The sequence below is a fragment of the Vanessa atalanta genome, chromosome 11 (assembly GCF_905147765.1).
Source record: "Vanessa atalanta chromosome 11, ilVanAtal1.2, whole genome shotgun sequence".
NCBI lineage: Eukaryota > Metazoa > Arthropoda > Insecta > Lepidoptera > Nymphalidae > Vanessa > Vanessa atalanta.
Genome location: NC_061881.1, coordinates 1854309 through 1926397, shown reverse-complemented (window position 1 = coordinate 1926397; position 72089 = coordinate 1854309). Strand labels below are relative to the sequence as shown.

Genomic DNA, 72089 nt, shown 5'->3' with positions numbered 1-72089 from the left:
TTTTTCGATCATCAAATATAAAATTTAGACAAAAATACCGAATATAATATCGCATAATAAAATGTTGGCATAACAACTCTCTCCTTCGATCGATTGAAAATGATTCCTTCTGTTGCAATATCATGTAATTTAAAAAAAAAGATATTGAGCCAAGGTATTAAATGTACTGACCGCTAAGATGTTTACATGTTAAAATATTGTTTTGACAGGTTATTTGTCCAGTATGTTTCGTATGGAGACAATTTTGTTTATCAATAAATTATGGATATTTTTTTTTTAAATCTAGTATGAAGTTCAATTACATAAAGTCGTAACGCTTATGTTGTGTACATATATTCTGATTAGTTGCGATCTGGCTTAGCAAATATTACCAGTATTATATCCTAATTTATTTGCAAATCAAACAGTAACAGTAATCAATGTTGTATAAGCCTAAATGATTAAACTAACTTGTGTAACAGAATATATTTATTTGTTTAATAAACAAACACTCTCACATTTCGAAATTCTAAAGATGGTTACATTTAATTCTAATTATTTAAGACTCATAAATGTACTGATTTTAAAATAAAAGTTCGTCGTAAAAATATTATCAGTCTTATAATGAACCAGCGACACGTCGAGCTTAGCACGAGTGCAGTTTACTAATAAATAAAATTATTTGACATGTTATACATATTTATATCCTATGGCACATAGAAATAAAATAGCTTTCTCACCAGTGTGTTTTTTTTAGAATTGAATTATTAATTAATTAATTATTCGGATATTACATTTTTAAACAAACAAACAAAATTACCTCTTTATACACAAAATGTTTTATCTCTTTCTATTAAAAGAGACAATACATTACATTTTAAGTTGTATAAATATACACGCAGCCACAAATTGTCTTGTGACAATGTACCCAAAACGCTGCCGCTCAGTTTTTGAGGTTGGTTTTCCTAAAGCTCGGATAATTCCGTCGAAAAAAACAAATATTTTCTGTTATGATTACTTTGTAGACAATATGTACGATTCATTTTCTATGTATGTATGCGTGGATGGTTAAATCTGAACAAACAAGGACTGTTATTATCCTCACACGAGTATTAAAAAATCACTTGACATGTTATTTTTTTTAGCATTAACAGCCTGTAAATTTCCCACTGCTGGGCTAAGGCCTCCTCTCCTGTTGAGGAGAAGGTTTGGAGCATATTCCACCACGCTGCTCCAATGCGGGTTGGTGGAATACACATGTGGCAGAATTTCGTTGAAATTAGACACATGCAGGTTTCCTCACGATGTTTTCCTTCACCGCCGAGCACGAGATGAATTATAAACACAAATTAAGCACATGAAGATTCAGTTGTGCCTGCCTGGTTAAGATGCACGTGTTCTAACCACTGGGCCATCATGTTATTTTATTAATTCCAAATAATAATTTATGCAAAAAGTACGTTTTAAGAAAGTTTATTAAACATGTCATTATATAAGCGATAAATAGGATATTTCTTCGTAATGAACACACGATCATTTATAGACTTAACTACTGTAATAAAATAATGCATTTAGTTGAGACAAATGCATAGCAAAATTAAATAATAAAAAAAATAAAAAAAAATAAGAAACATTTTTACCATTTATTTCTCTGTTAGACAAAACGTGGCATAAATTTATGATTCGCAAGTGTCTTTTGAAATAACAACTCAGTACATTATATATATCAATACAATAATATCTTACTTCTATTTGAGTTGATTTAAAGTAAATGTAAGGAGACTCGACAAGTTGGAGTTAATTAAAAAGTTGTACGGAACCACGCGAACTACAAAAGTGACGTAAATTGTTAAAGTTTAATTAATTATTTTCTTAAGTATTCACAATTGAAACTAAAAACTACATACAACAATCTTTGTAATCTATTTAATTTATAAAATACATTTTAGTGTAAAAATCAATCGAATATATGTGCAGTACAGTATGAATGTACATAATATTATACAGATAACTATGTACTTGTTCTATTAAAGTAGGAGAAATTAATTTAAGCTAAGAGAAATACCACTCAGTGCTTAATCATGATATCTCAGAAACTTCAACGCCTACAAACTTGAAACTTGACAGGTAGGTTCTTTATATGGTGTTGACACCCGCTATGAATTTTACAAATCCCGGATTTTACGAAATTCTATCGCTAAGAGAAGTCAAACGGAGGTTGGTAGTTTGTGTATAAATAACGCGCGTGTTCCGCGGTTCAGCTAGTCTTATTATAATGCTAAAGTTTTTGTATTTAGATATTGGTTACTGAATTTGAATGGGTTTTGACAGAAATTTCGTGTGGAAGTCAGTTATATAAATTAGGACAAGGGATACTTTTTGTTCGTCTATCTGTTAGTCTATCATCTTCAGTTGTCTGTCTACCTGGAAATGTTTGACTGCACGTCACATAAAAACTACAAAGAACATGTTAAAGCATTGGCACTCATGTTTCTTGGATATTCTAGCAACATCGCCTTTTTATTTCTTTGATATTGTCTTCATAATATTTTGAATATTTCAATAGAATTATAAATATTTTTTTTTTGTATTTATTATGACACGAAATAGATGATTCAGTAATGTTTTTATTCAGAACTATGTTTGTTCAGGAATGTGTAATTTAATTATATTTTGTTTTGTAGAAATTTTCAAATACAGAAGACGGAATTTTAGGTCTTAGTAAAACGTCCAGTTGTCACTCGTTGGCCAAATGAAAGTCCTACAAATTTCGTTAAGGAACGTTTAAAATACATTATTTTTGTAGCCAGCGTAGACTTTACATAAACATAAATGATAATAGGTGACCGTGATTGCCCAAAGTTCTTCCGGCGTCCTGGGAATACAATTTCAAGGTCAAATTCGTTTCTGTATTCAAATAAACATACATTTTTTATGATTTATAAACATAAATCATAAAAAATGTATGTTTATTTTCATTCATTCTATCATTCAAATAATCAAACGTAATTTTTTGAATTTGTATATTGATCGATAAAATACAATTTTGATAACATATTCAGAAATACAGCTCAATAGTGTAATATTATCAATATTATTACGCGACTGATATTATATTTTGTCGCAGTAATTGTCGCTTGTCTGCGCCAACCTTCAAACACTCCGGCACGTACAAGTACTGGCGAATCGCCAGATGCGCTGTTATTCGCCTACCCCCTTCTACTTCCGTCATCGCTTAATTATAATATAACTTGAAATATTTTGACAAAGTAGGTAGTTCAAATTATATTAACTTATTATAATATATATGAACAACGGTGCTTTAAATATTACAAGTAAAGCCTTCATATTTCACTGATGAAACGATGAAAGCTGACTTACGGTGAGACGCTATTTTAATGCCTATTGCGTATATTATTTAAGGGTTTTTCTTATATATATATGTAATATATTAGTTACGTGGCATTAAGATTTGAAGGATGAGTGAACCAGTATAACACATGTTACATAACACCATAGTTCGCGTTGATCGTGTAAGGAATATCATCTGTTGGTACATTTATCTATCTATTATATTTAAAAATAAATTAATTAAATGAAAATGAGCTGAATTTGAAACAATCACTTCATCGCACAGAGTTAAAATTTTACATGTTGTTTAAAATTATAAATATAAAAGCATTTCTTAGTAACGATTTTTATTTTCAGATACTCAATGTTGCATGTTAGAAATAGACAAGGAATCATCTTCAAAGAGAACTGTCAATAGGCGTGAGATCGATGCTGGAAAGAAGAATTTAGAGGCACATACTTATGAACACGCATAGACCAATATAAAACGTCTCTACTGATGAGGTAACGATGCATTAGCATTAGCAGCCTGTAAATTTTCCCACTGCAGGGCTAAAGGCCTCCTCTCCCTTTGAGAAGAAGGTTTGGAGCATATTCCACCACGCTGCTCCAATGCGGGTTGGCGGAATACACATGTGGCAGAATTTCGTTGAAATTTGCAGGTTTCCTCACGATGTTTTCCTTCACCGCCGAGCACGAGATGAATTATAAAGACAAATTAAGCACATGAAAATTCAGTGGTGCCTGCCTGGGTTTGAACCCGAAATCATCGGTCAAGATGCACGCGTTCTAACTACTGGGCCATCTCGGCAGGTAACGATGAAAAAAGAAAAACACAAAGATGAGATGGCGTCAGTAAGTTGGAAAAATGAAAATCTGCTAAACTATTTATTAAAACAGATACAAATTACCACAAATGACTATAATGAAAAACGTATTGTCATTTAGAAGAATCGTAGATACAGCGTCAGTACTGTTAATTTTCTGTAAATGTCTAACTGTCCGTCTGATTAAAACCCTCATCTCCTTTCGAGACAGTTTGGAGCTTTCGAGTACTTTAGCGAGCCTCAATAAAAATCGATGGCTAAAATTATGGCAGAATTACATCCAGCAGAAAATCAAACATTTTCTCAAATATTTCTCTTAACAGCAGAGCACAACATTATATCTCTGTTGTGCTCTCTTGAGTGAATAAGTTTGACTAATCCTTATAATAAAAAATATTAACATATAAGGCCATAACTATAAACAAATAAAACTTAAAAATTGTTACCGTACAAATTACAACCGCATGAAATGATGGCAACAATGCTAGCAGCTTTTCTCTATGGATGTAAAATTAACCCAGACGGGAGGGTTCCTGTCACCAGTGCAGTCAATAGAGCGAAGTCTCATACTTTTAATAAAGATTTTTGCTCTATAACTTCAAGGTTCAAGTGTTTCAATTGCAAATGGGACCAAGATTTATTTTGAATAAGAGACGAATGTTTTAATCGCTTCTTCGCTGATTTGAGACGAGGCTAGCGTATCGATGTTGGATGGACGTTGGAAACCAACGTCCATCCAACAGGTCTCTTGCCGTCATCACGAAATAATAATAATCACCTAATAATATATTATTAATTCAGATCGATATATACATAATATAAACATATTGATTTACATTTTCCTTTACCTAGGGTACCAATGCCGTTAAACATTGGTTCCCTAGGGAGAAAAAAACGAGACTGACCAAATTAGAGCAAATGGTCATATTTTAAAAGACTACTTCTTATTTTGTAATTTATTAAAATAATGTCAATTTGATTTGTTTTCCTAAGAAGGGTTGTGTATAAATACATACTTCTTTGGAGACATGTAAACTTAATTGTACAAGTATGTCTTTACTTCTCGTACTTCTACAAGATTCTCCTCAATAAAATAAAGCGTGAAACTGTAACCATTTCAACTTTGTTACCAACATCCTAGAAAATATTTCTAAGGGAATTTCTGACATTGCACATACCAGAGCTCGAAATCGGAATAGCTCCGTTTTTACAACTCCATCTTTTACTTTTACATTTGTATATATATATATATTAATTTTCTGTTAAGCTCTGTAAACTCATATTTATTTATGTATGTATAATTTTCAGCCTTGCGGTATTTCAAGAGATGTCACTCTACGAGCTACGTAGCAGTTCGCTACGTTGCTACGCGCATAGTAAATATAAAGTATTCAGTTAAACGTCTAATGTGTAGATGGCGCTTTTCCCAACAACGGCTTACAATGCTATTGTTAAAAACGTTCATGTAATAACAATATTTACTTGTGCCAATAGATGGCGTTGGGAGTCATTTTAGTATCGTCATATAGTATAAATTAATAAGTATCTAAGATAACTTACAATAATCTCTAACCAAACAAAAATGTTAATATCCTTTTAGAAGTCTTACTGAATTGACATTGGCGCTGTAAGAGATAGTAACCATTTCTTACGTCGCCAATCCATCACCAAAACCTTGGAAGCTAAGATGTTATGTCCATTGTGAATGTAGTTACATAGTCTCACTCACCAGGAACACAATAATACTAAGTAATGCTTATGGGGTAGAATATCTAACGATGAAATCTACCCAGACGGGTTTGTACAAAGTAAAAGAACTTTACTAATTCTACACATTGATACGCATTTTACTATTTGAATACTATGAAAGCGCTAATTATTAAAATTTATTGTAATTGCTAAGCAATTTATAGGAGAAGCCACTGCTTCTTATGCTAATTTTTCTCGGTAGAATTAACATAAATAACCGGTTGTAGTTTTACATAATACTACATACATTATTCACAAATTATTCTCAATTTCAAAAAGTAGTATGTAGATTATTTTTCATAGAATTTATTTTAAATTGTAACCAGAGTGCCTTTTTTTAATCTTGATTAATAAAATATTAAATTGAAAAATGATTTAACATAACAATTGCTACATTATCGATATTAAAATGTATCCAAATGTAATTAATCAATAAAACAATCTACCTATCTATTTACATATTTTTAAACTGTCTCTCTTTTAGAAATAAAAACAATACTTCCTGTACGCATGGAGAATCATGTAATTAACACCCAGGCATAAACCCTGCCTGGATTAAGCCTGATTGTTTTATATAACAGTAGTTTATTTTCTATGTCAATTGTTAAATCAAAAAGAAACACTCATTAGATATTCTACTGCTAAATAGCAGCACTCAGTACTGCAGTATGGCGATGCTAGGAATGGTTAATACTTCTTACAGACCTAATGTCGGCGGTGACTATCAGGTGGCCCATTTGCCCGTTTCTCTATAATAAAAAAATAGTTCAAAGCATATATACATATAAGTAGGAGGATACGAATGTTGTTATAGTACTTTTTTTCGTTCCATTAAAAAAAAAAAGCAAAATGCACTAACAGCCCGTAAATGTCCCACGACTGAACTAGGGAATCCTCTTTTTTTTAATAATCTTTTGGAATTTATACTTAATGCTTTTGGAATATATACTACCCTTTTATGCGGGTTAGCAATTGCGATTTGGATATGTATGTGGCAGATTTTCATGTAACACATTTGGGGCACTCGTGGTGTCTTCCATCACCGCGGAATCCGAATAATAAAACACGACTACGACTTCGAACCCGTTAAAATTCACTTATTCTAATTACTGGGCCATCTATGTTCATGTAGTAATAAATAGTCTCAACTTGATATAAGTTAAACATTAATACTTCAACGATGTGTAAAATACCGTTTCACGACCTTCACACGTAGAGAGCTCGCGTCGTAAAATCGCCAATGTATGCCCAATAAATTGGTTTTCATTAAACCATTGTGAGTGTTTAATCTGACATTTTATAGCGTTGGGTTCGAGAGTGGGTTGTGAAGACGTTTAGGGATCAGCGAAATGTATTTTTTAGTATGGAAACACTTAAATATTTTACGAGTCTGTCAACGTTATATTCAATTGAATAGATGATAGTTAGAAATTTTAAAGTAATAAAATAATTTATTTTCTCGCAGTTTTGTATTCTATATAATTTTAAATTAGGAATACAAATCATTATAATGTTGTTCCAATGTATTTGTTCTATTTGCAGTTGGACCTTGGAATAATAATGCAAAACCTTTAGTTAAAACTACAACACCTCGCCTTATTACCTCGACTGGGTTGATTAATTTTTCGTCCAGAGGATCGGAATTGCGATTCAATGAAGAAACAGCAATAGCATTCTTGCCCCCATATAATGAAGATATTAATATGAATATTACTATTTATTGTAATAAATTTTAAGTAAGCGTGCGGTTGAGCTGTGACAGGGTATGTAATTCTCAAAATTGCGACGCCACAACAATTAATTATTGAATTGCTTCGCTCGCTTTAAAACGCAAACTCAAACAATTCCTACGTCAAAACCCGTTTTAGTTCAATCGCTGATTATTATTGTTATTAATTGATATTGTTGACTTAAGATATTTGTCCAGTACTGATATTTTATTATCGCCTAGACGATACTCGCATTGGTAAATTGCATTTGTCTGAATGCCTGTATTCAAAAATATGAGGGTCATTTTCCTCTTAACGTTAGAATAATATGAATTATTACAGCAGAAATCAATAAGATTAATTTTATATAATAGTAACTTAGTATATAAGTTTTTTTATAGAATATTATATTATTAGAAGTAGATTAACAGCGCAGCTTCATTCGTTTAAATCCGTTTCAAGCATATTCACGCTTTGTTTCATATATACACTCTTGTTTATCTATAACAATAAATAATAAAAAATCGCTTTCAGCCACTATCTCCGCTTATTTCTTCCAAACCACTTCTTATGCGATTTTCACGAATTTAAGAGCGATAAATGAGGCAGATTTTTAAAAGAATAATAGCAATCACATTATAAGGATTTACTAATTAAGCTTAACGCTCGTAGGAACGACAATAGCTTAAAGGGTCAGAATCGATCCTGTGACTTTTTACATCGCTTGTCGATACCGCTATAAACGCTTTTTTTGTGAATGGTATCTGTAAGTATTTTACACAAAATGGCTGAACTATGATGACTCCTTATTCATAAAACTGTTTTTTGTTTTTGTGCGCTTACATTGCTAACCTTAGGTGATACATCAAATCAATGTAGCATAAAATTGTGGGTCCTAAAAGCCTACAGAAAAGAACAGCGTCTGTCTATTTTCTAAGGTCAAGCATAACAACTTTTTTCATCGAATCGTAATCTGTAGAATTCAGTATTAAACTTGCATTTAAATTAATAATTTATTTATTTTGACTATTTAATATAAATTATCGGACTGTTAGAGCCGAGATGGCCCATTGGTTAGAACGCGTGCATCTTAACCGATGATTTCGGGTTCAAACCCAGGCAAGCACCACTGAATTTTTCAAGTGCTTAAATTGTGTGTATAATTCATCTCGTGCTCGGCGGTGAAGGAAACCTGCATGTGTCTAATTTCAACGAAATTCTATCACATGTGTATTCCACCAACCCGCATTGGAGTAGCGTGGTGGAATATGCTCCAAACCTTCTCCTCAAAAGGAGAGAAGACCAGCAGAGGGAAATTTACAGGCTCATTCGAAGGAATGCTTTAGAAGATTTCACCAATTCTAAATTAGTGGCAACCAATGTATAGACCAACATAGTTGGATATTACAGTCGTCCTACTAAGCTATTCTCTAACAAGTAGCTTTAAACTCTCCGCAAAAATTGATGATATAATGTCAAAAACTGATATACGATATTGCTACTAATAATTATAAAACAAAAGCCTATTACAATATAACATCTCAGCGACTGTTCCAACTTTATGAAAAGCTAATGAGCGCTAATTTAAGTTTAATTTTAAAATCATTTAATTTTTTATAATTTATTTCGAATCAAATTAAATGAAACTCAGTAGTGTTTTCCCGAATGAAATATATTCAACTATGTTTATATGTATATTGTATGTATGTATTAAGGAGAACCATGTATTGTTTTGGGAAAGAAAATAACTTTTTACTATTTTAAGGTTGGCATAGTCTAAAACAAAGCGAGATACATTGTCTTTTAGGTACAAAAGGCTGAAAATATTTTGCATTTATAAAGCATATATACACGATTATAATTAAAGAACTACTAATTATTATAACGTATAAACTAGCTTTATTTTTCATGCATTTATAATTTTTAATAATACTATTGTAAGGGCAGAAGTGAAATATTAAATAAAACCAATACATAATCAAAAAATTACATTATATCAACCCACGAAAGCGACATTTCGGGTTACCTAATTAGGTGGTTCAAATACGTTACAGATCACTCCGGTATATCAACTGATAGATATTGGTTACTATAGCAACGGAAAGAGACGGAAAAACAAAAGAAGTCCGTTGTTGTTAGCTATCCTTCTCTGACATCTTTCTATGCTATTTGCAAGTACAACAATGACAGGACCAGTCATAGAAACGCTTATAAACTTAGAACTTCCATGGATGTTTCAGTGGAACCTTGTCTTAGAATCACTTATTTAGGACTTGGAACTTAATTTTCTTTGCTGAATTTTCCGGGTAATAATTTAATACTGTATTATTAATTTAATTAATCCGTTATCGATGTTTCTTTGCATTGACGATTTTCGAGACAAATGTATAAAATAATTTAATGATTCTGTCAAAATCGCTTCTCAAAGTTTGCCATTTGCTTAAAGCGTGATGACATGGTTTCATTATAGTTTACTAACATGAATATTATTCCTAGTTTAAACGCTTTAGTGTTTTGAATATCAAATATTTCTCTACTATAACTGTTAAAGTATTATATTATTTACTCAATAGCGCGGAAACAATTGTATAAATGCTAATAATACTTAGCAATACAATTAAAATGTATACAACCTATAGACCGTCTTAGTGAGATCCAGCATTCAATCGTTTCAATATAAATTTCTAAGGATATTTAGTGGATGAATAATCATTTAAACCTCGGGTCACTTAATGCCTTTTCTATTTTACGTATCGTAAATTCCTGCTGATTGAAGTTCAGCACAAAATATTTATAAATAATAAATAAATATTGGACAACATCACATACATTACTCTGATCCCGATGTAAGTAGCTAAAGCAAATGTGTTATGGCAAATCATCCATAGGAAACTAATGAACTTTTCGGAATCGAACCCGGGACCTCGGAGTGGCGTACCCATGAAAACCGGTGTAATTACTCGACCACGGAGGTCGTCGTAATTAAAATTGTACGTTTATCTTCAATGGAATACATCTGCTTTAAAGCCTCATTGCTGTCTCAAACCATTAAAAAGTTACATCAAGGACTAGTAAAAAACAGCAACTCTACCTAATATTGTTATGATCTAAAACTAAGGAACTAAACCATCAAAATGGATATATTTGGCCAATGCCAGAACGTGCTGTAAGCTGGGAAACGCCACATGTAACGGTGTTGCGTCCACACTGGAAATCTTCAAACAAATACTATATCTATAGTTACAGTAACATAGTTGATGCTTGTACGTGTTATAGTCTACATATCACATATTAAGGCATTCAGTTACATAAGCACATATAATGACTTTAAAACGTAGCAGAATTTACGTCAGAAACCTATTAAAATGGTAAACTATTTCGATCAATTTCGATCTTAACTTTAGATTTAAAGTTTTCAATTCAAAATGTTTAACTTCAAAGAATAAAACTGAATACCGAATGTTAAAAATATTCAGAAGTATATATTATTAATAATTTTATACTACAACTGGCTTATACATGCAGCTTCGTCTGCGTGTGTTAAATCATAGTTTATGCTGTCTCTATTCCAAAATTCGTCGAAATCCTTCCGTTTTTGTCTGCATAGTTAGTAGTAACTAAGTCTGCATCAGATACCAATCAAATAAATAATTTAAGCATTCAAAAACTACAGCAAATATACTTCATTCTACAAGGTTAAATATCATGTAAAGCTTCCACCGTTCCGGAATGTATATTATACCGAGACTGGTAATACTGTGTATCTTTTTCTTTAATAAAAAAATATAGTATTTTATAAAACTTTAACATTAAAGAAAATCTCAAAAGTCTACTGAATCCATGTTAATACTTTAATTAATCTGTTTTTATGTATAATGTTTAATATTAATGAATACTTGGGATGGAATCAAAAATATATGTTTATATTTTTAATATAAAATTTATTCCGGTATAATTTATTTAGCTAGGTGAAGAATTTTTTAAGGATCTGAAAGGCAAATCTACTCTATGTAACGTACCTATGTATTTATTTTATATTATGTGTGTTTTATATTTTGGATGATGAGTGAGCCACAAAATCAAAGGTCTATTTCGTCATAGTTCACACTTCATGAGTGAACTTCTGGAACTGAGGTTCCAGAATGTCAATTGCCGGAGCTTCTGATTCAGATGGATCTTTTTTAAGACTCAAATATCAATATAACTAAAAAAAATGTATGCTAACATTATTGAACATAAGACAAAACACCGCGGAATTTATTTCGCCGGTTATTCTCTGGTCTGTAGAGGTATTATGAGAAACTCAAATCTCACCTCGTGCGACAGAATGCTATACGCGAAATTGACATTAATAATTAAATAAATGTATAGGATACAGGTATTAAAACGGCGTATCAGCATAAGCCGGAAGAACAACTAATAAGAAATTGTACTTCTATTGAAATAAAACTAGTTTTTTTTAACGGATTTAATCGCGTATATTAATTATTTTATTTTAACATCCCGACGTTTCGAGCACTTTGCAGTGTTCGTGGTCACGGGCAGACTAAGGTGACATTTGTCTGTTCGAATTAAAAAGAAATATTATTTACAACTACCGCCAACGATTTCTTAATTGGTATCTTGAGTAGCGTTCCGGTTGCACGCAGAAGGCACTAACTGTATCTTTAGGTCTTGCAGTCTGTTGGATTTGGGATTTTAAATTTTTAATAAGTGGATCCCAAGTGTTAGAAAGTCTCCAACCATCTTCTCTATTGAAGTTCGGATGTTTTTGAATTTCAATAGCCTCGCGTATCATTCTAGGAATGAATCTGTGTTCTCTAGCGAGGATCTGTGGTTTATCAAATCGAATAAAATGGTTGGGTTTATCCAGAGCATGTTCACAGACTGCAGACTTTGAAGAACGCCTATTTTTGACATCTCCTATATGTTCCTTGACCCTAGTACCGATGCTTCTCTTTGTTTGACCTATGTAAGATAAACCACACTCACATTCGAGTTTATATACTCCCGCAGTTTGTAAAGGGATATTACTCTTGATAGGTCTCAAGAACTGGCTCACTTTCTTATGAGGCTTGTAAATGGTTTTAATCGAAGCTCGCTTCAAGATATTGCCAATCCTGTCTGTAACTCCCTTCACATATGGTAGAAATGCAGGTTGTCGCTCAACTGTGGGTGGCTTGATACGGCTTCTGCGATGCTGGCGAGGCACGGGCAGCTTGTTCTGGTGGAGTGCAAGCTTGACCTGAAGTAGCTCGTCCTCTAGGTGTTCAGCATCGCAGAGATGGTGGGCTCTCTGAAGCAAAGATTTGCCAACGGTAGCTAACTGACTAGGGTGGTGGTGCGAGTCACCATTGAGGTATTTATTGGTGTGTGTGGGTTTCCTATAAACTGTGTGACTTAATGTATTGTCAGGATTCCTGATGATAAGGATGTCAAGAAAAACTAAAGAATTATTTGCCTCTAATTCCATAGTAAATTGAACGTTTTTATTTATAGAATTGAGATGTACTAAAAATGCAGATGTCAGATCACTAGGTAGTATTGTGAAAGTGTCATCTACGTACCGTTTATAAAACCTAGGTGTTATTGGTCCGGAGTGAAGAGCCCTCTCCTCTAGGTCTTCCATGAATAAATCAGCGACCACGGGGGATACTGGGGAACCCATGGCTACTCCGTCAACTTGTACATAGAATTCATCATTCCACAATAAATAACCAGATGTGAGGCAGTGATGTAACAGCTCTGCATATTCAATAGGCATGTTGTGTGTCTGTAGCTTCCTCTTGACAATTTCGATGCAGTCTTGTATGGGTAAGGAGGTATACAATGACTGGACATCAAAACTAACCATTGTCTCGTTGTTGGTTAATTTAAGGTCTTTGATTTCACCAACAAACTGGTAAGAATCCTTGACATACGCCGCAGTGTGTCCTCGGAGGGGTGATAATATCCTTGCTATGTGTTGAGCCAATCTATATGTTGGTGTATCGATTTGGCTTACAATAGGACGCAGCGGAGCACCAGTTTTATGGATCTTAGGTAACCCATACAGTTTTGGTGGCTTTGCACATGTAGGCACGAGTGATTTTTTGTCCAGATTTAATTTTTCTTGATGTTTAGATATTAACGCGGATGTCTTTTTAAGAATATTATTAGTAGGGTCTTTAGTTACTTTTTTATAAGTTTTTACATCCGATAAAATCGCGGAAATTTTCTGGTTATAATCACACGTATCCATCACAACGGTCGCGTTTCCCTTATCTGCTCGGAGGACTGTAATGTCTTTATTATTGCGTAAGTTCTTCAGTGCTATAGATTCATCACGAGTAAGGTTTCTTTTCGGAGGCCGGCTTCGACGTAAAACACTCGAAATGTCCTGTCGAATAGCTTCCGAGTCTTCCTTTGTGATGTTATTTTTGAAAAGACACTCCTCCACATTGCAAATAATGTCTTCAAACGGTATTGTGGATGGAGCCGGTGCAAAGTTTAATCCTTTATTTAATACCGCAATAGTCGATTCATCTAAACTTTGTTTTGACAGATTGACAAGTGAAGCACGCGCAGGTTTTTGAATTTCCCCGGTGTTGCCATTGTTGAAATTCTTATAATTTGATTTTACTCCGCTGAGTTTTTCGAATTTTTTTATTTGTTTTAATTTTAAGTTATTATATTTTATAGCGGCTCGTTTATTAGTAAAATCATAGCATTTTTGCCAATCTGTTTTAGATAATCGTGACTCGAGTTCTTTACTTAGGCTGTCAATTTGATCCGTTAACCGTCGCGCGTCAAATCGATGTTCTCGGATGAGTTGTAACAATAATTTCTTACTTGCCTGATTGAGTATTTTATCACCATGCTTTATGTCCTTCTTAGGTGCGATCCTTACACAAACCGGAATAAGATTATTGTCACGGCATCTTTTCAGGAAGTTCATGGACGTTACGAATCGGGCATGTTTGACTTTTAGGTACTCCAACCGGCGAATTTTATTTGATGTTTCCAGTCCGTACTGGTTCACATAATGTTGTCTTAGATTTTCGCGATTATTACACATTGAAATAAAACTAGTTTTTTTAACGGATTTAATCGCGTATATTAATTATTTTATTTGTACTTCTATTTTTATTTGTTTTATTTTTTGTTCTTTCTTACTTGCTATAAGTCTTATTATGTCACTATTTACTTGCTTTAACCGCCTGATCTCTTTTAACAAACAACTTGAATCAATTAAAGTTGAAATATGATAAAGCTTCATCGAATCAATTTATGAGGCTTGAATTTAATTCGCGTAGCAGTAAATCGTCTAAAGTTACGCAATACAAAGAATATGCATATTCAACGTGAATATTATTAAATAAAATATAGTAAAAAGCCGGCTTTTTTTATACGACTCCATTAATTAATTTTTTTTTTTATTTATTAATATTATCCTTATATTTATACCCTACCTAAAATGTTATATTCCGCACGAAGACAAACCTCTATATTGTATGAAGATCAATTATTTGACAGGCGTCCTTAATATAGTCGACATTTAAATTTTACCACCGTATCTTTATTGGTCCTTAGTTGTAATAAAAGGTTTTTGTGAGCTGCGGAGGCGCCTCGCGCTCATTATAATGTCCATCACTTATAATTTGAACGTTTATAATTCATATATGATAGCACATAGAATAACGCGAACGACGAAATGAGTTTCAATAATAACATAGACTGAATCGAAACAAATGTATGTTCTATAACAACAGAACATTACTCACGACTACACTTTGATGATTTTATGTAAATATAAAATTTAAGATTATTTTTTTAATATTAAATTCAGTTAATAAAGGTTTTTTGATATCTAAAATATGAAAAATCTAAATGAAATGAAGTTGATCACGTTCGGTCATCTGATAGTGATGGATGATAAACTTTATCCATTGATAAAGTCAAGCAGTGTATACCACATCTTAAGTCTTCAAACCACGGCCCTAAGCTGTTCTTATACCTGTAACATTGGCTCACTTATGATTAAAAATTAGGCCTTTATTTGTGCTTTTAATACGCTAAAATTAACCAAACATCACAGTTTCAAGCCCAAGCAAGTATCGCTTAATTTTCTCGCTTCGTTTTTTTTTTCATCTGCTTAACCTATCTTAGTAATTTTTCATCCCGTGATAGATGATAAAGGAAAACATTGAGGGTAAAATCAGTAAATAAGCGTACTTTCAATATATTTATTATTATATTTAGAACACAGTTTCTTTTGTTATATTTAACATTATAAAGTATTTATTAATTAATAATATCAGCTCATAAATATCTGATTGCTCAGACGACGCTTCTCTCCAAGAAGTGATTTGATACTTATTCCAATGCGCTGCTCCAATATTGCAAATTTTGTCCAAAATAATATGCAGGTTTCCTCACGATTTTCCTTCACTTTACATGTTTTTTTTAAATAGAAGTAGCAATGCCCCAAATTAATTAAGGAATTACTAATATTACTATCAACCCCCGCTTTTAAGCGTACTACTTGTGTTAAGAGTGCGGACAACAATAGTCCAAGGGGTCAGCGAAAACCTTTGCACTTTAGATATTGAAAAAGAGTAACTAGGTTCTTCTCGGTAGAATCTACATTCGGACCCGATGGTAGCTTTACTTTAAATAGTTTGTTAAATGACGATTCAAAAGTGCTTGTAAAAGCCTACTTGAATATTTTGATTTTGATATTGACTACCTATGCTTAAACGAATGAATTATTACAATAAATTAAAAACATGAAAATTAATTCGCGACTTCTTACACTGGTCAATTCCAGCTCTCATTGACTATTTTCCCTTAAAACTTTTGTTATTTAACAAAAGGTTAATTCAATAAAGTCTTAAAATGATATTGTATTTATTATTGTTATCACGAGGAAAGTAATCAAGATCCTTTCGCAATCCGTTCGTTAATATTCAAAATTTTGAATTATTACTTCGTTTCGAACTTAGAAATAACAAATAAAGCGAATGATTAAGTTGGTAGTTTCGCTTTTAAAGGGTGAGTATTCAATGTTCGTGAGTTCAAGTCCAGTAAAAATATTAAAAAAAATAACATTTCGTGTGCTTAAGACAGTAAAATACAAAAGTTACTCTTGAATGATGAAATTAACTATATATAATTAAATTAAAATATTTATTTAAATTACCGAAATAGGAGTCAGTTTAATGTTGTCTTAGATTTTCGCGATTATTACACATTGAAATAAAACTAGTTTTTTAACGGATTTAATCGCGTATATTAATTATTTTATTTTAACATCCCGACGTTTCGAGCACTTTGCAGTGTGCCCGTGACCACGAACACTGCAAAGTGCTCGAAACGTCGGGATGTTAAAATAAAATAATTAATATACGCGATTAAATCCGTTAAAAAACTAGTTTTATTTCAAGGAGTCAGTTTATTAAAATTTAAGAATATGGTTTAAATATATAAGGCTAGGTTGTCACTGTGGTTTGATAAGATTCCATTTTTGAAATATTACTGTAAAATATCGTTGATATATGAAGCAGTGTGTATACCTGGTATTTTGGTGACAGTGGAAATTGCTGTAATTAATATTGTGCTATCGGAATCAACAAACGTATAAACTGTTTGCCTTGTGATGTTTCATTAGTGTTGTTCAGTAACGCGAAAAATTAACGACACGGTGCACGCTCTAAGAGACAAACGCTAACGGTTAATATTTTCAAAATTCAAAGCCTTCGGTTTATTCATGGGATCATTTCATTTGAGTATGTGATGTAGACTAACGACCATTTTTGTATTATCCACTCGATTCATTATTTATCTGTATAGAGTTAATAATGAAACAAGTATTAAATATCTAAGGAAATGTTTCAGTTACAGTATATTTCAGTGTTATATATTACGTGATAATAAAAAAAATGTTATTCTTTTATTATTTACATTTTTCTTTTTAATGTTGATCTTTTAAGAAATAATTACACATGTGTTAGGTTAAGCCAAGCTATGTTTTTTGAAGGATATCTTTAGGTTAGATACACATTTTGCCATATGTGTATCCACCAATCTTCATTGGACAAGCGTAGTGCAATAAGCTCCAAACCTACTCCTTAAAGGTAGAGTAGGCCCTAGCCCAGCAGTGGGAAATTTACAGGCTGCAGCTTAGGTTAGGATTTATTAATAACTAGCTGAATATGTTTTATCTGCACGAAATTTATGAAATATTACCTATAGGCAAAAGCCGATATGCACCCCACAACCACCCCCACCATTTTACTCCCTCAAGGGGTGAATTCAAAAAGTAGCCTATATCCTTTCCCAGGTCTCAAACTATTTCCATACCATTTTCTAAATCAGTTCAGCAGTTTAAGCGTGAAGAGGTAACAGATACTTAGTTTTGCATTTATAATTTAGAATTTGATTGAATACAAAAAAATTAAAATATGGGTAAATATAGTAAAAATTATATGTAGAGCAAAACAGTTATATGTAGGTTTTTAGAAGTATTACATTTTTATAAACATTTAGTGCAGTGTTCACTCGTGAAATGTTGAAGGTCGACTCGTGTGATATGCTATTTTGATACGTATGTATTTAAAGTATTCTAATTATTATAGTCAATGTCGCGTATCACTCTCTGTATTTAAGGATCGTGTTCTGTTTCCAGCTATAATTATTTTGTATAAAATAATTATTTTAATACAAATATATATACACATTCTTTGAATATAGGTTTCTTTTCACTTTGAATCAAAAAATATTACGTACGCCACATGGTTATTCTTGAACTTTAAACGTTAAGCAAAGCGTCATTGTATCCGTCATTTATTTACGAAAAGAGAAGCGTCGTGGGAAACCCATTGTAACGAAGTTGTTTTCGATATATATTATTAAATGACAGCAGTATGAAATAAATTAGCAACGTTTGAGAATAATTCAATGATAAGAAATAAAATTGTTACTAAAAAAAATCGTTTAAATAATATTATATAAAAACGTATATAATAAGAAGAGAAACCGAAAGAGATGGGAAAGAGTTGGCTATAGGGAGAATGACGGTTGATCTTACGTGACGATTTCTGAAACACTTGGAACAGTTTAAATGTAATGTTCATAAACATCAATAAATGAGTGTCTTGCCGGTTTTCTCGAGAGGATCTACTTTCCAATCCGGTGGTGTATTTATATTTAATTCAGCACTGTAACATGAGCGTACTTGAATGGAGAATATTTTTAAAAAAACTTTCGAAACGATTTTTGGTAAGATTAAATACCTCTATACCCGAAGCTATTCAGTGCACATCGCCGTGCATGCCCTGCGTCCTTTTTTATATACATACGTTATTTCAAACATCCTGTACTGTACATCTCTTAAAGGAATTGTTCAAATTGCGAAATGTAAAGGAAATTTTCATTTACGTAAATGCTTAAAATTAGTATGTCAGTTATTTTTTGTTAACATAAATAATTTGCGATACAACGTTTATAATGTGAATGATCATGAATTATTTCTAACTTATGTTTAACTTAAAAATTGTTGTTTTATTTATTTAATTAACCTTCTAACGGTTTAAAATTACGTATTCTCTGTTCCTACATTTAACGAATCGTTATTGTACATCATCAATGTATTATTTGTGAGTTACGAGTAACGAACCGTTAAATCCGTTCCTATACGTCACTAAGATATAAATTCGAAGTTTACGAAACGATTTTATATAGCAGTTTTGGAATTACACCTGTACACCATTCTCCCACCAATTCACAAAATAAACCGGTTTTTTTTATATTAACTAAATATTCGTTTTAATTATATTCCACCATTTTTCCAAAATTTTCTTCACAAAGGAGGGGAAGACCCCTAAAATTAGCCCAGTAAGGTCCCACACCTTTCAATACTGTTACTTTACTTAGTTTATTTTACATAGACTAGGCAGGCTATATATATACTGATAGGCCGCAGATCTCGAGATCCTGAACTCAAACTCCTCATCGGACCGTTAAAAACTTTGAATTAATTTCACCTGTACGGAGTCGGGAAAGCCAGTTTTAACCTATTTTAAGTCATACTAGGGCTGAGATGGCTTAGTGGTTGAAAAACTAAACATGTTTATCTTTAACGATGTTTGCAGATTCCAATCCAAATGTACACATTTTTCTCTGAAGGAAATCATTGTCAACTTCCACAATTCTTCTATATCGTAATAAGCCTTTGTCCACTGTGACATTTAAAAGCAGTTTCAATACGCAAAAAAATAAAAATATTTTTTCATTAATTGGTTATATTTTTTGTGTTTATAATTCATCTCGTGTTCGGTGATGTAGGTGAACATCATGGAAAACCTGTATTTGTCAGTAAAATATTTCAAACCATATATATTGGAGCCTGGTGCTTGGAAACTTCTCCTTAAAATTATTCAACCCGTGCAAAGCCGGGACGATTAAATAGTTTATTATTTATTTTTAATTAAAAGAAACATTCTCCATTCATTTATGGGTTATCTAACCTAGAATTTCCTGTAAAAAAAACTAAGCGCTTTATAGAAAAACTTAAAGGTTGCAAACGTCTTTATAAAATGATACAAGCTTCATAGAAAAATGTTTTCCTTTACTTTGAATTTATTTAAAAGATATAATCTAAAGTTTGATAATAAACTATGCAGTCTTGAAAAAGTCCCACACAAAAGTCGGTTGTAAGTCAGATGAACACTGTCGACTTTTACAGGATGTCCGAGTATTTCTATAATTCTGTGGACATATTTATAGCTAATTCACATATAGAAGTCGTTAGTGCGTGGTCAACCTAACGCTTTGACGCGTATATAAGGCGGGAAATGGCTCCGGTTTAAGTAGATACCTGTGTGCCGTTGACAGTGGTGGCCGGATAGGATAAAAAACAGAAGTAAGTTTAAAATTTCGATATTTTAAATATTTATTATTATTATTATTTCATTTTATTTTAATATATATTTTCCATGTTAAATTATAAATTGTTTTATAACTTCAAAGAAAACGATTTATATGCCACTAATTTTATATGTAGATTTTTCTATATATATGCTCTTAAAATATTATAAATTATGTATGAAAAATTAAAACCGACATATATTTATATTCACTGAGGGTGGGAAACTGAAAGAGTCGCATAAATTCGATGTTAATTATCTAACATATACATATATAGAATTATTTTCACCTGGACTATTTCATAAAATTAAAGATAATTATGAAACATAAATTAACAAATTGGAAAACAATTAAAAACTGATTTTTGACTATATAGTTATTTCAAATTTAGAACAATATTAATAGTTTATAATAAAAAATAATTAGAATTTCAACGTACTTCATTATTTTAACTATGATAAAATCTATGATAAAATCATAAAAATTATATGTTTTGTTGATATAATTGACTTTATAATTATTAGTGACTATTTTACCAATAGTAATAATCTCAAAATTACTAACTGTTTTAATAATTTGTACGAACTGCACTTTTTCATATAAAAGGCGTATATTTTTTATTAAATAAAAACCTTAATATGTCTGTTAATCAGTCACACTCATAGCTGGAAGATTTAAATAACTGTTGAAGAACAAGAATTTCGTTGAATGAGATACAGCTTTTAAAAGCTTTTGTTTAAGCTTACGTTCTGATCAAATCTTGTAACGGAATTTTAAATTCAACCGATTGAGTTAAAATTACTATTAAATCAAATTAAACTTTGTATACTAGGCTCGATAAAAGCTATGAGGGTGAAATAAAAGCTTATATTTCTACTGTTTAGGACATTTATTATGGTGTATTTTGCAAGGCTTATGTCCATATCTTAGAACATTTGCCTCCATTTGGCTTTAACTCCAAAAATAACTTATCAACTATTGTATATAATATTTCTTATTGATATTCGTATAGTGTAATTTAAAAAAATAGATTACATGTACGTAGGGGCAAATCGTTGAAGCCGATTTTTGTATTTAAAATTAGTACAGTACATAGTACTAATTTTAGATAATTAATCTGGTAATTTAAAAGTGCAGTTTAAATTAAAGAACGCTTAGAGAAGCAAGTTACGAATCCTCTAATATTTCGAAGAATATTAACTTTAAACACACAAAATATACCTAATGGATAAGATAAAAAACTTAAAATCAGTGACCTCGAATAACAACAAAAAATATTTAAATTTATCTTCATCACATTTTTTGAAATAGGCTTAAGTATCAACGACTAAGTTCTTCCGTTTGCCGTTTCCGTTTGTCAGTTCTGTCCGCTACTATGTACGAGAGTATAACTTAAATAATATAGTAAATTGCAAAACAGTGACGAATGTAACATTCCCCGATTCACAAATTCTTCTAAGACCGTAAACGGATTATTCTGATGTTCCAATTTCAAATTACCGATAATCCGATTTAAAAATAAATTATATCGGAAAATTTATTTGCATATATCCTAACACTCCAAAATAAAAAAAAAACCTAATGTCAAAACGAGATGAATGATGCCGTCGAGTGATCTATGATCATACGGGTACTTTAAATTATTGGCAATAAAAAATATTACTTTTTTATTATAAAAAAGTTTCATCCAAGTCCTCGGAAAACAGTACATTTCGTAGTTAAATATTATACGTCCGGGATGATATATTATACATATTACAAGAGGGGTAAATTATTTTAAGTTGCACAATTTAAAAAAATGATATCCATTATTGTCGACACTCTTTTTGTTACTATACTCTAGTTAGTTCACGGAATCAACATAGTTGGTATACCATGAGAAATATAATTAAACGGGCAAACAGACTATGTACAATTCTTTAAAAATTGATTTAATATGACATATTTAAAAAAAAAACCCGTCAATCAAGTGTTAAGCCTGATATCATTGTAACTTCCGAAAATAATTACTAATTTAATAGAAAAAAAATTAACTCGTTATAGGACTTTTAAGCTCCCTTTACCCCTAGTCCCCTATAGTGAATGGCTCTTAATCAGATTCGTTTTATTAAAATTACCAAAAATTAACACTTACATATATAAATATAACATCTATATATTTTTTTGTATATATCTGATATTATGAAGTAAAATTTGTTAATTTTTTGTAGGGAGTACTAAGGAAGTACTGGTACGATTCTAAAAAAAACACCGGTAGAGAGCTATATTATTCCTGAGTGATACAACGTATACATTATGTTTATATAGTATTATTTTCTTCATTACATAGTATAAAACAAAGTGGCTTACCGCTGTCTGTCTCTGTGTACGCTTTGATCTTTAAAATTTCATAATGGATTTTGATGCGGTTTTTATTAATAGATAGATTGAATCAAGAGGAAGGTTTATATGTAAACACTGATAAATTTAAAGGTTTTCAAAAATGATGTCCTAATTCTATATAAAGATAACCCACAATAACGATTTTTTATTCTTTACTTTTTACGAGAAATATTGACTTATTTTCGAAGCGATTTTAAGTAATACAGCATTAATTCTTATCCAATTCAGCTAAATAAGTTGTGCAATTGCCTTACTTTAAATCAATAAAGCCATTTACAGCATGTCATTTAAATGAATATTTTCGAAGATATTACACATTTAAAATGCAGGGACATAGTTTCGGTTTGAATTGTCTGATAAAAAGCTGCGAACGTTGTAAGACATTCTGTTAGTATCAGTATTGGACTCGCGCGAAGCCGGGGCAGGTCGCTAGATATTAATAAATTGCACCTGAGAAGCCGGGGTACCCACCCGCGTACAACACTATTATTTTAATACATCTACATATATAATTTTTTTCATTTAACTTAATGTAACAAGCAAATTTTTTTTTGTTTTGATCAATGAATTCATTGATTCAATGCACTTTAGTTTTTTTTTTTTATTTATAACTAGCTAACTATCCTATTTTCGAATGAGGAGATTGTATACATAAAGCCTTTATACCGTTATACATACAAGTCTATTGGTTTAAGCGGGGCACGCCAGTAAAGCTCGTAGTCGGCAGGATGTTGCACATCTTCAGCATTACATCATTAAAGCCAAATTAAAAAAAAAACTACAGTCAATAATACATTTAAACCTTCCTCATAAATCTCTCCGTCTATTAGAGAAAACCGTTAAAAAATCCGTTGAGTAGTTTTCGAGTTGATTGCGTTTAGACCGACAAAAGCGGTGGAGGGATTTCGTTTAATAATAAATATTTTATATAATATATTTTTACTATAAATCGGATACAGTAATAACAGCATTTAATTAAAATGATTTTATCAATGAAACAAAAAACTAGATGATAATATGTCCCTTCCGCCTGTACTCACATTAGCTAACTTATCCTGCAAACCGGAACACAACAACACTCCGTACTGCTGTTTAGCGGTAGAATATGATTAGTGGACGGTACTGACAACTGTGTCTGCACAAAGCCCTATTAAGTCCAATAAGTTCCGTGACTAATAAGCTACAGGTTATGTATGACGTATAGTTTATTATCAAACGAAAAAACCACAGATTACAAATATATATAATTTAAATGATAAATTTCAATAAATATTACATAGTTATATTCGTTTGAATTTTAGTTTATTGAAACGAATATAAGACTAATTGTTGATAGATGCAGCATTTAAGTTCTAATTTAAAAACTTTTGACAGATATCATTTAAATTTTATTTTGATTAAATACGTTAGGTTACATTTGGTTTATTTTTGTAATTTTTATTATTTTTACATTACACTAACTGTAACAATTACAGTCAATTTCATATGAAAATAGAACTGTTGTTTTTGTTTTGATTTGGGACTTTTTTATATCTCACCTGGGAACAATTTAATTTTCCGAGTAAAGGGTATTTTATACGCTGCAATGCGTTTTCTGACAATAAAAAATACCTTTACTCTTTTATTTGGAAATTTGGACCAGTCGTTTCAGATTTAGTGTAACAAAAACCTGATAAATAACTTAAGAATGCATTGTTGAATCTATCCAAAATTTATATAAATATAATATTTTATATACGTAATTTTTTTATGATAATAGTAGGCGGACTAACAAATAGGCCACCTGATGGTAAGTGGTCACCATCGCCAATGGAGCCGTAAGAGATATTAACTATTCCTTACATCGCCAACGTATCACTACGGTACTAAAGTGTTAAGTCTCTTGTGCCTGTTGTTAAGTTTAGTTAAGTCTCTTGTCCCTTTCAACCGGAACACAAAAATGCTGAGTACTGCTGTTTGGCGGTAGAATATATTATAATGATGTGCTTGCACAAAACCAAGTAAAATATGAACGTAATTATGAATGTACGATTAACAAAGTGAATCAGACTAAACAGACTAAATTAATTTTCATGAAATTAAAAATCGAACATATATTTATTTATTAGTAACTAGCTGAACCGGCGACTTCGGCGAATTTGTCTAACAATCTTCATACTACTTAAATAAACTAATTAACTAAATGAAGCCTATTAGTTGTTGCTCTCGGCTTCGCTCGCGTTCTAGGTGTTGGTCGTGAAATCGTGACAGACAGTCACATCTGCATTCATAATATTAGAATATTGTTACTTATTGTAAAAGAATCGTTAAAATAAGTTCAACAGATTCAAAGTCATATCGATAGCAAATAAACAAATATTTTATCCTTAGAATATAAATTATATATATACACATATATATATATATATAGATTGAAATAAAACTAGTTTTTAACGGATTTAATCGCGTATATTAATTATTTTAACATCCCGACGTTTCGAGCACATTGCAGTGTTCGTGGTCACGGGCCACTAGTTTTATTTCAATGTGTAATAATCGCGAAAATCTAAGACAACATTATATATATAGATATTATAATTCTGCAATAGTATCTTGTTCAACGCCAACAGCTTACCTGATTCGCCAAATTTGGCACGCGATTACCATAAGACGCCGAGAGGATAAGCTACTATTAATCTTGATTTGATATTTAGTACAAACCACAAATGAACATAGGTGGCAAGTATCTACTAATATTATAATTCGCAAGAGTGTTTGTTGATTCCAAATTCGATATAATATTTTTGCATAGACTGATAATATCATACCTATAATTTCTGAAAGACTTATTAAAATCCGATTTACTATTACAATTATGTTCTGAATGATCATTGGTCGCCCATTCCGTTACAGACTCATCAACCAATTACAATTCAGACGTTATGTTTATGTTATGTTTTGATTCGCTGTTCATAAACTAAAGTTTACATTTTATCCACGAAATATTCATAAAAGCCTTTAATAAAACTATTATTAATAATATAAAAAATATATATATATTTATGTAACCAAAAAATACTTTTAAATACATTTTCGTATTGTTCCTTAGTTGCAAGTTATCGGATCATTACTTCCATCACTTAGGTGGCTAAGTGATTACAATCACTTAAATATATAATTATATTAATTAAAATTAAATACATATGATATATTATTTTAAGGGTCGACAAGCAAAGATATAAGAAAGAGTGGTTCTAAAATCATTATTAATAATTTATTTGTCTTTATCCCATTTATTAGCGTATATGCTTGAGAAAAAGTTTGGGCAGATTTTTTATTTTCAAATAGTACTGTAGTAATGCCCTATTATGGGGAAGGAATATTCCTTTTTACCCCTCCAATTAAGCTGAAAGCTTGTGTGCGAGGACGACAATATCCCAAGGGGTCACAATCAAACCTGCGACTTTTTACATCGCTAGGCCGCCCTTAAACCATTGCGCTATTATACCTTAGATTTGTTATCCTTCCTTCTGTTTATCCTTTCAAATACCTTGGGAATTGCTAGAGAGTCGGTTACGTGATAATAAGAATATTTTGATTTTAGATCAATTTCTAGAACAATTAAGGGTTGAGATTTGAGGTTGGCTGGCTATATTCACTTCAGAACCACTCGTGACTTTCCGGTTAAAGAACTTTATTACTCATAAAGAACCTTACAGTTCACTTTACAATGAGTAATACATATAACCTATAAATAGAGTTTGTTTTAGAATCTTTGACAGTATCCACATTGACCCAAAAATGAAAAAAAAACTTTTGAGTTGATATCTCAATTATACTAATAAATATATATTTTATAAAGTCTTCTATATAAAAATTGCGTTATATAAAACACAACAATATATGTGCAAATCAATCAACTCCAGAACCAATGGCTAATAGTGCTGCCACGGGAGCATTAAAACTAATTTTCAAAATAGTAATAACATAAAAAAAACCTGGGGATCGAACCCAGGACCTCACCCTGTGGCCTCATATCTAACCCCTAGATCCATATAAGGTTTACATGAAAATTTCTAACTTTTTACTGGCCTGACTCAGGATTTGAGCCCAGGCATTAGATACCTGCAGTCCTATAAGCTCATAGGGCCAGTTAGCTAACCACTATGCCAACATAACATATTATATGTATTATATAGATAGTATGATGTCAGCGTGTATTGTTCAGCATTCAGAGGCGCTCGTAATCGACTGCTAGGCGCTTTATCTTTATGATGTATGCTTTAAGAGATAACGTGTTCCTAAACATAGCAGTCATTCACGAAGACAGTTATACTTCACCGGTTCATAAATTCCGTTTGAAAAAATACTCCGTAAATGCGACATATTTTGCCATAATTTAGTAAACATTTATCGCTAAAGAAAAATAAAATGCTTCAACTGTCGAAATATCGTCAAATCTAACGACCAAAGTCGGTAAATTCGTAATAATTATTCTAATACTGTCATAATTTATGTATTGTCTGGTCAAACTATTATGAAAAAAATAAAACAAAAGAATACACTTTAGTAAGTAATTGTACACAAAATTTCTTTAAAAAAAATTAGATAATTTGTCTTTATTATTTTATTATTATTATTAGCATCCTGTAAATTTCCCACTGCTGGGCTAAAGGCCTCCTCTCCCTTTGAGGAGAAGGTTTTGAGCATATATACTATTTTTATGCAAATATATATACTTGTATAAAGTTTTATAATTTATTTACATATTGTCAAAAAGATACATATATTTTTGTCATGTATTATCGCGAAAGAAAGTAAATATAGTTAGTAGAGAGATTTAGTGATCATTTTCTAAATTATAGTACGGAACCGAACCATTATGTAAAACAGATACATTGTAATTTTATTCACATAATCATTACGTTACCAGTCATTGCATAAAAGGAATAGAAAGAAAAAAAGATAAAAATACGCATTATCTTTTCATAAATCTCACGAGATGTCTGTTGATGGCAAAAGACATGCAAATCCATTGTTCAGATAAATGCAGCCTTCATACTGTCTGAGGCAAAAAATGTGTCCGCTTATAGCTGAAAGAACATCTCTTTTACATACCTTACATGCGCTTATTTTAGTTTTAAAAGTAAAAATATAGTAGTAAAAAATATCGTCATTGAAATTAAGAAAAGCTTAAGCGTCAAAATGGTACTTTTGGGAAATGAGGTTTAAGTTCAAGTTAGTAAACCTCACTTTCTAAAATCCTCCTTTCAATTGACGATATACATTTCCCATAATGAGGCTATCGTTAAAAATTGTTCCACTGGTAGTTTATTTCACTGGTAGACTCTCTTTCCTTATAAAGATAACATTTGGAGCTGTACCATCTATTGTGGGAAAAGTGCAATTTTGAACAATTCCACCACTTAAAATGATGGACATAGTTAAATAAATTATCTAAATCATATCCTGATTTTCAAAGGATGTTGCCGTAATAAATACCTATAAATATATACCTATATATATATTTTTTAATGTTTTTGGAGTATGACTACTGATTTCTGAATTACTGTTGCTCTGAACTGTTATTCTAGCATTTAAAGTATCACTAGTAAAGGGGGAGATTACTGAAATAAGACGTGAAAAGGTGAGTCTACGCCAGGGCTCCGTAAGGCGACTTCTACGAGAACACAGCTCGGCTTGAAACGTTGATAATTTTTTCAATTATTTTGGCATAGTTAAAATGCCAACTATCTAATTCTACGCTCGATCTTTTCCTGATACCTACTTACTAATACTAATACTCATAATATCCGCGCAGTTTGCTAGGCGCAATTTTGCGCCTTGACCAGAAGTTCTTTAGGATATTATATGAATATACATCATACGTAGATATAAACTTTAACTTAAAATGAAGTCAATTACTTACTATACATATATATACTGCATTTTTCGTAGTCTTCAAATTATCTATACATAAATACTAATTTTAATGTCATTTCTCCATTCGTATTCTAAAAACGTTGTAGAATAAATCTCAAATGTAAATCAAAATGAAGTGCCATTTAAATATTTAGAACTAAAATTAGCACGCATTTAGCTTTGTTATAACTCTTGAATTTCAATGAAGTTGTAACGGACGTTGAGATGTAGGTAATCTAATGACTTTGAGTTAGCATATGATAGACTAAAATCAGATCCAGTAAAAACCGAATTACGTGGGTGCGTTATTTAGCTGCGTGTATTGTTTACATGTTGTGACTATTATTATAGGCTTTAATATAGGTTTTATATATTTTAATTTAGGTTAATTTTATATATTTTACCATCTTCCGAGCCGAGATGGCCCAGTGGTTAGAACGCGTGCATCTTAACCGATGATTCGGGCTCAAACCCAGGCAAGCACCACTGAATTTTTATGTGCTTAATTTGTGTTTATAATTCATCTCGTGCTCGGCGGTGAAAGAAAACATCGTGAGGAAACCTGCATGTGTCTAATTTCAAAGAAATTCTGCCACATGTGTATTCCACCAAACCGCATTAGAGCAGCGTGGTCGAATATGCTCCAAACCTTCTCCTCAAAGGGAGAGGAGGCCTTAGTCCAGCAGTGGAAAATTTACAGGCTTTTAATGTAAATCTGCTGTGCATTTTCAGTATGCATCAGATTATATCGTACTAGTTTGCGCCTACAACTTCGTGGTCAGGTATAGGTATAAAAAATAGCCTATGTGTTTCCTAGAGACAACAAACAGACAGACATAATTACTTTCACATTTATAATATTAGTATAGATTTTAAGTAAAGTTTGCGTGTTCAAACACAAGCTCTACAAGCTCATTGTAATTTTCCCTTCATGTAATATTACAAAAACGAAGTGTTATTTATATCCAGGGCTCCAATAAGTATTGGATATCAAGAATCATATATGCCCCGGAAAAGTCACTTAATTTAAATGGTTTATTAATAATTATGTTTCTCAAATGAAAGTACATTGTCATTTCCTCATGTGCATTATGAGCATATCTCACGTGTTAATCTGTTCCGGTAATCAAAGAGAGCATTTAATAATATGCGTTTCAATCACACGCGGAGAATTATCATATTTGATATTACGTCTCAGATTACAATATCGTGGATTATATGACCTAATTTAAAAGTCACATATTGTGAAATTATTATTATAAATTAACACGTATGACTGTCGCTTTAGGGCCATTTAAGACTAGGCTATCTGATATGTTGTTGCTACGGTTAAAAAAAGCTGACAATGTATAAATATCTTTAAATAAAATTTCGATTTTGACATATATGGATTACTAAAAAGCGTGGCGCTAGTAATTATTTTCTGATCTTGGGTGCTTACAGATAGATTTTACTATAAATGTTAAAATATGTTTTTTATTAAGAACTAAAATAACTATATGAATATATAAATTTAAAAATAGTTCTATTAATTTGAAAATTAATTCGTGATCCTTTGTTGCCCTAGGGCGCCTCGATCTTTAAATTCGGCCATGACCAGTCACTTGAACATGCTTACCAAAGAACATGAGTGTATCATTGCCAACTATGTCGTGACCACTAGCAGCCCTTTTGAATATTTGTTACCCTAGAAATTTTAAACCCTACCAGTCACTAAACCATCAAGGTGTCATTTATCATTGTATGTTCTGCATCACATAAAATAACTTATCGTCATATTATTACTCAGAAGAATTAATATAGTAGAAAACTCCTTCCTTATACTTCATAATGTCTTTACTTACATTTTATAAAAACAAAGTATACAATTTCAATGAATAAATTATAAGTTCCTTGTTTATGTGCGTGTATAACAATAGCAACCCACACAGATGTAAAATACGACGTTAAACTATTCGTTTTATTACTCAGTTGTATTTATTACTAGAGTTTGAAAGTAGGGATAAGAGTTTAGATTGAAACCATTAACTGTCAAGTTTTTTTTTTTTTTTAATGTATAAAAATATTTTTAATCTGTCTCATCTTGAATTTCTCCTCGGACTATTATTTTTAATGGAATTAATTGTCTAATTGCATGGAAGAACGACTGCTTATCCAAAAGTAGATTATAGTCGTTTTAGTTTTAATTCAAAAGATTCTATGTATATTCGTTCAGTACGATGACTATATTTGTCTCATAACGGAACAATTTTATGAAGTTGAGGACTTCGAAATGATGTTCCCCTCTCCTAAAAAAATATATATATCTTTTTATTTAATGTTATATAGTCGCAAGTTTAAACAACGATATTCTTCCAGATTCATTTATTAACAGTATTTTCAAATTTATTTTACCCACTAATCCGTGTTTCAAAATACATCCCGTATTCTCCAAATCTCCCGATAATTCTAATTATTTAAAAACAACTAGCATTATAACAAAACACTGCCGCCGCGTTCGATTTCTTGACATTCTTTTTCTTACCGGCCGGTATCGGACATTCGGCCAGTATTAATCGTGAAAAATTAAAATATTACATTACAACATATTCTCAAAATAGTCAATCGGCATATTATTAATTAAATTATTCTAATAAATTATAGTTATAGTGTAAAAAAACTAACTCTAACAAAACTTTTATTATTTTTTAAACAAATGCATTATATATGATATTAGATCTATGATTTACGTATTTCATCTCGGTAGAATGTAACCTATTCCGTACTGGAAAAATCAAAAGATCTTCAGAAATAATTCTCCAATCGAAAGAGTTGATCTTTGGTATATTCAACTTGTCAATATATTTGAAATAAAATATATCTCCAAAACCATAGCAATTGCAATTTGTGACATTATTATTAAAGTGATGTCACCGTTGCCTTAATTGGACTTTGATAATGTTATTACCGGTGAAATATTCGTATATCGTACTATAAAGGTCATATGCATAGTATACCCATCAGTAATAATAACGAATCACATCCAACGGGTCCCACTAGACCCCAACTAATGCAGACAAATATTATTTCCTAGTATCAATCTGTTAATTATTTGTACAAATAATTATATCCAAGCGAAAAATCTGATGAAAAATATTTCATACCATTGGAAGACTTATCTGAATTGAAGTTTATATCACCGAATTCGGTTTAACCATTTTTGCAAATATAATCGAACATTTATGGTAACATATGGATATTATGGATACATAAGCGTCGAAAGCATAAACTTCTTTTTAAGTGGTTAATAAAGTCACAATATTAGTTTTCTTAATCTTTTAATTTAAGGTTTCGCTAAAAGCTGTCCGTGTAATATCATTACTTATTCGATTCTCAATCAGCAATGCTAAGTATAGTTGTGTTCCGGATTGAAGGGGGAATGAGATGGTGTACTAACATAACATCTTAGTTCCCAAGGTTGGGAATGCATTGGCGTTATGCGGGATGATAAATATTTCTCGCCAGTAATACCGTTTACATCAGGTTTAGTTTTAGTTACCCGGTCTAAAATAACAAAAAACATATATACATGTTGTATATATTCGAAGGCTGCAATTTTCTTTACGATGTTGTCCAAAAAAATCCAAATCAAAATATACTTTATACAAGCAATTTTAAATCGCCATTTAACAAATGAGAACGAGATTCACGAGAGGAACCTTCGTGGTCAAACGTGAGATGATTTATAAAAGCAAATGAAAAAAATGAAATATCACTCATCGGTTCAATTAGGAAGATCTGATTCTTCCGTTAAGACCTTTACGTTCTAACCACGGGGTCAAACATTAAATTAGTTTCGTAATAATATCAGATCTTTGCTGACTAATCGATTATTTAAAGCTCGAAATAACCTCAAATAATTAATATTCGTTAATATAATAAAGTAATTAAAATTAAACAATTTGTGAATTAGTTCTAATTATTTGTTCATGGATTAAATGTATTCAAATGTTGGAACAATTTCGCGTTCAACTTACTTTATTTGACGAGTTTGTTAAAAGGCTAAATTATAAACTGCATTTGCTCAAAATATTATATTTTATGTTGATTGTATTTGAATATGTATTCACGACTTATTTTTATCAGAACACATATACATAAACGAATTATATATAGAAATTTATAACACACAACCACTCTGTGGAACCAGCTTTCACCGGCGGTTTTTCCGAACCGATACGACTTGGGAACCTTCAAGAAAACAGCGTACTTATTTCTTAAAGGCCGGCAACGCACCTGTAACCCCCCAGTGTTGCAGATGTCCATGGGCGGTGGTAATCACTTTCCATCAGGTGAGCCTCCTGCTCGTTTGCCCCCTAAAACAAAAAAAAAAAATATTTTAGCTATTAAAAAGTACCTATGTCGTTTTAGCAGTAAGCTAACATCAGTCTTTTGGATTCTCATTGGTGATGTTCTCAGTTTATATGGGAGGGGCTGACCATTTTGTTCTTTCAACTACCTATATAATAATTTAAAAAATAATCGATAAAGTTTTGCTGTAGCGCTTAAAAGCTCTTGTTCCGATAATTTATCTAAGCCCAAGTTATCACAATATTTATCTCAAATAAAGCAGGGATTACCTGTTTAATAAATTCTCAGTAGCCGCCCAAAGTTTCGAAGTTGACGTTGCCGTATAATCCCATACCTCGGAAAGTACGTAAGCCTATATCTGAACTCTCTCCGGTCATGTCGGAGAGCAGTCCCATCGGACTATGGGAGGGGAGGTATAAAAAATGCACGCACACTAGTGTACTGTGGCTATTCGTCGTTGATGACGTCACAAATCGTCTACGTCATATTTGAAAAATATTACAACGTAAACATAAATATAGCCGACACTTGAAAGAGCTTAAGTGTTGGACCAACGGTTTTACTTGCTTTCCAAGGTACGAGGGGTGGGTACACACTTCCAACTCCGTGCTATTACTAGGATTTTTTCCATAGAAAAACCTAATAATTTATCTACCTATATCTCTCTCATATCCGCAGTTACCCGTTTTCTTTTTAAGCTTCTATCACCAAAGGTTGTCTGTGAGAGAGATAAGCGATAACACCGCCTTTGTACACCATAAATAAATAAATATAAATAAATATTGGACAATATCACATACACTACTCTGATCCCAACGTAAGTAGCTAGAGCACTTGGGTTTTGGAAAATTCGAAGTAACGACGTGACAAAAACACTCAGACCCAAGACAAAATAGAAAACTAATGAACTTTTTCTACATCGACTCGGCCGGGAATTGAACCCGGGAGCTCGGAGTGGCGTACCCATGAAATCCGATGTACACACTACTCGACCACGGAGGTCGTCAAACAAATATAAAATAATAACATATAAACATTTGTTATATGTTGTTATATTTTTGTTTCTCTTATGTTCACTCATATGTAGTGCAATAAAGTATTTAAATGAATAAATACAAAACTTTTAAGAGACCTAACCTGGCTCTGTATATGTGAATGGATATATATCATTGCTACCTAAGTAGCACTACCTAACCGTCCCCGCTTCACATGGATAAAATAAAGGCCTATGCACTACATAAAACGTCTATTTTTATTAATTTATATGTAAATGGTAATTTTTCTTATATCTATCCCTACTTTTGCCAATATATTACAACAGCAACATGCGTAGAATTTTACAGTGCGTAGTTAAACCTAGGTATTTTTCCACTAACAGACAGTAGTGATTTGAAGTGTGTTTAATCTACTTATAACCAATTAATCCGTGATTACACATGTCAATATACTATACAATCAACTAGTCCGCGTGTTGACACCTGCCCGAGCCGATTGTAGTTTAGTCCGCCATGTTTTTACTAGCCTCACTAGTTACTGGGAGAGTACATATATCCATATGTTGTGGTTAAGTCCTGACTTCCATGAATATAATTTTATTTAACTAACATAGCTGTATTTTTAGACGTTGAAAAAGAGTAACTACTGAGTTTCTTGCCGGTTCTTCTCTGTAGAATCTACATTCCGAACCGGTGGTAGCTTTACTTTAAATGGTTTGTTAAATGACGATTCAAAAGTGCTTGTAAAAGCCTAATTGAATAAAGTATATTTTGATTTTGATTTTGATATGTTACTGAACCGCCCCATAAGTTCTGTAATCAACGTTAAAGGTTACGAAAATTTTAAAACATTATTATTATTAAAATTAAGCCTCCTTATAATGTTGAAATTCGTTTATTTATTGTTTTAATATAACTTCAGCTAAAATATCAAACTGATACCAAATAATTGTTTTTAAGAGATGTTTATTCAATAACATCAGATCCGACGAGGCATTTTCACTTAATAATGAATGAAATTCTAATTGGATGGCTTTTATTGTAAAGATTTACTAAACTTCAAACTTCCAGACTATTGTTTACATATTTTTAATATTAAATTTTAATATCTAATTGTAATAAAATGCTATAAATAAAATTGGTAGTCTTAACGAATATAGCTAGAAATAATCTTAGTAAGAACTCTTCAGAATACATTTTAGAAATTTTAAAAATAAAAATGAATAATTTTTTTAATAAATAAATTTTGTATTTGGAACAACAGACGGATTGCCAGCGTATAAAAATTATCTACCAATAATATTTAATCATGTACGCGGTACCATATAAAAAAAAAACACAACAAATTACACGTATGAAAGTAATCTAAATAAAATTATACTACATTTTAACCACTTTACGGACTTAAAAAAATATTAGCCTTTATCGTTGATTAGTCACCAATAAGTTCAGTACATTTCACGTGATTGATGCACAAGAAAACAAAAAATGGATACGGCATATTTAATTGAAATATAATAGGTATATATTCCGAGTTGAAGATTGAGTGAGCCAGTGTAATTACAGGCTTAAGAGCTATAACATCTAATTGGTCGATGACCTATTAATGATTTAATGACTGATTCCATAGAGTGACAATATTTTTGGCGATATAACTTATCCATATATACCCGATTTACCCGTAAGATAAATTAAACAAGTATATTCATATGGAATCTTTTGATTACCTATTTCCGTTTTTTAATATGTTATGTTTGTTCACAGAAACAAGAAATTCATGATGATAAGCCAAGGTGTGTCGAAGTCCAGCGCAACAGTAAGAGCGATTTTGGTGCTTTTCGTAATCGTTTGCCTCGTTAATTGTGCAACAGGTAAGAACATTATTTTCTAAGTAAATGACGCGAATAAAAATATACTATACATTTGGTTTATGGTTAACTAGAGTCTAAACAAGCAACAATAGGGTGCAGTTTGTCTATTATCAAAAACAATGTTACCAACATTAAAAAAAAAGGTAAATGCACCAGATTAAAAAAATATATAGTAAGAAAAAAAACTTATAACAATTTTCGTTAATTTATTAAAACAATCAAACCAAATAAATACTAAAGGTTTTCACTAGTAGACATTAAAGTGTTTCACTATTCACTCCTGGCTTTATTATCAGATCAGCTGTATGGTACAAAATTACTGCATATACATCCGAATTACACATTGACAGAGCTTAAAATCGATAAAACATATAGAGTAGGTTAAAATCGATTCTGTCGATTTATTTACTAACTGACTTTGTTAATGTTGAACAAGAGCAGCTTTGAAATGTAAAAATTCAAATTTTAAATGGATAGTTCGTCCGTTCGTCCGTCTGGATAGACACCCCCCGCTCATCTTATATTCTACAGCCAAGCAGTGATATTTAATATTGTTTTGATGCGGTTTTGAGGGTGAGTGAGCCAGTGTAACTACAGTCCCCAGTCAGTTCCCAAGGTGGTGGTTATGTAAGAAATGGCTAAAGTTTCATAGGTCATCAACGTTGGCCTATTTTCCCGTCCTCAAACCGACATCATAAATAATAATTATAAATAAATAAATATTGACAACATTTGACAACATCACATACATTACTCTGATCCCAATTTAAATAGCTAAAGCACTTGTGTTATGAAAAATCAGAAGTAACGACGTGACCACAAACACCCAGATCCAAGATAACATAGAAAACTAATGAACTTTTTCTACATCGACTCGGCCGGGAATCGAACCCGGGACCTCGGAGTGGCGTACCCATGAAAACCGGTGTACACGTAACTCGACCCAGGAGGTCGTCAAATTAAATTAAAAAACATATTTAGGTTTGCTAGCGATTTTTAAATTATGATACAAAGTCTTAATATTGAGTAAATCAATGTATAACCGTATTAAAGATAACACAACACTTTACTTAGTGGCTTTCTGCAGCCCGTCTGATTAAGGTACCACCCACCCATCGCATATTCTAACGCCAAACAGCAATAAGTATTCTCTTGATCCGATGTAAAGGGTGAGAAAGCCTCTGTTACCTCAGGCGCAAGGGACTTGGAAATAATAACAATTATATTAAAATTAAAAAATAATACGAATTTAAAAAGTAATTAGCAATAAATACTACAAAGTAATCAAAAAAAGTATAATATGTTGCTTACAAATGAGGCATATGTATCATAACAATATTATATGAAACCTTAATGCGTCTATTAAATTGACTCAATATATAAATGCACGCTTGGTAATATTAAACTCATTTACTTATACAAAAATGTTCACACGAGCGCACTGTGTACGAGGTAGGATAAATTATGATTATTCCTCGTAAGTTCTTAAGCATTTCTTTTGCTTACTTAATAAAACCATTTACATTCAACCTCTACAAATATGTATATTGTCAAATGTTTAACTGAAAGCGTATTTATGCAAATACTGCAATGAACCGACGAAGACAACAAATACTAAATATTTGTACGTAATTTTTTGTTTGATCTTGATTATTTATGTAAATGAAACGATTTATTAGTAAAAATAATACGTTCTGGCTAATTTCAGTTTTGGTTCAACAATAAAATATTTAAATAAATTCCATATGATTTACTACAACCTTTTCTCAATTGAGAATTAGGTTTTTGGTTTAAATAATTAAATTTGGAATATCTCGAAGACACGTTTTCTTTTTTAATATTTTTTTGTTTTTCTCTTCCTAACATAATTTTTAAGTTTCAGTCACGTCCCAATCATTTTCATTGATGTTTAACAAACATACATATAACTTATCCAGTGTGTTGGCTACGTCTGTGTAAAATTTAACTACGAGTAACAAGCAGTGACTTAATTGTGATAAGGTAACATACAAACAACTTACTGCATAATTTATAATATTATGTTAATTTCAAAAAGTTTTAAATAAAAGAAATACCCGCACGCTTCGTTATCACAATATCTCGCCGACGCTTTATGTCTGTCGTTATTTAATATTATCGCCTCTCAGACGCCTTGTTTTATATACATGGTGTATATAAAACAAGGTGATGGTGTAACTAACCATATACTAATAAACTAACCCCCATTATATAATAAATATATATGTTATCGTTATTAAATTATATTGCTTAGACTTGCTTTCTGGTTTCCATTAAACATAATTAATTCCTTATCAAATTAACCGAGACTAATCTGAAAGAGATCTATTTTTCTCTGGTTGTCTAAATGCAGATATGTTATAGTCCAAATGTGTACCTCTTCCTCTTACCCTTACCCTCATAGCCTGATAGGTCGGGCCAAAGAGGTCAGGTTCAGAGGCAGGCGCTTTACTGGATTACCAAATTTTTATTCAAAAATTGTTAACACAGGATCTCCATCGAAAGCAACAAATAAGTATTTATATCATATGATATTTGAAAGTATGACCTGTTACATAGATTTTAGTTAAACGAATATTCTCCTTTAACATAAAGTTAACACAGAAAGTTGAAAAATGGAAATTTGTTATTCAATAGACTTGCTTGAATTGGGTTAAAATATATTTACAGTTTAAACGATTTATCAGTTGATCGATTTAAATTAAGCTCCCGTGAGTACGACTCAAGTACTGCATGTAGTGTGAAAAATCATATAATATCACATAACGTTAAAAGGATGTCTGTTTGCCTTTTGATTAAAAGCCCTGGCGCCACTAACTAATAGGTAGCTCTTTTAATACAAAAGCCTTATCTAATATTCCCACGTAAATTCTACTGAGTATCGGTAAAGTAATATCATCCCTTACATCGCCAATGCGCCACCGACCTTGGGAACTAAGATGTTATGTCACTCGTGCCTGTAGTTACACTGGCTCACTCAAACCGGAATACAACAATATTAATATAGCTGTTTGGCGGTAGAATATCTGACAACTGGATGTTACCTACCCAAACGGGCTAGCACAAAGTCCCACAAAAAAACCATAAATTTAACAAAAAGTCCGTAAACCTTTTTTCAGGTTTGAACATCGAACGCTTTTTTCTTTCAATTGTATACATTTTTGCGTCCGTTACTTTGAAAATTTACTTATGTCGCGAAGTTTTACTAAACTACAAGTGGTAGGTGTAAGCCCATAATTACCATACTAAGTATTATTGTGTGTTATGTTATGTTACCACGCGTACAAGGAATATAACATCCCAACATTGGTGTTGGATTTGTGATCACCATTTACCATCAAGTGGCTGATTTACCAGACTGTCTGACTGTCCGTCTGACTGAAGTTTCAATGTAATATTTTTATAATAACATAAATATTTTCTGAGTTCAATATTTCTCGTCAATAATGTCGGTATATTATTTTTCCTTAAGAAATTGTATGACTTCATTCTCTTCGATAACAAATGGATTAGACTAATATCCATTAGGTTTTTTTATTCGTATATAGACATTGTATTAAAACTATTTCATACTATATAATATATGACATTAAAATAACTATTTAAGTGAGAGCAATTATAATTAAATATTTAAAATATAGAAAAACATTACACCAGTAATTCTATTTTTTTTTCTATTTGGAATAGTTATTATAACTTTCGTTGGTCTACTGGCTAGATATGAGGTAGCAGATCTTGATGGGATCAAACCCCAGATCAGGCCGATAGTTAGTTATCGGGTTTTTCTATCGAGAAATTCTCCGTAACCCAAAAACTGTTTTAGCCATTATTCTTATATAATGATCATGATGTCGCTGACGGTTTTCGTTCACGGCTTCTAATTTCAAAATAGACTACCCAACTGCACAGCACATATTAATGCACGGCGCGTAGAATCATTAACATTACTCACTTTACAGACTATGGGCTGTTACTCTGATTTTTTCGACAGAAAAACTCAATAACCTTATACCGGCTGACCTGAGGTGTAAACCTAATACCTCGAGATCTGCGTTCTTATATTTTAGTCACGAGACCAACGAGGTTGTTAAAACATTTACTTTACTTAAACTATTATCGTAGTTGTCCGCTCAAAAGTAACATCTTCGATGAGGATCTTTCCCCCGGGCCTCAATAACTTATTTGACGTGATTTAATTTATATTGTTAACAAAGAACAAAACACACGTACAAAATTATTCCATAATGTTATAAGTTTTGACAGCGCAAATATTTTATTATTGTTGGGGAAATTAGTTAGGACTTTTTGTAACTAGCTTAAATGATTTGATCGCAGGTTTAACTACGTGCTATTTTTATTTATTTAATTTATTGTTTTCGCTCTATGAAATATTTATTATTTGCAACAATGTTGATTTATGTATAGATAGTTTAGGGGGGAAAGGAGGTAGGCGTTAGAGGAAAAAATGTCCCCTATGTTGTATTCAATACTATAATCTCTGTGCGATATTTCATTTAGATCCGTTCAGCAAACATCCTAACATCCTTCCAAACTTTAAATAAGTACATAGTCATACATATATATATTATTATATGTAGTGTTGGAATAAAATATGATTTTATTATTTACGTGTTTCTGATTATAATTTGACCAGTTTGATAATGAACTAGAATATGGATGTTGTTACTTTAAAAAATCTCTATTTTAAGTTAGTTAAGAAGATTAATTTGTACATTTTATATTGAGTTTAATATTTTGTTTTATTATTATTATGTTCTTATTTATTAAATTTAAGTAAATAATATATGTTTTAGGTGAGTTGTGCCTTTGCAGTGCGTTCTCGAAACAAGTTTCCGTAGGTAGTAACGTATCGCGTAAAGGATTTGAATTTCATAAATTAAATTCGAAAATTAAAAGTCTACTTGAATAAAGGTTTTATTTTTGATGGTAAGTGATTATAGACATTGGCGCCATATTCGCGTATGAATTTCTAATCATTTCTTATATAACCAATGCAACACCAACATTGAAAACTAAGATGTTATGTTATGTCTCTCGTTCCTGTAGTTATACTGGCTAACTCACAATTTAAACCAGAACACAACAATATAAATACTTTCATCAGATATTCTAACGTCAAACAGTAATCTGTTTGACGTTAGAATATCTGATGGGAGGGTACATACCCAGATGTGGTTGCACAAAGCCATACCGCAAAGATATATTATTATATAATTTCCTAATCAGTAATCCATTCGTATCAGCTCTTTATATACATATATTTATATACAGTTTTATTCATTATTGTTGTCAAATAAAGTAAATAATAATAAAGTCATAAATTATATGTGTTTACCATTCATATTGAACCTTGCGTTTAATATACGTCGTTAATATGACAAATATTTACTGAAAAGTTATTAGGTCACATAAACTCTTGTGACATTTTCGAATTACGTTGACCAGATTACCAAGTGATGGACCAAACTTGGTAGACTTACCCTATATACTGGTGCATAGATCATATAGCGTATAGATCTATTCGCTTACAAAAGCGCACCCCTCCCCTTCAAATGATCATGTTGATAGTAATTATATAATCTGATTTTTTTTTGCTGTCCTTACTCTTATGGTAAGTACTCGCCTCACGCACACTAAGATATATTGTAAGCACAAGCGTCACTCATATTAATGCACGTTGATTATTTAACGTGGAACGGCGCGCGTTCTTGTGTCAACAATATTATATAGCTCATGAAAATGTAGTCCAATATGACAAATCAACCCCCAAATCTTCTCCCTAACCGGAGTCTTTTGACCAGAAGGAGTACATTCACACTAATAAAATATATAAATAATCGTTTATAAATAAGATTTTAAACGTTAGCAATAAAATGTTATCTATAAAAAATATCTTGCAATTACATCCAAATAAAGAAAAAAAAAGAAATATATCCATGCTATTGTGTTGTAGGAAATTTATATTAATTATAAAAAATTGAATTTACAACTAAATAAATAGGGGGGTCATGACGCTTATAGAAAACCAACTTATTATTGCTATTACAGCAACAATGTTATCGAAACGATGAAAAACCAACCTACAAACGAATGCTAGGAAATAGAATGAAAAAAAAGTGGAAAAAATTGTATTCAATTATTATATGCATTTAAACTTCGAGTCATGTTTATTAATTAGTTTTTATTAATTAACTAAGGTCGTGGACTTCTCGGTAAAGTTGTTGTTAAAGAACTGACGTGTGTGTTGAGGTAGGTCTAAACACGATATGCACAGAGTATCGTAGCTACTAATTGTATTCGTGCTATTTTTTTTTTAATTTAATTCGATCGTAGGACTACCAACTGGTGTTGTGACACACCTTTATACATCGGCTTCTATAGAAAAAGTTAGTACTATTATAAAAAACACATTCAGCATCAGATAGATTAATGCAAATAAAAAAAATGAAAAAACTCTTTTGTTAAACTGTTTGTTTTTTTTTTCACCAATTTGTAATATAGAATCAGTCGGAATCTAGAAAAACTAAGTCTGTCGTACTTTATATTAAGTGTCATAAATTATAAGTTGTATATGACTTCGATATCGTTATATTTTTAAGATAAGACTAATCATATTAATATCCATAAATATATATTTATTATTGAATGTATCAAATACCTTCTGAAATGATATCCTTAAACTACTAGTACGTAGTCTTTTACGTTGTATTTAGCAAATATTATAAATGCGAAAGTAGCTCTGTCTGTTTGTTGCTCTTCAACGACCAAACTACTGAACCGAATTTGATAAAATTCCGCATGAAGTAAGCTTAAACTCTAAGATAAATATACTTTATATACTTTGTATACCTAACATCTGACGATTAACTTCTAACACGCGAGTGAACCCGCGGGCAAAAACTAGTCATTTACAAAACAACAAATCAATAAAATATTGTGATCTGGTGAGCCGGCGCGATTTTAATTGCAACTTTTAATTGCAATGGCAGGTTTTTATTTCTACCTTTACTATTTAAAGTGAAATGCAACTATATCTAACATTTGAAAATGTAAAAATCGTATATGTCATCGAGTTTATGCATTATGCGTTATGCATACATGCATACATGAAAAATATGGACTGGCATTTCTGAAAGTAATTAAATATATAGTTTAAGTATGCTTTCGTAGGAAGATCGTAGGTACTGTAGATTATTCGTTTCATTTTCGTATATACACTTATATACCAAATTTTTAAATGATATATTTTTTACATACAGCTCTGCCTTCTAAATTAATAGTTTTTTAAATTTTATTTTAATTATTTCTTACGTAACTAAAACACCACTTACCCTGTGAACTAAGATGTTACGTTCCATATGTATACAGTCACACTGTCTCTTTAACCCTTCAAACCGGAATATGAAAATACTAAGTATAACTGCTTGGCAGTAGTATAATAGTCGGTGGTATCTACCAAGACGGGCTTGCATAAAGCGCTAACACACTTTTTTTATCACTCGAAAAACGCGTTACGCGTTTCTTCTTCGTGGAAGTGAGGGGGTGGAGGGTATGTGGGACTCGCCGGCGCCCAAGATTTGACCCCGGTACACTGTAATACCCACTAAAAAACTAGTGGTACCCTGTCCGTCTCAGAGGCGGACACCACGGGATCGCTTTAGCATGCTACCGTGACGCAAAGCCCTACCACCTAATAAATAACCTAAATTTTCTATCTAGATAAAGTTTTTTGCCATCCAGACGAGTTATGCAAACCATTTAATAATATTATTAACAAAAACAGGAAGAAACGTACAATATAGTCTAATATTATAACTTTTATACAGTAGAATCTCGATTATCCGAACTAATTGGAACCGAGACTAGTTCGGATAATCAAAACGGAAAATCGGAAACCTTTTCACATAAAAACAGTACAGTCTACTAAAAATTGATATAAATATTTAAATATAAAACGTTGTAATATAAAACATCTTAATAAACTCAAGTGCAATTTTATAATTTTTTTTTTTTCTTAGAATATCTTTATTTCTTAATTGACGAACAGCTACAACGCTCCAGCGTTCGGATAATTATGCGTTCGGATAATTTGAGTCATTGTTCGGATAATTGAGGGTTCGTATAATCGAGGATCTACTGTATAAAAAAATACTATTCAACAAATAAAATGTCCACAAATACGAGGTGAACGATCCCACGTTTCAAATACAATTTGTATCATCGTAAACAAGTGATGGTTATTACACTTCCCATGTAATCGGCTTGAAAATAATTCGAGAAGGCAATTTTCCCAATACAAGCTCAATAAGCATTTAAAACGACATTAAGCTGCAGGACGCCGATCTTTATTTGTTAAAAGGGTAACAGTATTGTCCTTATCACAATTGAACTTTATAAATGTACTCTCTATTTTTAAATATAATCTTTATTATTTCAACTTAATTCTGGTCTTATACAAGTCTCTTGCAATTAATTCTTTTTTAACAAACTCTACCTTAAACATATTATTTACCAGCAGCAACAGTATCGACACAGCTGGGACAAATAAAATAATATGATATCAATATAACTTATACCATTACATTTTACATTAGCAGCCTGTAAATTTCCTACTGCTGGGCTAAGGCCTCCTCTCCCTTTGAGGAGAAGGTTTAGAGCATATTCCATACACATGTGGCAGAATTTCCTCACGATGTTTTCCTTCGCCGCCGAGCACGAGATGAATTATAAACACAAATTAAGCACATGAAAATTCAGTAGTGCCTGCCTCGGTTTGAACCCGAAATCATCAGTTAAGATGCACGCGTCCTAACCACTGGACCATCTCGGCTCATACCATATAACACTCACGAATAATGTAGCCCTACCAATGAGAAAAAAAAAATAGAATCGGATCTTTAATTCGGGAAGTTACCTACTACATACAAAAAAACAAATTTTACCTGTTTGTAACATCAGTATAGAATATAGCCTTCAAATACTAGATCGAACCAGAGAATAAAGAGATCTGGATCTTACTGTGAAGACATTGTGTCGATTATCGCTTCACCGGAGTATCAGAGTATTGAAAAAGAGAGTATTTGTATACGATCACACATGTGTACTAAATAATCTGTGGAGTTTTCTAGTCTCAGTCAAAAATAGGTAGGTACCAGGGTCGTTCACCACATTGCTAGGCGATAATAAGCGATACGTCTAACGACATTATGACGTAACAAAAATTATGAATTATATATTCATAGATAGATCTTAAAGTTTGCAAGTTTGATCATCAGGAATGGCTTATACAATAGTTGTAATTCTAATATAAATTATTGTATTAGTATGGTACAATAATAATACTTTAATGAATTATGCATTAAGCTGGATCAAAACCATTTATGCCATCGCTATAAAAATACGTAGTTTTTAAATAAATTAATTTAATTAATTTAACATTATTACTCTATAGATACATTTTTGTCACATAATAATTAATTTCAATAAAAAAAATGTTTGTGTGTTGGTTACGTTACGAATACGTTCCTAAACTTTATATCAGTTCGTGGTGAAAGGTTTTTTTGAGTTGTATTATTATTAGGAAATATAATATAGCGTAAACTGACGGCGACATTTGATAATAGCGTTAACCTTTGAACATGTTCATAAATGAACAGATTCAATATTAACACAATTTACATGGATTTATATAATCCTTGCTGGATTAGAGTCGGCATTACCGTCACAATACTGAGCATATTAAACAATAGACCATTTTAATATAATCCCTTTATATTTCGATATACTCAATGTTTTATTACACAAATAAAATAACCAAAAAGTTCATATTTGAATATAATAAATTCATATCAGAAATTAATGCTCCTAATTTCAATAAAAAAATAAACTTACACAGACCTACATAAAAAAACACGCTTCCCAAAATATTATACCTCGAGCAGTTTTCCCCAAAACGTTTTAAAAATTATTATGTGAAATCCTATTTCCCTGCTATTGTTTTGTGATGATTTAAAAAAAGAACATATTCGATTTAGCGAATTTCCCGCCAAATTTCAAACATTAATTAATAATCTATCTAATCCACAGAGCAGAGAATTAACAGTAGAGGTAGCAAGGCATCGAATCTTATTCAGAAAGTCAACGGGTGGCGCAGCCAACGCGGAGGTATGGCTTCGTCCTGTTCAACACGTGGCTCAAACTTGCTTGTAGATAACACTACGTAGTTATTGATAACTATCGATTACATTGTAAGCACTTATAGTTAGTAGCTGCACATTTGATGTTAACTTGAGCTGGGGTGGCGCAGTGAGTAGAACAAGAAGAATTGAAACGGTTCAATCCAAGCAAGCATCTTACTCCATCTCATTCACCATCTCACTCACCATCTCACTCAGCGATGAAGAACATTCGTTGGATTAAATTGCAAGACAGACGTATACATAAACTTGCGTTAAAACAGTCTCATGGATAAAACTTAAGAGGGCGCTTAAACAGAAGTTACTTTTAATAAAGTAGGCAGCAACAAATGTTGTAAACATTTAATTACAGTTATCACAAGTGTAAATAAAAAAGTGGGCTCATCAAATATTCTACCGCAACAGAAGTTAGTGCTGCTGTTACTGATAGATAACAAAGTAATTTTATGTTAATGTCACTAATTATAGACATATTATTACAGAGAAAATATATTTTTTGACTTTTTGAGCCATGTGGAGCAGTACGATGAACAAAAAGCATGCGCTTTGCTGTAAATAAGATTCAATGCACTGTAGAAAATAAATCACACTTTATCGCTACCTCTGTTGAAAAATACTCTGCACTTGTAGTTAACGGCTTAACAAGGTAGTCAAATAGAAATTATCATTTTATAAAAAGCACCCGGCCATTTATTACTGTGCATGTATGCATTATAATTGTTATGTTTTCCATTGAAACAGTTTAGCCTTGTTGGATTGTTTCGCGGAAGTTTTTACATTATTTATTAATTCAAGTGCATTGTCAAGGCTGTTAATTTTATTCATTTAATTAATTTTCAAAAAGTCTTATTTTTTTTCTTAAAATGTTTTTAAAATAAATTTCGAATTTATGTTCTTATTTTGAAAATATTTAAAGAAACTAATTTATTTTAGTAATTTTTTGACAAACAGATATTAATTATTTTATTAGGTGTCTATGTAAAGAAAACTTATTTCACCATATACGATCTTAACATTCAAAAAAACAAGTTTGGATTCGTATACAAATATTTTTTATTTATTTATTCTCGTGACATAAGTGCCGTTTATTCTTGGCTCTTTGTATTCGAAACATATTTAGATATTTGTTCAGATAATTTGAGGATATATTGAAACGATTTCCTTCGACCGATTTCAAATAAAAACTCAATGCTATCAATGTTATTGGAAAATATAATTGTCATTTATGAGTTTAAAAAAAATCCTGCGGAGTTTCTTTCATATATACTTCTAAGGTCTGCACTGTCCATCTAAACCAATAGTAAATTTTTACAATCAAAAACGCGAGTAACGTCTTATGTGTAACCCATTCCGACTTTGTACGGGTGAAATAAGGACCTCGTACTTTTTAACCATTGTTATAAAAACATTTGCCAACAGTCATCCATACACCACTTATTACCCCCAAACAGTAATACTATGTAGTGTTATGTTCCAATTTGAAGGGCGAATGAGTGAATAAGTACATTGGGTACTGGCACAGTACATAACATCTTAGTTCCCAAGGTTGGGCGAACATTGGCAATGCAAGGAATGGCTTATATCTCTTACAGCACCATGTCTATGGAAGAACAGTTACCATGACGTTGCCACACAAAAAAAATACATAATAAATTACACACATTAGATGTTTAAAGGTTGTAAAAATTTATCTAATTAAAACGTTAAATATTTATGGTTTTTGTTACGAGAATAAGAACTTCGTGAGATTTGTGAGGAACTTCAAATGCCTTTGACTCGAAATGATTTATAATGGTTTTTTTTTTTCATTTTTAATAATAGCCAATAAGTGTTGTTATCGATTGACACTAACTCATTTATTAAGGAAAGTGCAGTCGAGTGCTGACATGCAATCTAAACATTAATATCTTAAGTGACGGCTCGTTAGAAACTATTTTTTTTTTTTTATAAGGGGTCAAAAAGTTTTTATATAATTGATTGTTATAATTTAAACATTTATTAACCTTATTTTTATAAATACAGAAAGTCTGACACTCTTGGTATTTTTAAATAATATAAAACTATGAAATAAAATATACTTTATTTATATACATATAAAAAGTTAAGAATAAAGCTTATTTCAATGACGTGAAACAGCTTGAAAAAATATTAAATTAAATAAAAAATCCAATAAACTTAATTTCACTTTAAAAAATGCCGATATATACAATCTTAACAATGACAATGAAATGTAGTTACTACCTTGGACTTGTATCGAATCCAATGCAATTAAAATAAAAAATAAAACGATTAAACTCAAACTCCTTTATTCAATATAGAAGCATTACACTTACTTATTGCTTGTCAAATGAAACGCGAAAAGCGAAATAGCGAAAGAAACTCAGTAAAAGATTAATATACAAAAAAGTTATATACGAACATATTATATAAATTCAGAAAAATTTGAAAACTTCTTCTTATTTGTCGTTTCGAAGAAAGACTATTTAAAATCTGCCACATACAATTTTTTTATACTTAAAAATAAATTAAAATTATTTTAGTACCAGTTTAGTAGAACAAAATACTTTATTCAAATACTAAATTTATCACACGACACAAACGTATTCAGGATATATTAAGTATCTAAACAAAGGAAGTCAATGTGAAAGATGTCACGATAAAACTATCCTGAGATACAATTGAATTCGCTCAAAGAAATTATATTCATAAAAATATACGCCTGGGAAATCATTCAAATGTCTGTGACAAAGCGTTCGAAATTTGAAAATTTGCTTTATAATACTATTATAAACAGATTTCATTTAAATCTTGAATAAATGTTGCTATCATTAGATTTGCTTCAAAATGCAAATGAAACAATTCAGCCTTTTTATTGCACTGATAAAACTCAAACCCAAAATGATGAAAACTGTTTTAAATGAAATTTTTAATATCAAATAGTATACATTAGTTCAGTAAGAATTTGAGTATGTCGAGAACAATTTAATTTTGATTACGTTTTTTTTTTTTTTTTCATACAGTCTTAGCACTACTCTCTAACCGGCCAGTAATTTTTTTCCGCTCTTTAAAACTCACCAGAACACAGATTTTTTTTTTATTATTTGTTTAATTTTATAAACCTTATAAACGTGCGGTCGAAATAAAATCAAAATTGACAATAATCCCATTTACCTTAACTCGGTGATTGTCGTTTTTTTTTTCGCGGTATAACATATTGTATTCATTTTTAAAGACATACGAATAACGTTCTGAAATGGATTACAGATATGTGCTCATTAAATATATAAAAAAAATAATAATGTAGCTGCATAAATGAGTGTTTTTAACGTATATATCGTCGAGACTTATATACGATGAAATTCTATTTATATATGTTTATTTATATAAATATAAATGTTTGTTATTGTTAGTATAGTAGATACAGAAATTAAAAATATTTAATAGTACTATGATAATTAAAATACATTAAATTATTTCTGAAAAACAAATCAATATAATATTTCATATAACGAAAAACTAGTAATAACTAGTTTGAACTAGTATAAACTAGTTCCTAATAACGTCATATCTTATAATACATATGAACATTCTAGAACAGTCCTCGGTAACAATAGCCCGTTCAGTTTCACCACATGGACTCCGGTCAACTTAGTTACTATCATTAGGCTGGTTATGGAAGCACATTACGCAGACACTCCCGTAGTGCATCTAGCGATGACAGCTTTACGAGGTACTGTAGGCCAATGCACTATACGTTCTACGTCTTAAGTAGAAGTACTTTGTGCGTCGCCTTTATCTGACAATATATTTTACGATTACCATTAAATGGTATTAAATTTTTATTTTTTATTTTTGTGTTCCATTTTTAAATTTATTTTGTAAATTTAACTAAAGGTTTAGTTATAGCGGTTCCCTGTGAATGATGTGAATGATTATTTTTGCATTGGATTCTTGTAAATAGTTATCTTATTATGTTTTTATTTAAAGTTTAAACAATATAATGATTTTTTTGTCAACAATATATTATGTGTAATCGAGATATTTCGATATTAAATCCATAAAATTCAATGACATGACAGTTCAACGGGCGGCCATGTTTGACGTTTACGGGTAATCTTATAGATGTTTGATAATTACAACGTTTATGAAAAAGTTTTATGTTATACAAAATTTAAATGATAACCCGTATTTATTTAGTTCTATGTATTCAAGCCGGGTTTTCACATTTATAAGCAATTATAATTTATGTCATATAATCATTTATCGTGTTTCAGGTTCCTGCTTGAGCTATGGACACTCTTGTTGGGGAGGTGAGTGAAAAGATTCGTATACATCCTTGCCCTGGTGCTAAACGGTATAAAAGAACAATTAAAGTAAAATATAAATAAAGTATTTTTTTTGTTTAATCGGCATAAGATTAACTAACTTAAGCCTTTGTACAGTCATAAGGGATATAGCATCTTAGTTCCCAAGGTTGGTGGCGCATTGGCGATGTAACGAATCGGCGATGACTACTTACCACCAGTTGGCTCATTTACCCTACCTGCACGCCTACCTATATTATATAGAAAAATATTAACAAAACGATAATAATACCTACAAATATGCTACATAAACAAACAACAATTGTTCATTATATCTATTTTTATTACAAAAAGTATGCTATCGAAGTATGCTTTAGCACCAGGCCATGCTGATTATGAGAATGACGGAATAGATTGTGCACCTGTGTTTTTGCACACACTTGTGCACTTTAATTTGTTTTGCGCAGTTCGTTGATCTCCCAAGAGATTGGTCGCCGTAATAGAAATTAGCCATACGACATAATTTCTATGGACCTATTAATAGCAGGTAGTACTATGCGCAACCCATTCCCAAGTATGTTCGTCAACGAAAACGGAAAAACGTCACATCGCTCACGTTACAGCCTGTAAAGGTAATAAGTTATAAAGTCCTAATTATTCTAAAGAATAAAGTCCTAATTAAATCAGGGATTCGAGTTTTAGAAGTGAATGTAGTATAAAAACTTATTATATTTGAAATTATTTTAAAAACGTTGTATAACGACTTTTGCGTGGTTATACTTATGTCCTTTTACGATGGATGGTAATTGACTACGAGATGTAAATCAAACGCATATAAAAACCGTTTTCTAAGTATTGAAGTCGCGTGTATTTGATGTAAAAACTTATAGTAAAGACTTTAACGCCTCGTTGCTCGTCACTCAAAAACCATCGGTTACTGACGTCACATAATCATTCATTAAAGACGGAGGGAACCAGGTATTAATATAAATACAATTTATATTTAGTGTAATGAAATAATAACATGTAACATTATAAAAGCTCGTGTCAATATTGCCGGTGGTAGCTTTGTGCAAGCCCATTTCAGAAGGTACCACTCAATCCACTACTCTATCATCGAACATCGCTTTATTGGTCTTTTTGATCTTCAATCCGGACCACAACAATCCTATGTATTGCTGTTTTGTTTGGTGGTAGAATATCGGCTTAGTGGACGGTACCTATTCAGAGAGGCTCGCACTAAGCCCTTCCACCTGAAATCAGTTCTTTTCGATTATTTTTAAGATCAAGGGTCATAAAGAAGCAATTTGTTCTCAAATAGATTTTTTTATTACAACATCAAATGTAAATATTTTACTAAAACGGTTAACATACATACCTATATAGTATAAAATCCATCCCTAGTCTTAAAATATAGGCAGATACCATTAATAATGTTTTTAGATCTTGTATAGATTAAGTCATTTCAGTTATTTTCTTTTACTTTTATAAGCGGCCTGGACGTACGTATATCTGATACTCTGGCTCTTAACATACAGCCAAGATGACGCGTTAATATACAATAATAATAATTCATACAGCCATACACTAATCTTTGGTTTAATTATAAGTTTTTTTTTTGTAATGTCAATATATTTCATTACAATATTGATTTTACAAATAACAGCCTTTATAATGCCGACGGTACACATAAATGAAAAACCATTCGTTTATCAGCATATTATATCGTTAATATAAGCCAGTTTAATCCAGCGACGAGTAATAATAGAAGTTTCATGCCGCGCATTTGACGAAGTCACATATCCGTCGAGTACTTGCAAATTTTTCGCAAAGATTTATAAATACTTAATAAACAGAAATATTGTATACATTATAGCTTAAAACAAAGGTGTTTTCTTTTTTAATAACGAGGATTGCCTGTCAAATTTTTTGTCAATGTAAATTATTTTTTTTAATTTTTTTTTTATATACATAATTTTTCGAAGCGAATGTTTAATCAGTCGCTATCAATTTTACTTCAATTAAAACTCTGATGTTTTGATATTTGTACTTTTATATTGGGCTATTAAATAATATTGACGTAATCTAAACTACAGTAATAAAGTGCTTTAACTATAAATTTGATATGAAATCGTTTTACGAGCAAGCAATCTGTATTAAACTGATTCAATAAGAAAAAAACTATTTCAAACTGAAAGTTCAAAATTTTTATATTCTATCAGTTAATAATAAAAAAAAATTAACAGTGTGAGTCTAACTATTCGTACCTTAACATTTAAATTATAAAAACAAATATTACTTTTAACTCCAAGATCAACTTACCATAAATAAAACAATAATCCTTACTAATATTCAAAATGCAAAATAAACATTTTTATATCACTGTTCAATGAACTTATTTTGATGAGATTTATCATGGAGTGAGCTTGAATCTCAAGAAAAGACTTATGCTATTTAATTTAAATTGACCCTGTAGGGACGTATTTGGATCATTTATCCAAAGGTTTGTGCAAGTTCTACAATTTCGAAGTTTATACAAACTAGTATGTAGACTTTTAAAAATAGTAATATGTTTTTTATGAGTAGGCGGGTGATCGAATGTGCCACATGAAGTTAAGTGGTCACAATTGCGCGTAGACATTGGCGCTGTAATAAAAATCAAACAATCATTACACCGCTAATGCGCCATCTACCTTGGGAACTAAGATGTTAAGTCCCTTGTGTAGTTACACTGGCTCGTTCACCCTTCAAACTGGAACACAACAATAAGACAGGCTTGCACAAAGACCTGCTACCAAGTGTATATTAATCCATCATCATAACTAAATAAGGATTCTAGGCCAGCTAATATAACATACTACGTTTATTGCTATGTATAAAGTGACCAGTTCAAAATCCCACAACTGGGCAAATGCCTCCGTTTTGAGAAGTTTTGTAGTTTACTCTAAATTGGTTACACGTGGCAGATTCTCATCCACCACTTAACGGTTTCCTCACGATGTTCTCATTTTACCGTAAATTAGGAAAATTAATTAAGTACAGCTTCTCCCGGGTTTGAACTCGGAATCATCGGTTAACACAAGATGTGATTCTTAGCTCCATCCCGGCTTTCATTATAGCTACGTCTGAATTAGTTTTAAGAGGAAACTTGATTGTTTTGTATAGAAATTATTTCAAATTTTATTGCGTTTATCATTTACCGTTTGTTTCCTTAACAAAAATGAAAATAGAATTTAAACCGCACATCATGTATAATTCGATTGTCATCAACAAAAGCTACCAGTGTTTCAAACTGGTGTGTATTTTTATGTCTGTATTTTTATTATAAGCCGCTATATTGACTTGGTGATTTTTATCAAAGCTCCATTAAGCCCTTAATACGTCGACGTCCGATGCACCTGCGACATTTTACAACGATTTTCCCATACAAGAATTACCCTGTAGTTTACTAACGTGATACTTTTTTTAATACTAGTTATCGAATGCGGCGTCGTTCGATATTTAGTGGGTGATCGTCCTTCCTCAGAGTTCAAGCTTTCTTTATACCAAATTTTATCAAATTTGGTTAAGTTGTTTGGTCGTAAAGACAAATAAACAATTACCTTCGCATTTATAATATTAGTAGAGGTTAGTAAATATTATCTATATAAACAATGTTTATAAAAAATAGAACTACCTTATTTAAAATAAGAACAGATATTTTCGAAACGAATAAAATGCATGATTCAAGATTTCATTTTCAAGATTCTATATAATTGTATGTCTGTAAAACTAATTCCAAAATTCAGTTGAAAGATTTCAAAAAAATCAATTAGTAGATGAAATGAAATAAATATCTGCACAATGTGTCAATTTTTTTTTATCGAAATATACATTATAAATAATAGAGTAGTATGTACAAAAGTTAGGCTTACATATGCTGTAAACTGTACAGTCTTTGCTATTGCTGCTTGGAATTTAAAAAATAAACTCTTAGACTTTTCTACATTTGATTGTGCTAAGATGTTTGTCGTGTAAATTTTACGAGAAAGCATTTCAATTATATACAAAACATTTGATAATAAAATACATAGATAAATATGTATTAATTATCCTTTTAATACTTTACTCTCAACATGTTTTTACTTAAATAGTATAACATTTTGAAATTCGAATAAACGGAAAGAAATAATTTGAATAGTATATATATATTTTTAATAAAGTTAAATAATTTAATGACGCACAGGTATTTATTAAAATCTAAGTCGGTTTGGGGTGTCATTTTAATCGCATCTGTCAGAAAACATTATATAAAATTTAATTAAGAATTTACGTCGACACGTCAACGACACGATGACGTGAATATTAAAAGACCAGGGCTCTGATGTATTAGATCGTTAGGTATTCATTGTAATTGTGGGCAATTAAATCTTTACTTAAACCAAATTATCAAAAATGGCCGTCAGAGGGCGCCCGAAAAATGTGAAACATATAAATTAATTGTTACTATTGAATGATTGTATCAATCCAATCAATCAAAAGCCAATCGTTGTCCACTGCTGAACATAGGCCTCTCCCAAGGTGCGCCAAAGCTCCCGGTCCTCCGCCTTCCGCATCCAGTCGGTCCCCGCCACCTTCATGAGGTCATCGGTCCACCTGGCTGGAGGGCGCCCTACGCTGCGTTTGCCGATTCGCGGTCTCCACTCTAGGACTCGTCTGCTCCAACGGCCATCGGTCCTACGACATACGTGACCAGCCCACTGCCACTTCAGCCTGCTAATTTTGCAAGCTATGTCGGTGACTCCGGTTCTTTTCCGGATAATCTCATTTCTGATCTTATCCTTCAAAGATACTCCGAGCATAGCTCGCTCCATAGCCCGCTGAGCGACTTTGAATTTGTGGACTAGTCCCGCAGTCAGTGTCCACGTTTCGGCACCGTATGTCATGGCAGGTAAGACGCATTGGTTGAAGACTTTCGTCTTGTCCTAGGTAGGTATATTCACTGACAACTTCGAGAGGTTTCCCTTCGACGTATATCGGCCCCGGCACGACATGCCTATTGAACATGACCTTGGTCTTGTCCAAGTTCATACCGAGACCGACACGCCGGGAAGAATCGCTTACGCTACGCAGCATTTCGGTTAGCTGTTCCAGCGACTCTGCTATGATGACGATATCGTCGGCGAATCGAAGGTGTGAGATGCACTCGCCGCTTACATTGACTCCATATCCAGTCCAATCCAGCGTCTTGAAGACGTCTTCCAACGCGTTGGTGAACAGTTTCGGGGATATTACATCTCCCTGTCTCACCCCTCTGCGCAGTTGGATCGCCTTCCTCTTTCAGTCCTGGATGTGGACAGTCATTGTAGCGGCGTTGTACAGACACTTCAGTACCTCGATGTATCCAATCGATATGACATCTCTGCAATGAGTCGAGCACTGCCCAGGTTTCGATGGAATCAAAGGCTTTCTCGTAATCCACAAAAGCCATACACAGCGGCTGATTGTACTCTTCGGTCTTCTGCACAATCTGCCGAACAGTATGGATGTGGTCTACCGTGCTGTAGCCTGATCGAAAGCCGGCTTGCTCTGGGGGCTGGAACTCGTCAAGTCGTCTGGCGAGACGGTTCGTGACGACTCTTGAGAACAGCTTATACATGTGACTCAGGAGGGAGATTGGTCTGTAGTTTTTCAAGAGGGTTTTATCACCTTTTTTGAAGAACAGTACCACCTCACTCCCGCTCCACGTTTCCGGGGTCTTGCCATGTTGGATGACGGAATTAAAGAGGCTTGCTAGCTCTTTCAGGACCGGAGTCCCGCCTGCCTTAAGCAACTCTGTTGTGATTCCGTCATCTCCCGGAGCTTTGTTGTTTTTAAGCTGTTCTAGAGCCGCCCTAATCTCGCCTTGGTCAACGACCGGGAGCTCCTCGGAATAATGGCGCGTAAGAGGGGCGCGCTGGTCATCAATACTGATTCCCACAGGTTTATCCGATTGTATAATTAAATAAATACATTTTAACAGTAAATAAAAGTTTCGTGTATGAAATAAATTTATTTTTCTTATTTTTATAATAATATAATATGACAACGATATATTTTATTATATCCGCGTAGTGGAGAGCGGCGGCATAAGAGAGTATCAAGTCGTTTCCCGTTACGTCATAAGAGTCAGTCTTACTATCAAAGCGCAACAATACTATAATAATAATACATGTTCAACATCAAAAAATCATAAATACAATTTTAACGAGCTTGATAGTTATTTTGGGGGTCTTTTAATATCGACTACTCTTTTAATACCAATTTTGCGCAATCTTCATACTTACATATCGCCAATTGAAAGGAAGAAAGGCTAAAGCGCCATAATGGTACTTTTCGGAAATGGATTTTAACGCTAAAGTAGTAAACATCATTTCCCAAAAATACTAATGGTATTTTATTTATGATCCGAATTTATCAAGTGGTAAGAACACATCTTAACCGAATAGTACACGTTCAAACCATGGGCAGCACCACTAGTTTTTATATGCTGAATCTGTGCTAATAACAAACAACATTATGACGTACATGCAAGGGTCATGTAAAATTTGTCACTTTGGTGCAGCGAAGGGGAATATGCCCCGAGCCTTCTCCGTAAAATAAACGTGGTGTAAAATACATATAATATATGTACTATGTTTCTAATAATTTCAGCCCATGGGAAGCGCTCAGGCAAGGCCCCGGCTTCCGCTCCTGACTGGTACATCACTAGAATCCTGCGTCGCATGGCAGCTAATAGCGAACTGGTAAGCATATTTTTATTAAACTTTATATCTTACGTACAGATTTTTAACGTTTTCAGAAAATACATTCAATCGTTCATTGATTCATTCAATTATTGTTTCACACGAATACAAATTATTCGAAAAAAAAGTTACAAAAGCAAATTTACAAATAAAACACAGATAATTAAAAACACATAAAAAATGTCTGAATTATATAAAACTATTATTATCAACAATGTCAGATGACTTAATTATCTATACATATAATAGAATTGGAGTGTCTGTTTGTAATATTAAAATAACCCATATTTACTAAATGCATATGTATGTATACACGGTACATATACCAAAACAACATTTTCTACAATTTAAAATTAATAAAATCACGCTACAATATCCAAATAACTTAAATCCAAACAGCGCGCACGAAGTCGCGGACACAGCTAGTTTTTGATAAAATGAAATGCTGGTCTGAAAATGTTGGTCATAAAGCGCTATCTATTTTTTCAGACTCGTGCCCAAAATCTTGACGGTCCGAACGAAAACGACATCTACCGGGTGGAAGATGATGTTCCCTCATCCAACCAGTTTGTGTGAGTAACTTTCGACGTAGTACAGAATCGCCTTGATAGATGGTGTTACTTGTATTATTTTGTATGGGATTAAAAACTAGTTGGATAAAACGTTTTTACAAAAGACACGATATTTTATTGGTTTTAAAAATTTTGTTGATTGGGAAAGTATTATTTTATAGATATGATAACGTGAGACTACTACAGGTCAACTATTCGACTTTTAAATCAACAATAGTTATCTTTATTATGATGATAAAATCGATTTCCATTCCTGAACAAAATATTTTTGAATTTTAGAACAATTATTAATAAAATTCCAAAATCAGTGAAGTAATTGACTAAAAATATAAAATTTTAAAAATGATTATTAAATATTTCTAAGACATATTGTAATTATATTTCAGGAGCGAATCTGAAGAGGTACCCATTGTTGTTGCTACGAGAGGTGCTGAAGCTAAACCTATGCTGGATGACGACATGCTGTCCAGAATAAAGATTTGGCAAATCATGGTAAGATAAATATTTGAAAAAATAACACACTGCCGTCAGAAAACATATGAACTCGTTTTAATCTCGTTCACAGCTTACGAAACTAATATTTTACGTTACTTTTCTCCGTTCACGAAACTTTACACTTAATTTTTTTGTTTTAAAAAGTGCACGAACTATTTTGACGCATGCCTCTGCCTATATAGATCCATGTTTTGATTTAAGTCTATTTCGTTTTTCCAGAGAGCCGCAGCCGTGGAGAAATGAACTATCAAACTGGACTGACCCTTAATTTAACCGAAACATAACCACTTTCGTTTAATACTCCACGATATAGTCAATACAAGGCTGGGTTGTAATTGACTTTGTAATATATAGAATAAGTACGTTTAATAAATATTTACCGTTGAAACTTGGTTATTTAATGTTTACATAAATTTTTAATCATGTTTGTCAAGAACTTGGACATTAATTATTCAATGATTTTTTGCTGTATTTGTCTAATAATATGAATATCATAATGTAATATAAAATCATTATGATACTTAAATATTATTATATTCAATAAAAAACCCTGTCAGTTTTGAATGTTTATTTTTCTTTATTAATATTTTAAATTCTCTCTTCCTAGAGTGGCAAAGGTATTACACCATACAGCTACTTTAATAACTACAAGTGTTTGTTATTTACTTTTTATTGACTATCACACAATATATTATGTCCAAAATGTACTTTAAATACTTTTTCTATTACATCATAGTATACGAAATTTTAAAATTAATATATACACTTTGGCTCAATGTATGATTCTTTAACTTCATTTTAGAAAATAAATTAGAAAAAAAATTGTACTACCATGTGATGTATGCATTTATGTTTCATTGTTGGTGTTGATAATAATTAAAAGCCTCTAATATATAAGGCATATTCATTGACTTTGATTTAATTTAATGTGACTTGGTCGAAAATAATTTAAAAACGCTGACGGCGCAGTATCAACTTCTATACCGTTCAAGTAATTCCCATGGCGATGCATAGGCTGATAGGTCTGCCGTACTTAGCTAGATAATTACAGTTGAGGATTATAGATATGAGATAACTATTATGAACTCAGTCCAAATAAAAGTACAAGCACTCTTGAATCGTCATTTGATCCCTAAATATGAGATAAGGCCAATGATAATAATATGATAGTTAAGTATTTAATACACGTGTGGTGACCAGGGCCGGTTTTAGGGGAGGGTGACCAGGGCAACTGCCATAAGAAAGGAGCCCCTACAATAGAGGTTCCAACGCGTTAAGAATTTTAATATATGTTTAGATATCTAGAAATTATAGTATTGCTGTTTTAAAAGTTACTGATACAAAGAGCATATGATTAAAAGCAAACCTTAATGACAGAAACGAAATTCCTAAAATTACTTTTAAAAAAAAATGTGGCGCCACTTCTCCATTGCCCCAGGGCCTCTTCCAAATCCGGTCCTGGTGATAATTATGGCCCGGTCATTATCACAATAACCGTCTTTCTATAACTTATATTATTAACTTGAATGTAGGCCTCGGTGCAAACCCATCTGGACAGGGCCGGATCTACCATAAGTCTATTTGGGCTTCAGCCCAGGGCCCCGTGGATTCAAGCGGGCCCCAGCTAAGTCAAGTCAAAGTCAAAAATAGACAATGCGAAAGAGGCCATAATTTTATTAAATTAAACAGTTTGTATAGTTTGCAGCCCTGCGAGCCCTGCAATTAATCAAACCCATTCAATTAATTTAATTCAAGTCTAAGTTCAGATATATATTAGGTGGGCTCCTAAGTAGTATTAGTCCAGGACGCCCTAAAATTACGGTCCGGCCCTGCACCTGGGTTTACAATCCACGTATCAGAAATTATATTAATGGTGTTGTTTTCGAGATTAAAGGGTGAGTGAGATAGTGTTACAGGCAGAAAGGAAATAACATCTTGGTTCCCAAGGTTAATGGCGCATTAAAGTTATTAGATATGGTTATTATTTCTAACAGTGGTGACGTCTATGGACGGTGGCGACAACTAAGCAATAGGTAATCAATGTCACTATTAAATTCATCTCCACCCATAGAGTTTGGAATTTTCAGAAGTGTTACTCCATATATCAAATTATGCCACCATATTGAAACGTCACGAAAAAATAATTATTTAAATTTATAATAGCTTAATAATATTGTAAAAAATACCCAAGCGAGCATATAATGAAAAAGATAAATTATAATTAGTTATATTTCAAATTATAAAACCTTTTTAAATATATTTCTTTCTGGCCATATATAAATTAAGTAATCGCTCTCGCATAACAAAACGTTTTCACAGATATCATAGTTTCAAAGGTAAAAAGTCTGCAATAAAGGTATCAGTGCAGAACATAACGCAGGTTTACTAAAAGCATTGTTGCTTTACCCTCCTTAAGGATAAAGGTAGTGTTAATTGTTCCCTCGTTGATGAGGAACTGATTAAAGTATAAGCGAGAGCGATTAATTAACTTTAACCGTGTTTTAAAGTGAAATATTTTTTTTAAATAGTCACGTTCTTTGTTTATAGAATTCGATTACAGTCCACCTTCATTTTCTACTTACCTATGGTAGGGAACCTTTACAATTATAACAAATATAAATAACTGCCTGAACATCTTCACCCGCGCCAACTTTATTAGCCTATCGTCAACCCCAGTGAGCGGTGAATTTAAAAAAGTAGCCTGTGTCCTTCCTCGCAACTCAAACTATCTCCGCACATAATTTCATCGTAATCGGCTTAGCAGCTTAAGTGGAAAGAGGCAATAGATCTTGTAATTTCAGTAGTTCGGGATGGCAAAATAAAATTATGTTGTACCATGATGTTTCAATCTCTCTCTATATTTTTACAATGCCCCAATCATCCAGTTGTTTTCCTTATGACAGCTCAGTCACTTTTAAAATAAGAAATAGTGTTACATGCCAGTATTAAATGTTATAAAATAATATCAACTAAAGTTGTACAAATTATTGATCAATTAATTACAATAATAAATGTAATAATGTGTAATAATAATAATGTTACATTATTAATGATATTATTAATTATGATATCCTATGACGTAGCACCGTATTGGAGGCTAGGGCTAGTCTCGTAACAATCTCTATCCGTAACTTTTTATTTTCGCATTTATAATATTAGAGTCGATTTCACACCGTCGATTTGAAAATCGTTAAGTTATTTAACTATAATATTTTTACTGGTCAACTACGCAAGAGATTTTACAGCGCTCAAGTATGTGTGTTACACACATACAGGTGCACTCTTCTTATCCGATGAGACGGTAATCTAAAACGATTGAGGAGAGTTTAAGTAAAGAACCAACGGCTTTAAATTATTAACGGGTCACTGGAATACAAACATTGATAACTTTGAAACTAATCAACTGAGGATTTCTCGATAGAAAACCCCAAGAAAGGCTCTAGGCCTGACCCGGATCTTGAAACTATATTTCACTAAACATACAAATTTCCTCACAAACTATAATATATCTACTTGTGTTCTTCTTTTTGAAAATTTTAAGAGTAAAAGTTTGTCAGCTTAACTGATTGAAACAGAATTATACCACATTCATAAATATACACTTTTATTTTTTTAAAGAATAAATGTAATTTTTTTTGACTTGGATAGTGCCAAGGTCATTAATTTAAAATTAAAAAATAAACCGCTTAGCGCTTATATATTGATAGCATTTAATGAGTTAAGAGGAAGATCCGATCTGCCCTACCATTTTGCGGTAAATGGTTAGTGGTCCATTGCATATATATTCTTTACATACATTTTCACTAATAATATACACAATTACAACACTATCAATCGAATATATTCAACAGATTTACAATATCGCGAGATTGATTATAATCTGACGATATTTACAATTTTACAATGACAGACACAAAAAAAAATGTAACATGCATGCATAATATTTTAAGATACAGAGACGATTGACAAATATCCAAAAAATTTAATGTATTTATTGAAATTATGACACTTGAAAGAAAGAAAAAATATTTATGACATGCCACAATAAAAAAAAAAAAGTATAAACAAACCATAGTATGTGTATATATCACCGTAAAATCCTAAATACCGTTAGACTATAATCTATCTAAACATATACAATTTCGATAGTTCATGATATTTCGGTTAGGTTAAGTAAGAGTTTATATAATTTAACTGAAATTTACTTCGATAAATTATAAAGTACCGAAAAATAATCTCGCGAGATAGATTATAATCTAACGGTATTTACAATTTCACGGTGGTTCATATACACTACCTACACTTTAAAAAAAAACAAAACAATGATGAAAATAAAAACCAAAAAGAGATTTGATAAGCAATAACAGCAATTGTTTCCTAAGTAAGTGTACCATTCAACTTCCAAGCTGGGTTCCAAAACCCAACGCTGATTTTCAATGGCACCCTATGTAACGAAGACGGGCTGTGACAGTTTGTCTATTTTAATATTTAAACATAAAATGACAATATTAACATTTAAACAATAAATAAATATATAATAATAATAGTAATATTTAAAATTAAGCTAGCATATAAAAAAACTTTTGATATTAAAATTTTACAATTAAGAGCCTGGAGGCTGTGATTGGTCGAAATACTTACAATGCTCTTCGGTAATTTGTAAAAATAATACGAAGAAAACGTTTACCAAAGTGACATTACAATGCTGCTACCAGACTTTCGCAATCTTTTGTAAACACCCTAAGAAACGAATGGGTAAATTATTTCAAGCAAATTTCGAAAATAGTAATAAAAGAAAATATAATTAAAATCCAACTTTAAAATCAATAAAACGAATTGCAGAAAAATAATTAAGAACGACCCCTTACTAAGTGTTCTTAATCTTGTTAACAAATAACATTTTAATTTAAAAGTGTTCTCTTAAAACGATTGTTTTGTTTCCTGCAATCTGCAATCACAAAGGTTTTTAAGAATAGTTACTATTAAAAATTGTTTTTTTTATTTAAAAAATATTAATTATAGGTTATTTGGATTAATCTATTCTACATCTATTGATTACTAATTATAATTTTAAGCGGTTCTCTAATGTTTCACGATAATTGTCTGCCTCACACAACCACTCTTTGGAAACAGCTTCTGCCGATGGTCTTTCCGAACCGATACGACTTGGGAAACCTTTAAGAAAAGAGCGTACACATGCATTTTCTTAAAGGCCGATAATGCGTCTACAAGCCCCCCGGTGTTGCAGATGTCCATGATCAGTGGTAATCACTTTCTTCTTCACTCCTGCTCGTTTGCCACCTACAGCCTAAAAAGGGTATTACATTATATAATTAAATTTACAGTTATATTATAGAAATGTAAAAAAAAAGAAATTTCCGTTAGTTTCACTTTTTTTCATAATTTTACACAGCCGACTAAATTGGGTATTTATTTTAATGGCAACACAGTGCAGATAATGCTTAGATATAAATTAATATCCTAACGAAAACAAGTAGTAGGGTCGAACAATCACAGGAGGACAATACAAATATATTTTTGGATTTCTTTCCTATATTTACAGCTGGTGCTTGTAAACAGATTATATTTTTCTCTGTAATAGGCGACTCCTCAACCCTCTTTGATATTTACTTCTCAAAAAAAACATAGAATTTTTAATAGCTTTTACAGAATGCGAATGATTTGTTACTTGTTTTAATTTAAAACGCGAATGTATTTTTTAAATATACTTTGTTCTGAGGAAATCGCTTAACTGTATTTCAAGGCAAATACTTTTTAAGAAGAATAAAAACGGAATAAGTTCCTTTCAGACTTAGTGTTCCGTACCCCAAGGTTAAACATTTTGATTGTTAATACTATTATTTTTCATGAAAGGGACTTCAGTTACATTTATTCTTTAATAATAAAGTTACAGCACTATGACAGACAGACCACGTAATCTATGTAAAAGGGTACCGCAATTTCAAAATTAACATATATTTATTCAACATAGAATTATTACACTTTCTTATTGATTGTGAAAATCTAAAATTCCATCAGCGATTCGGAAATGAAACACCTCAGACGTAAGAAGAACACGACGAAAAAACACAGCGATATTTTTTGGTCTGTCCATAATTAGTGATTAAAATAATAAATGATGTATTTTTGAAACGGACTGGTTGAGATCAGCTGTTCCATGGCGTTCTTTATTATCTATGAAGTGGTTAATGTCATAATAACCTAACGATACCCACACAGATAACGCTTTCACTACGGAGCCGCAAAAGTGTATTTTTTTGTCATGCTTTATTCTTCGTAGAATAGTGTTCACCAAAGATTTGTAGTACGTTTAACATGCTTTGTCGCATGTGACTAAGCAAGTATGAATATCAATATTTTATTTACATTTCATGAAAGAAATATTCCCTTATTTTAAATTTAACTTTCATATCAATTTATAAATAACCAAGTTACAATCCGTTAATGAAGCAAATGTAAATTAAAGTTACACAACAATACGAGTTCGTCATCATCTTCATCTCAAACAACAAACAGTGTAAGGAAGTAACAAAGCAACATACGAAAATCGAGTTTAATCTGCCAAATAAAAACGAGAGAAAACTACACGTGATGTAGCGCACTAGAGTGCAAAATACCAGTATCTACATCGGATCAAGAGCGCGGCGTACGGACGTTTAAATTGAAACATTCGTTAGAACTGATGCTTGGTAAATGGATATATGTATTACTAGAAAAACTATACATATCTATGAAATTACAGAAAAAGTAGTAATTTTAAAAGGCAGCCGATAAAATGGTCACCAGGCGTTGGAAATAAAAATTTAAAGCCAAGAGTAGTTCTGTGAACTACCAATTTGGGATTGTATGCCACTTGTACCTGTGATCATATTTTAAGCTTAACAATATAAAAAATGAACATTTTAAAGTATATAAATAATGATGCAGCTATAAAAGGTATTAAAATTTTATAAGTGTATTGCAATATTGTAAGTGTATTGTGGGTGCACCCACCTACGAGCCGGCTTATCCTCCATACCTGATATATTAATAGCCCGTCAGTTAATAGTAGGCAGATTACCAGTTTATTTTATTATGCATGTACATATATTTTGTGCCTCATTCCTCAACTTAAATCCAAAGAAGATTTTTTTTATATGTTAAGTAACACATTATTTATCCGTTCAAATGAATTACTTATTTATTATCTATCGAATAGTACGAAAAAGTTTCTATAACAAAATATTTTTCGACTTGTGTTGCTAAATATACAAAAAATATATTTTGAATACACTAAAATATAATGGTGAAAGTCAAATAAAATCTCAATATTTTAAGTCACAAACATAATTACATATTTCTTATTAATATACAATAAAAAATACTCGATAGAAAAACGCTTCCAGCAGCAATTAGATCGTTGTAGCTGCTAGTACAATTTGAACTTTTCGTAGTGAAACGATATCACCTGTGGATCTCAACACTTCCGCGTAATCGAACTCCGATTTCGATACTGCCTGTTAACATTTACTTATATTTACACACAGAATACATTGCAATTTTGTTTATGATTACTGAACTTTTACTGACGTAAGATTTGTACAGTTCTGTATAAATATGTACCTCCCAGACGCTCCTCATTGGTTTACTGCCAAACCGGTACTTATATATACTTTATATTTCTGTAATTTAATTTGACGAAGTTAGTAAGTCAGTGTACAAAATTGTATATACCATCTGAGCTCACAGTATGACAAAAATTCTTACATTACAAATAAGCGTGAAAACGATCAAAATAGTCTATTTGACTGTTGATTTACTCTGGACTGTTCCGGCGTTTTTTGTAACAGCGAATTAAAGCTATTAAATTTCAACCATGTTTATGATGTAAATATTAGTAAATGTTGGCGCCTACGTGTGGACCTGCACTACATTTATTTTATATGACATTTTGTCTATGTTACTTACTGTAATCTACATAATTTGTAATCCTTTTTTTGTCTATGAACAATCGTTATTTCCTTTATTACTCAAATTTGAATATTCATTCCGCTACGATTTCTTGACTTTGCAACACCTGCATCTTCAGTAAAAGTATTTAGCAAAACCAAAGAAGTTAACCTGCCTAAATACCGAACAGTAAATATAACTGACATAGTTAGATTACATTAAATATTGTGTTTTGAAATGTATTATAAGCAGTTACTATTAATAATAATTAAATTGCACGCATTCTAGATAGCGATAGCGAATTATGAATAAAGGAAGTAAAACTATTTAAATTGATAGAATTTGCCTTTCGATATAATTGACAGATACACATTAAATAAAAAAAATAATCAATTTATCTTAACGAAATTATACGTCGAATGAAATTCATGTAGTCGAAAAGAGCACACAAATTTACAAACATACATACATCAAGACTGGTATACTACTAACACAAAGGAGACCTTGAAATCTGCACAGGACAGTCTCTTGTTTGACAAAGAGTGGTTCACTCTTTATTTAACTATAATTCGGAAAAATTGTATATTGTTTTTCGGTTCATTTAGCCAGTTTGATGACAACACTGATACTGGTAACATTTTCTCATCTAACATCACATGATTAGTCTAATATATCTAATGTCGAACCATCAAATACCACAATCATCTACCTTCCTAAAGTAAACAAGAAAAAAACTTTGTAACTGACAAAATGAAATAAATCAGAAAAATATACAAACGCCATTAATAAAGCATTACATTCAATCGTAACTAGTATCAATCAATTCGTATTATCTAATAAAGTGAGCGAACATGGAAAGCACATTGGAAAATTATTATACATTTCTTCGTATAAAGTAACGCTATCAGATGCGCTATAAAAACGGTGTCGTTAACGTACCTCATTTCCTTATTCAGGTGTGGAGCTAGGGTTGTCGCAACATTAAAATCCGACACAACGATAAAATATTAATTTCGTATTTTCAAAAACCTGATTATATTTTAATTGGGATTTCAATTAACATTTCAGCCCCTAAAAGTTTAGTTAAGATATTTCGAAAATATCTTCGAAATATCTTAACTAAACTTAAAAAATATATATGGACATATTCGTATGTTGGAGAAAATTTATTTTTCATGGCATATGTTGACTGTGATCATATAGTAAGTGGTCTCCACCGCCCATAGAGAATGGCGCAGTAATAATTTAACTATTATACAACTTTACATCGCTAATGCGCTTTCAAACCAACCTTGGGAACTAAGATGTTATGTCCCTTATGCCTGGCTTTACTTACACTGGCTCACTCATGCTTCAAACTGGAATACAACAATACTGAGTACTGTAGGGTAGTTTGGCGGTAGAATATCTAATGAGTGGGTGGTACCTACCAAGATGGGCTTGCACAAATCCCTACCACCAAGTTGTTTTTATATAATGTCCAGACATTGTTATCATTAGTATACCGGTGTGAGAAGTTTGGTGATATGGACTCTCCGAACTCTGTAAGCCCGTACAATTCAAAAACTAAATCCGTCTTTACCAGCCATGTAAAATTATACTTGGTAATCAGATTTTGAAATGGCGAATGCACTAAGATTGCCCTTGTACTATAATATACTATAATATGTCCTTCGAAATATAACTTATCATATTCGAGATTTCACTGCCACTATGGCAAAAAAATGGAATTCTTCACCTTAAATATAAATTATAAATTCAATATAACGTAACACGTAGCGTAAAATACAACGACTACACACTCATTTTTTTCCAAAATTATTTTGTCAATAACATTATTTTAGTTATATGGCCAAAATGAGTATTATAAATAAAATCTTAGTCTAATAAAATAACTTAAATTCAAAAAGATACATAAAAATATATTTAAATATGCACATACGTTAATTATTCGTCATTGACAACCCTGGAACAATCCCAGTTGTGTCGTAAATACCGGAAAATGAAGCGCTGCTTCAGAGCCGGGACTGGGTACGATACCAACCTGTCCGCGGGTAATTGGAATGAGAATGTAACACGCCTGACATCACGCTATTGATGCGAATTCTATAAGTGTTTTAAAAATAAAACTTTTAACTAAGAACAGATGGTGATTTTTATCACGTAGATTGCCTACCTTGCCTACTTGTTGAAGTGATTAGCTTATAAAATAGCTAACCTTAAGGTCTTGGGTTCAAATCCCGGACGGTTTTCCGATCAACCATAACCCGCGGTATCCACTTTCTTCAGGGAACGTCACAGGATCGCATTTGCGTGTTTCTATAAACTCGAGAGACATTCTTTAGCAGCTCTCAACCCTCCTGATCTTCAAAAAGCAAGTAAATCTTATGAAACTCTTTCCGATAGTGTAATATTGCTGCCCCAGGATTTACGACAGTGAGGTAATAGAAAGCGCACACAATTATTATATTAATATAAAGCCTGTGCCGTCGCTTAGGCCTTGGGATTGCTAGTCGTGACAAAAATAAAGTTTAGCTTGAAATTATTTATACTCTGTGGCTTTGTGTAGGCCGGAAGGGGTTCTATCCTCTAATCATTTATTCTGCCGTTGAACATCAATACTTTGAATTGCTGAGTTCCGTTATAAGAGTGAGTGCGACAGGGTAATAACAGGGACCAGGAGCTATCTTAGATACTATGGTTCACGACTAATTGGATATGTAAATAGATTATTGGTATCTTTGAGCGAAGATGACAATTAACATCAAGTACCACTATCAAATATCTGTCTGTTTAAAAAAAAAAACCTTAAGTAAATAAAATGTTTGGTGGTACATTGAAAGTGTACGGTGTCTTGTATTATTTCAAGAGCAAATTTGACAAAATCAATCAAGACTTCCCATCAGTTAGCACATTCGCTCATCGGTTGACTTGATAAAACAAATATATATTCTTCCTGCATAATATTATTTCTATTATCATCGTGCGTTTGACATTTAGAAACTTTTTGATACTTTTCGTCGACGAAGTCAAGTTAATCTTCAAACAAAACCACAATTCGATGTCGAATGCTTATTCATCAGTATCCGGCCAATGGACAAAGGGAAGCAATTATTTTAAAATGCTTTTACTTTTAGGGGAAATAATAAATACTATTTGCGACAATGGGCAAGTTATTCAAAATGACCTTGAATAATTTCCGAAGTACTTTTTATCGTTCAAACACACGTACAATTAAGTTTTGTAATCCTTTGTAGTAAATACATAACACCATAGTAAATGAACGAGTCCTAATTAGTTACCCAATCTTATTAGGACGATTATATTTAAAACTTGTATTAATATGTTTGTTATGAAAATAACTTTCATGATGTAAATTATTATATATGTAATAACTGTCATAATATCTTTCTCATACTTTTACAGGGAAAACGAAAGTTAGGCAATATTTTTTTGGATATTTTTGTTACGAAATAAAATCCCGCCGATACTTTTTTTATGAAATAAGGAGGCAAATGGGCTTATGTTAAGTGGTCACCAATACCAAAGACATTGGCGCCGTAAGATATTTAACGTACCTACCTACCCAAATGGGGTTGCACAAAGCCCTACCACCAAATAATATAAAGATTTTGAGAATATTATTTTTTTTTATTATCATTTCTCCTTGACATGAACAATGCTTTTTTACAAGCAACATCACTATTAAAATTTAAGATTACTCGTGTGAATGTTAAATGTCTTCGATATTTTTCTTTCAACGCGACTTCTTTATTGACGCAAAGGTTGTGTTAGTATTCTTCCTTAAAAATGTGTTACTTGTCTTAATATAATTATTTTTGATTTATATATACTTCGCATGAATTCATATTGTTTTAAAAGTATTGGAATTATTGCAAAAGTTTATACTGATTATACTGCTTCATTTTATATTTTTTTCAGATATAAGACATGCCTATCAACGAACCTTAACTTCAATAAACGTTATTAAAAATGTTGTTATTCTAAATATGATATTATATTCATTAAATATATATAGCAGGTGAAACCGAATGGTGTTATAATATTAATAAATGAATACATAGTTATCCTTAACCATTATATTTTACACGATTAATAACGACACAGATAAGGGAGATTCGAGTAAATATACTTGGGAACAATAGATCTTAAGAGCATATCATATTATTTATGATTGTTTGATTTTCAAAATTATCCTGAATAATAATTGACGTGTTATGCAAAAACATGCCAATCCACAGATACTAAATATAGGAATTAAGATTAAAAACTTTAAAAAAAAAAAAAAAAACAATTTTATAGTGATAGTAAGAGTGAGACGTAATGTTATGCATATTATTTTTAGGGCAATTCATAACATTATGAAATAGTTCAGTATAATCTTTTTCTATAAAATTTTAATGACTTGTATTAGTATTTTTGTGGCTAGCAACATTTTTTAACCAACAATTACGTTCATGTTATTAGAAAAAAATTTTAAATTGAAAACAAAATCTAAAGATGTGGTCATGCATCGGCGTAATAAAATTATTAATTTTTTAAATGAAAACGTCAAAATGTCACCTCATTTTATAAAGTTAAAAGACTTGAATAGCGTTTCTTTCAAAATGCATTCAACGGTTAGAAAGTAATTATGAAACACAATTAATGTGTGTTTAGCATTCATTGTTAAGTTTCCATTGTATAATTAATTGTTTTAACAAATTTCTTCACACGGTACGTTATTAGGGTAATGAATAAAAATACTAATTTAAATAAACTAGTTTCATTGTTTTTAAAATATTATAAATGTATTACGTGATATTTAGAATTTATAGAACTGGCAAGACTTGGTAAATTTAACCTATGTATGAATATTATCGATAAATGGTAATAAGTTTTACAAGTGTGTGTGTCATTCATCTTAACTGGAAAATTGTTGGTCTAGTGGCTAACGTGAGCTCAGATCCCAAGTCCATGGTTAATTAAGTCCCAAGTTAATAAATCCAAAGGTTTGATACCTTTGGATCTATTAACTGTTTTCAATAGCAGATCAGTCAGCAAGTTGACAGTTTATAAAATTTTATGTTTTCAAAAAGCACGTAAAATCGCACTTCTTGTGAATTCTTTCCGTTTGTGTCGAAATTCAAATAAAATAACGAACCTGTGTTCGAGCACACACTTATGCACAGTGATATATACAACGGTGAGCAGGCAGTATTGTTTGGTTCGGGTCACCATCTTCGTCATACATATTCACAAATAATACAACAAATCGATGGCTGGATTATCGTATATTGATTTTTTACAATTTTTTTTTTATGTTATAGGTGGCAAACGAGCAGGAGGCTCACCTGATGGAAAGTGATTACCATCGCCCATGGACATCTGCAACACTGGGGGGCTTGCAGGTGCGTTACCGGCCTTTCAGGAAGGAGAACGCTCTTATCTTGAAGGTTCCCAAGTCGTATCGGTTCGGAAAAACCGCCGGCGAAAGCTGGTTCCACAGAGTGGTTGTGCGAGGCAGAAAATGTCTTAAAAATCGCGCTGTTGTGGATTTTGGTATTGATTTTGATTCATTGGCCGCGACCACATATGTCTTATCCTTCTTGACAACTGACATTTTAAGTTTTTCTAACTTGACAAAGAGTGATCACTGGCCATCCAGAATCATAATGTGTCACTTATAGTGAGTGGTGCCACCTCCTTTAGATATTGGCGCGTAACAAATACAAGCTAACCGTCCATC

At 31.8% G+C, this 72089-nt stretch overlaps 1 protein-coding gene across 2 annotated transcripts; it reads left to right on the top strand.

Moving 5' to 3' along the window:
* The first annotated feature begins 20479 nt into the window (after positions 1-20479).
* Positions 20480-58825, top strand: LOC125067356 (neuropeptide CCHamide-1). 2 transcript variants are annotated; one of them, XM_047675903.1, is made up of 8 exons: positions 20480-20516; positions 35914-36020; positions 46146-46223; positions 50530-50565; positions 57232-57323; positions 57813-57895; positions 58282-58387; positions 58610-58825. In XM_047675903.1, exons 2-8 carry the CDS (start codon positions 35927-35929, stop codon positions 58631-58633), a joined length of 513 nt encoding a protein of 170 aa, XP_047531859.1. In that variant the 5' UTR covers positions 20480-20516; positions 35914-35926; the 3' UTR covers positions 58634-58825. The 2 variants fall into 2 exon arrangements, with proteins under 2 accessions (XP_047531859.1, XP_047531860.1); XM_047675904.1 differs by lacking the exon at positions 46146-46223 and having other exon boundaries at positions 58610-58822.
* The last annotated feature ends 13264 nt before the right edge of the window (positions 58826-72089 follow it).

Excerpts from the sequence above, each read along its gene's own strand:
- LOC125067356 (XM_047675903.1), top strand. The coding sequence starts at position 35,927 with ATGATGATAAGCCAAGGTGTGTCGAAGTCCAGCGCAACAGTAAGAGCG. Across the intron at positions 57,324-57,812 it reads TGGCAGCTAATAGCGAACTG|ACTCGTGCCCAAAATCTTGA; the intron begins GTAAGCATATTT and ends CTATTTTTTCAG. Across the intron at positions 57,896-58,281 it reads CCCTCATCCAACCAGTTTGT|GAGCGAATCTGAAGAGGTAC; the intron begins GTGAGTAACTTT and ends ATTATATTTCAG.